Consider the following 72,089-nt stretch of genomic DNA (forward strand, 5'->3'; position numbering starts at 1 on the left):
TCACTTTATTTAAACATTTATTTAATATACATCGGCAATATATGTATTACGCTGCTACGGTATATAAATAACTTCGTCTTTATTTATTATTTTTCCGGATATATGAAAATAATATTTTATCACTTTTGTTAAGAGCACCGAATAAAGTAAAAAATTCTTTATGGTAATATATGCAAATAAATGCTGATCATAAATATATTTTTTACGTCAGTTTAGATTAACACGCCGCTGATTTATAATCATAAAATGAAAAATGCCAGCAAAAAGCAATCAGTCTCTAAATAATTTAAAGCAAAAGGGAAAAGTTATGGCTTATAATTGTACCGGTAATTAAAAATCTTGAACTAATTGTTCGCATGATTAGATAGTCATTAATTTTAATCTTAACTCAGCGTCAAAAAAATGTCGAGATTGGAAAAGCAAAGGGGAAAGGGTTGAATTAAATAAAGGGGTCATTTCAGAATAATATTGAGGACTTAATTTAAATAAAAAGTAATTGAATTGAAACTTATTTTAAGTGTTTTTATACTTTTTATAACCTCTAATAAAAAAGCAGTACTAATGTTTAATTAGTTTATGAATAAATAGTAAACTACAAGAAAATTATTTTATAGAGTTTATTATTAGGTATCCATCTTTTACTTTATCTTTTATACAGGGTGCTACAAATTCGAGGTACGAGCATTGGTATCTCGGAAACCATAATAGATACGAAGATGGTTAAATTGGGGCAAAGTTGCGCTTTCGGATTTTCACTAAGATGCCATCGAAAAAGTTGGTGGCAAAAAACGGATTTTTTCAAATCAATTTTATTTTTTCCTGTCGTTACATTTTAGAAAATCAAAAAACTAATTGCACATCTTCACAGCCTCATAGCCCTCACTTCATTAGGGCTGTCCGATAGTATTTTTAGATTTTCAAATTAGCTGATAATTTGTGAGATACAGAGACCAACTTAATTTGTTTAAATACGGACCGGCATTTTTTATTTTATGTTTTGAAAGAACTCGGCCTCCTGAGTACAATGATATGCCACACTTAATATTTTTTTTGTTTCGGACATTTTAACACAATATATTTAAACTAATTTCAAGTCCGGCTCTGTTATTTTTAAATATTCAATCTATTAATTATAATATTTAATCTATTCATCGTTACAATATTGATAAGCTTTCAAACTTAGCAATGACGTGGAGTAAAACATTGAATACGGAAAATCAAATGCAATAAAATAATAAAAAACTAATATAAAATAAATAACATGTATAAATATAATATAATACAAACAATCAAATACATCCCCCCAACATTTACAATAAAGAGTATTGGAAAATGCATTCGAAAGTATAAAAAGAAAGTTCAAAAACCTATAAATAAAATTAAACGAAAAATAGTTGCGCAATAGAGAGGGTGGTAATCCTTTCGAACATTTAGAGCATTAGAAACTAGTTTGTAGAAGTTTATTTATTTATAATAACTAGATGCGATTAATATTATGCATATTATTAAATATCATACACTGAGATTTCCAAATTTTCAATAAAAAAAGTTAAAAATAATTTTGGATATTATTTATTTGAATCTTTCAATTTCCTTATTTAATGGTAATTAGTAACTAGTTATTGTTGCGATGAATATAACCAGATTAAATAATTTAAAAAACCAGAGTCGGACTTGAAATTATTTTAAATAATAGTAATTAAATAGTTTTGTTGTTGTTAAGGTATTCAAAACAAAAAAAAAAGTATAAAGTGTGACATATTGTACTCAGGAAACTGAGTTCTTTCAAAACCTGAAATAAAAAATGCAGGTCCGTATTTAAAAAAATTCAGTTGGCCTCTGTATCTCACAAATTGTCAGTTAATTTGAAAATCTAAAAATACTATCAGATAGGCCTAATAAAGTGGCCATGAGAATGCGGAATTAGTTTTTTGATTTTCTAAAAAATAACGGCAGGAAAAAATAAAATTAATTTTCAAAAAAATCCGTTTTTCCCAAAAAACTCAGCAACTCTTGAAATTTTTATAACTTTTTTGATGACCTTTTGGTGAACAACCCAAAGCGCAACAGTGCCTTTTAACTTAACCATCTTCATATCTATTACTGTTTCCGAGATACCAATGCTCGTACCTCGAATTTGTAGCACCCTGTATACCGAAAGTTCTGTTCTGTATCAATTGAATTACTTTAGTTGCAATGAAGTCTTATAGAATGTAGAATGAGTGGGAGGGGGTTAATCACCGCGACCTTACAGATGTGTTGTGTGTTCCCCTTTCTTGAATTATAACGAGTTATAACACATCATACAGTCTCAGGGCTTTGACAAAAGCCAGTATCTGGGACGGTTTACAGAGGGTAGTCCTCCATTTCCAATATCAGTCGAATCAAACTCTATGGCACGAATGGTTGTCGTCTCGGCGCACTCAGTGATGAGGTGTTCTGGTGTTTCCCCATTTTCCCCACACAATCTGCATTCGCCGTTTTTTCTAAGGTTCAATCTACTGAGGTGTTCATTAAGAAGACAGTGTCCTGTTAAAAACCTCGTGACAATCCGAAGATTGTTCTTACTTAAATCAAGGAAAATCTCTAATTTTTCTTGGTTGTAAGTCCTAAGAAACTTCTTCGAGTGTCCCAGACTGTTGCAGGATTTCCATTGCAGGATTTCCATTCCAGGTTACCGATGAAGTCTTCCAGGTTCTTAAGTTCCGCTTTAAGTTGGTTTCTGCTCGAAAAGCAGAACGGTTCTGGTCCTGTTAGTGGACTGTTCGCTTCTTTTCTAGCTAGATCGTTTGCTTTTTCATTGCCTTCTATCCCTTGATGCCGGCTCACCAAGGGAAAGAAGGCTCGTATGAGGACTTTGACAAATTTCGAATTAATGGTTTCAGAGTTTGATCGCTTTTAGTGCTGACTGACTATCGGATAAGATGACTATTTCCTGTTTTGGATAGTTACTATCTAAGATAAATTGTACGCATATTTAGAATTGGACTTTTGCCTGAAGGCTGCTGGGGTAGGCGCCCATTGGTTTGAAGTATTTAATTTTCGGTCCAAATACTCTTATCCTTGCCTTTGGTTTGATTTTGAAAGCATCAGTATACCATGTTATGGTATGGTCTTCTACATGCCGAGCAAACGTTTCTCTCTTCCAATCCTTTTTATTGCTCAATACTATAGTGAGGTGTTTCTCAAAGTTGTACATTCTTGGTATGTCATCTTGGTATCATTACTGGGAGTTTGAGGAGTGGAATTTTATTTTTGAGGGTCCTAACCCGTTACTTGAAAATACAACCCATATTAGCAAGATAATATAAATAATATATATTTACGATAGAAGCTGCTAATCGTAGCCCGTCAACATCCACGTGTTTAGTTAATGTTCGGTGTCCATATAGATATCATATTGCTAATATATCTGTAGATATCATATTACTAATAATTTGAATTGTGATTTTCTTGGGTATAGGTTTTTTTTTATTAAAAATTAAATGATAATAATAATTACTAATAATTATTATATATTATTACTTTTCTTTATTTACGTTATCGTTGGTGCTTAGTATGTTTAGTATTTCGAGAATTTATTTTCATAGTTTTTTTGAAGATGTCATAATTTAGTATTATAATAAAAATTTAGTGTTAAACTTTCTTATGTGCAATATCTTTTTTAGTATTGTATGTATGTATTTCTTAGTATAAAAGTTTCAGATCTGATTTCGTCTAACTAAAGTCTTTAAAAACTAAGGTGTTTAAAAACTAGGATCTGATTTCGTCTTGATTTGACTAGTTTTGATTTTATGCAACATTAATAGATTATTTTCAGCACATTGTCGTATATCCTAGTTCTTCTGTTTTGCGATATCGGTCTTCAGTACGTATATATGTTACTTTTTAAGGTTGTTTTCTAGGAAGCTTTTTATACTCGCGAGATATTTTAAAATATGGACTCTTAAGTCCATATTGTGAATGCTTTTTGACTAATTATACTCTAAAAACAGAATCAAATATACAATAAATCAATCAATCAAATATTCTGAAACCGTATAGTTTCTTTCGAGACATTTTTTGAAACTTTATAATAGGTCTTAGAGTTGTACTAATATTTTTTCGAAATGCAGCAGATGACTGCTCTATAAATGTGTGCTTAGGAGTGTACTGAAAGTGGTACCAGGTAGGTAGTACCACATAAAAATCTATATTATATGAAAGTTTACTACCCTGTAAAGTGTAAAGTTATATTCAAAAAATCCTCTTTGTCCTGGTATTTCGCTAAATGCACACCAAATATCAAAAAATCCTGGTATTTCGCCACTTGCACTGTAAGAAAATTGCACCGCTGCGTTAATCCAATGGAGATCAACTTGTTAGCGGTGATTTACTATTAAACCTATAATTGCCTAAAGGACAAAAGACATTTAGGCAATTTTGTTTATTAGGAAATCATTGACAACTTGGTTTCCGTTGGATTAACACAGCTGTGTTTACAAAAAAATAATTATTTTATTTTGTAGATTTCCTTACAGTGTAAGTGGTGAAATACCCAGAGGACTTTTTCGGAATTGTTTACCACTAAAGGGTGTGTGTGTTAAAAATGTTCGGAGATTCAAAACACCCAACACATATTTAGTAGATAAAATAACATTAACGAGCTGTTCCCTGCTCGCTGTGTTAACTCGGCTTGAATAATGAAACCTTATCGATGTTCCAATAAGGCCTATCAAACAGAAGAAAAAAAGAGGATTAACTGCTCGCTCAAATCGTGTTTTTAGACTAAACGCCACCCATACCATAAAGCATCGACCCTCTTCGCCCATCCACCCCCATACAAAATAACCTCATCACATTGTAACCCTCCCGGCCAGATTGAAGTGCGTGAATAAACTTTCAACTCGGCGGCCATTGGTCCGCAGCTCTTTTACCTTTCCATTTTGTCATTTAATTTGTTCAGATGTAATTGTGAAATGTGACAGGGACTATTTCACATCGACTTTCTGATTGATAAGTGTGTTTGGTTAAAAAATTTAGACGGTTTTAGGGGTCGAATTTTCCAAATTGGGATTCGAAACGTGTGTTTTTTGTGTGAAAAATTAGGCATTAGAATAGCATTATTTTCAGCCTTTTTATATACTTTATTTAATCATATTATTACGGAAGTCAATCTAATTAAACTAAGAAGTCAAAAAATCATCTAAATATTATTAAGGTATAGGTATTATCAGTTTAGTGGTTTGATATAGGATGTACATAGATATAGGGAAATTAAAATAACTTTGGTTGCACATAAGCTTTGGTTGCACATTGCTCCATAAGACGACACATGGTGTCATTGATGAGGCGCAACCAAAATTGTTTTAATTTCCCTATATATATAATTTTATTAACTTAGTAGCTATTTCATAATCCAGTCACTCCAATTGGCATTATTTCTATTTTAAATTTTATAAATATTTTTAATCTTTATTTAGAATAAAGAAAATACATTTTAGAAAGAAACCAACGAAATAAATAGATAATTTATTTTCCTTGGGATTGGTCAATAAATATTAGATTTTTTAATATAAAGTTGTATCACAGATAACACATAATCCAGATGGCCATTGCTTACGGAACAGCATGTTTTCGATGAGACAGTTCCCTATTAATGACACAGAGGGCGCCTATAGCCAAATCTAATAATATTTTTAAAACGAACGAATTTCGAGCCACACCACGGCCACGCGATGTGAAGCGACGTAGCCGGTTGTTCATATTTATAAGCAAATTCCCGGTCAAACCCAGGGAAAATGTATATTCGGACTTTAATACTATACAATTGGATATGAAAATACTAGTCGCAGTGGATGTTTGAAAGTCAGCTATTATATATATATGCTATTTATAGCCATGAAATTTATAATTTAGATTTTATTTTTATTATTTGTCTCTTAATATTCATTAGCTGAAAATAAGGGTAAAGGTTATCTATATAGTAATAAATAAAATTTGGCACATAGGTTCCTTAAGTGATGTAAATGAGCACTAAGAAGGGATTTTTTGAAAATTCGACCACTAAGGGGGTGAAAATTAGGGATGAAAAGCTGCATAAAAATTTGTTAAAATCTGGTTTAAGAGTATGAAATTTTTCACGAGTGCTCCTTGACTGACGTAATTGAACACTAAGGGGCAATTTTGGAAATTCGCTCTTTAAGGGGGTGATATGGGGGTACTTTTGTATACAAAAAAGCATGTCCTAGGACTACGAAATTTTGCACAGAGGTGCCTTAAGTAGCGTAACTTAACAGTTCGATTATACAAAGCGATTTTAAGGAATTCTTCTACTAAGGGGTGAAACTGGGGGTGAAATTTTGCATATTTTTTTAAAATTAGTCCGAGGAGTTTGAAATTTGGAAATTGTTAATTAAGCGACGAAAGTGAGTACTCAGAAACGAATTTTGGACATTCATCCCCTAAGAAATAAGGGATGAAAATTGGTATAAAAATTTGTCAAAATCGGTTTTAGAAGTATGAAATTCTGCGTAGACGTTCATATGTAACTTAATTTAGCACTAAGAGGCAATTTTAGGAAATTTTCCTCTAAGGGGGTGAAATGAAGGGTGAACGTTCTGAAAAAAAATCTGTCCTAGAAGTATGAAAATTTGCACAGAGGTTCATCAAGTGATGAAAGTTATACTCAGAAGCGAATTTTGGGCATTCATCCCTTAAGAAATAAGGGATGAAAATATGTACAAAAATTTGTTAAAATCGGTTTTAGAAGTATAAAATTGTTCGCAGACGTTCCTTATATAAGGTAATTTATTTATTTATTTATTTATTTCATAAACGCCAGAGGCATTCAACAAAAAATACAATTTGAATAGATAATAGATAATACAAAAATTATACAAAATACAGAAATAATAGATTCCATAAACTAACAAAATAACAATGAGAAAAAAATAATAAAGGCCAAGCCTAGTCTACAATTCATTCTTGAAAACAATTACATTTCTAGCACGGTTTTTAAATATACTTAAGGAATTACTAAAATAATCCAAGTCGTACCCATTCACACTTCTGGAAATTCTATTTGCAGGGCAATTTTGTGCATAAAAAGTTGAATATGTTCTTAAGTGCAGCAACGATTGTGACCTCAGATGTCTTGGAGCAATGTGAAAGTCGAAATTGCCAAGCAATCTGGTGAATCGATACGATTCGATATTAGTTTGTAGAAAAAACATACAGCCAGATAATCCCATCTAAGCTCCAACTTTTGGAAGTTTAGATACTCTGAAGTCTCAATCATATTCAACAGAATGTTATTCTTACTAAGGAAGAAATTCATATATTTTAAAAACTTTTCTCAATTTGGAAAAATCTACTTTTATGTGTTTCATAATGTGGCATCCAGATTATGGAAGAGTACTCTAGTGATGATCTTACTAGGCTGTTATATAATGTTATTACTGAGGACGGGTCTAAAAAATCTTTGGTATTTCTAAAAATAAACCCCAAATTCCTGTTTGCCTTCGATATTAAATTGTCATAATGGTTGTTAAAATTTAATTTGTAGTCAAACGATATTCCAAGATCCTTAACAGTGTACACTCTGATTAAGTTGGTGTTATTAATAGTATACGTTACATCAAACTTACTTTCGCCCCTAATAAAAATAATAAAAGAGCACTTATTAATGTTTAGTTTGAGTTTATTGTCCACACACCAGTCATTGAGTAGATCAATATCACTCTGCAGTTCCATAGAGTCTGAAATAGTTTTTATGTCCCGGTAAATCTTTAAGTCGTCTGCAAATAATAAGTATCGACTAGTAAAATTATTTCCTATATCATTTATAAAGATACTAAATAAAATTGGTGCCAGATGGGAACCTTTGGCGGTACTCCAGAAAACTGCATAATGATTGGACAAACTCCCTTTACATTCACTTGCTGGGTTCTGCCTGTAATGTACGATTTAAAAAAATCACATAAGGGACTACGAATACCATAGGCATGTAATTTTACTATTAGAATTTCGTGATCCACTAAATCAAAGGCTTTACAAAAATCAGTGTATATTGAATGGACTTCGGTTTTATCGTTCATAGATTGCAGAACAAAATTTACGTATGGAAACATGTTCGAAGCCGTAGATCTGCCTCCAAAGAAACCATGCTGATTAGTTACAATAATATTTTTAAAACAATTAGTTAATGTTGGAATTAACATTTTTCAAGTAATTTTGGAATGGCAGACTGAATGCATATTGGACGATAGTTACTGATGGATGATTTGTTGCCGGATTTGAAAACTGGAGTGACAAAGGAATGTTTCCAGTCAATTGGAAATGCCCCAGTAGACACACAGCGATTAAAAATAAAACATAGAGGTTCACAAAGGCTTACTGCACATTCTCTTAAAAACAGATTGGGAAGACCATCAGGTCCAGGTCCTTTGTTGATTTTAAACTTAACATAGTACTGAGCAGATCATCATATTTAATTTCAATATTAGATAGGTTAACATCGATTTCAGAGGTAAATGTATTTTGCATATTTGAATTTTGACTTGACTTATAGACATTTCCAAAGTAATCCGCAAACAGATTGCTAATTTCCAACTTATCATATGCAACTTTATCGTCCCAGGTCATTTTGTAAGGTAGCTCCTGACAATAGTTGTTTTTATTTTAATGAAATTCCAGAATTGCGATGAGTCAGACTTAATACTCTGTTCAGCTCCTTTTACGAAATTGTTATAACAAGTCTTACTTTTAAATTTACAAATTTCGCGCAAAGATGAGAATTCATAGTAATAATGTTCATCTAATGTTTCCTTATATAGCTTATGCATGGTCTTTTTTCTTTTGATGGTATTAATTAAGTCTTTATTAAACCATGATGGAAAGGTACTTTTTTAAACAGTATTTAGGGATACACTTCTCAATTACATCATATACAATTTCGTAGAAAACCGACATAATTTCGTCAATATTTTTAAATTATAAATCACTGTCCAATTTATATCTAATAACATATTATTCAATTGTCCATAATTCGCTTTTTAAAATTATAGAAATATTGTTCTTTATCAGGACACACTCTTGATGTTGTTTCTATAGTTAGTCCTATTGCCGGGTGATAAAAATCTTCATTTACGAGGGGAGTACATTTATTAACTGTTGTTTGAATGTTAGTTAGACAGAGATCAAGTATGACACCAAAGTGTTTCTAATATAATTTAATTGAAATAATTCTAAAATTGACAACTCATCACAAAAGGCAATTTCTTTTAAAGAAGTGGCATTTTTGCACATTCGTCAAGAGGATCCCACTGTAAATTCGGTAGATTATAATCTCCGAAGATACAAGTTTACAGTTAGTATATTTACTCATAATATGACTGACGTCTGACATATGATTTGTGTAACTTTCTAAAGGAGAGTTTGGTGGTATATAAGTACAACCAACTATGTATTGACAACGGTTATATGTAAAATGAATAAAAACTTGTTCAACATTATTGTTTGTGGAAGATGTTTCCACAGCATTAAAAGTGTTCTTACATGCTATTAGGACTCCCCCTCCGCGATTTTTAGAGCTTGTAGTGCTGCTCCTATCTTTCCTGAATACGGAATATGAAGAGTCCACCAATTCATCGTTAAAATTTTCGTTCAAACCACTTTCACTCACACAAATAATATCATAATCCGAAATTGCAACTGATAACAAAAAGTCCCTGCGCACTTGGTGCGAAGGCCGCGAACGTTTTGATAACAAACTGAAATTGATTCTTTATTGCCACCTCCGCCATTCAAAAATTTGTCTTCTCAACTATCCTAGGACTGCCATTCACATATTTGATTGTTTTGGTTGAACATCCTTCTTCTTGTAATTTTCTTAAATCCTCTCTCACCTTTCTCAAATGTTCCTGCTGCATCCTCGTCAAATCAGACTTGAAACTTGGACCAGAATAATTTTCTAATAATGGTTTGCTACGAACAAGTCTCAGTGCATCCATGGAAGAGTTCATTATAACTTTTACTGGTCTTATCTTTTCTTTATTGAATCTTCCTAAGCGAAAAGTTTTGATATCATCTGTATTAAGCTCTACGTGTTGAGATATAGCTGTAATAATTCTATCACGATCTTCTCGGTCTTTATCCTCTTTACTTGCTTTGTTAGACTCGGGTAATTTAAAGGCTATTACGTTGTGTTCTCTTCGCTGTCTCTCATGTAGTTCCTGGATTATTTCTTCGGTGAGTGGTGGGTTCTCAAGGTACTGCTTGTTCAATTCAGAAATTTTATCATTAAGTGATTTATTTTCTGCTCTAAGTTGGCTATTCTCATGTTTTATCAACTCTAAGCTATTCACTATAACCTCAAGTTTCCTCTCCATCTCGTTTTTAAAGGGCAAAAAGTATTTTTGAAAGAGCAATTCCATTCGATTTACTTCCGGATCCTTGATTTCCGTTCCATTTGCACTGACTTCCTGTTCATCTAGTATAATACTGACATCATTTTTAAGGCAAATAGAACAGACCCACTTATGGTTCCGTTTCTTTGTACTGCTTGCTAACTTTGAAAATTCTTCAGAAGATAAATCGGTACACTTCCTGTGGGTCCACTTTTGACAGTGACTGCATTTAATTGCTGGCGAATTCGTTCTGATAATTTCCTCACAAACATTACATCGATCAACTGGAGCCATAGATACCTTTTAAATCTCCCTGGTAATACCCACCTGGTAATAATTTAGCACTAAGAAGCAATTTTTCGAAATTTTCCCTCTAAGGGGTGAAATGAGGGGTGAACTTTCTGAAAAAAATCTGTCCTAGAAGTATGAAAATTTGCACAGAGGTTCCTCAAGTGATGAAAGTGAGTACTCAGAAGCGAATTTTAGGCATTCGCCCCATAAGAATTAAGGGATGAAAATTTGTACAAAATTCATTAAAATCGGTTTTGGAAGTATGAAATTTTAGCAGACGTTCCTTATGTAACGTAATTTAGCACTCAGGAACAATTTTTGGAAATTCGCCCTCTAACGGGGTGAAATGAGTTGTGGACGAAAAAAAAATTGCTTGTTATTGCTAAATTACGTTACATAAGGAACAAACAGAATTTCATACTTCTAAACCCGATTTTAACAAATGTTTGTACGAATTTTCATCCCTTATTTCACTCTCTTAGGAGATGAATGTCCAAAATCCACCTGTACAAAATTCCACACTCGTAGGACTGTTAGTTTTAACTAACAATTTATTAAAGTGCAACTATAAAAAATTATACAGGGTGGCGCCTCTCATACGACTCGGAGGCTCCAAGGAGAACGACCAGTTCGTATTGAAATGAAATTTTGTGAGCATATGTAAGTTAATTCTGCGCACGTTTTAAAAATATAGAGAGTTCTACAGGGTGTCCCCAAAAAGTTACACATCAAATTTGTGTTTTTTTGTAACGGAATACCCCTTTATTAACTAATTTTTAGATTCTAAGAGAAAAATAAAGGTGTGTTTTATTAGGGAAGTATATGACTGAAATGTAAGGTTTTAGACTTACTTAAGATTTTGAAGAACAATTTTTAAATTTCAAGAAAAACTACCTAAATTGGAATTTACTCTATTGCACTTTAAATCAAATTAAAACCTGACCCATAAAGTTATACAGGGTGGGGCAAAATTAATGTTGAACATTGGTATAACCTGTATAACTCCTTTAATACCCACCCTGTATAAATCCTTTAGTTTAATTGAATCACCCAGAATATTATTCCGATATTCAATGGGAAATTCATGTCACTTCCAAATACTATTAAGGTTGCCGGCCTACCCCTCAAACAAAGATTTTCCTAGATATTTTCATTTCTATGATTTAGTGTGAATAGATCTTTATTATTTGATAAAAATCTAGGGTGGCTGTGATATGTCTGACGTTACTTCAACATAGCTGTCAAATTAGTTCAACTTTAGCAACTAGTTATTATTTTGTGTCAGTTCGTCAGTTGAAACAAAAAAAAATCTAAGAAATTTTCCGAAAATAGAAACTTATCCTACATCAGAAAGAATTGATATGATTCTACTTTTAGATTCAAATTTTTGTTATATAATTATACATTTATATCTAATTTTAATTCTGTGATAATTAATATATGTTTTAAACGTATGTTTTATTACAGTATTTTATACTACATCCTTTAATTTTTGATAAATTAATACAGCCACCTAGATTTTTTCAAATAATAAAGATCTACTGACGCAAAATCATAAAATGAAAGTATCTAGGAAAATCTTTGTTAGAGGGGTAGGCAACCTTAATAATATTTTGAAGATATGAATTCCCCATTGAACACGGAAATAATATACTGGGTGTTCCATTTAAAATAAAGGAGTAACTTGCTTTTCAAAGTGATAAATGTTCAATATAAGTTTTGTCCCACCCTGTATAACTTTTCCTGTCACATTTTAATTTGGTTTAACATATTATGGTTATTGTAACTAAATATCAGGCTATACAGGATAAATTACAATATAGATAGCTGTTATTGAAATTTAAATTTTATTCTTCATTTTCACAAAATGTGAAATATGTCAAAATCCTTACATTCTAGGCACATGCTTCTTTAATAAAACACACCTTTATTTTTTCCTGGAATCCAAAAATCAATTAATATATAGGGTATTCCATTACAAAAAACAACTTTAATGTATAACTTTTTGGGGACACCCTGTATAACTATATATTTTTATAAAATGCTTTCAATTAATCTATATATGCTTCATTTCCAAGCCCACTCCCACGCCGTTTTTTTCGATCGTATGGTATATTCAATAATTGCATTACTTATAATTTATAACAGTTTATGTTCACTGATTCATTTATAATTTATATCCACTTAATTACTTGATTTATCCATCATAAACTTTGCATAGATAAAGAAATAACGATGGACAATTCTTAATGTGTTAAATTATACCGTATGATCCAAAAAAAAGGCGTCCGATTGGCTTGGAAATGATGGTCGATGACATTCCCCATATAATTTTACATATCAAATGACAGCGATCTTCATTTCATAGCCATCGCTGACGCCGTTTTTTTCGCTCATACGGTATATGGTAAAAGCCATCGATCACCATTTCTAAGGTAACTTAACGCCGTATTTTTACATACAAAATGTGCAAAAAATTCTATATGAATGAACTCACCACAATTTTCTATCCACTTTGTACATAAATTAGATCTCTTGACGCAGGAAACTTAAACATATGTACACCTGATTTCCGAGAAATCCCACAATTATAAAATTGGCACTTATTACCAGACATTTTAATAATAATTTTATTATCACTAATCACACACAGTTATAATCAAAGACAGTCAAAGGTAAATTACCCGCCTTTTAAAATATCCGTTAAAAAAAAAGACAGTAACGACATATCTAAATCTTCTATCTTTGTCGCATATGGTTCGTTCCTTTATTATTCCGTGATAAGGGAAGGAATAGAGATTTTCTATGATAAGTGGTAAAGCTAGGTTTTCATATGTACAAATTTGAAAAACTTTCCAGGAAATTCGGTCATATTATTTTCATTAATAAATTGTTTATCATAAATAAATTTATTAAAAAAAAAAATTTTTGAACGAATATTCAAATTCTAAACGTTTCAATTAACAAAAAAAATTGGCCAAGTGCGAGTCGGACTCGCGCACGAAGGGTTCATTATCATTGAATGTACCATTCACACATTATCTATACAACATCAGACATTATATTATTGTAAACTTTTTTCCGATTTAGCTGAAATTTTGAATGCGCTTGTAAGTAATTTAAAAAATGAAGAAATACATTGCTAAAATTGTATTAATCAATAATAAATAAGTAAAAATAAATAATGTAAAAATATGTAAAAATAAAAAAAAAGATTAAGAAAAGTCACCTTGCCTACGATTCGAACCTGCCTCACTACGTCTCAGCGCCTTCAAATCCTAACGCCTTTAACCACACGGCCACTCGAGGACTTAAATATTCTGTGTAAAATTCTTACTTAAACGATAATGTTTAGTGAAAGTACTTTTTTATTTATAAACATTTATTTAATTCTGTTTTTAGTATTTGTTCTTATAGCGGCAACATAGATACATTATCTGTAAAATTTTCAACTGTCTAGCTATAAAGTTAGTTAATAAGAATTAATAGGTGTAGCATATTTCAACATTATTCACTGGTTTTAAAAAGATCAAAAAATATGCATGTGTGTTTATAGTATAAATGAATTGCTCCTTACGTTAGTTCTTATTGATATAATAGCAAAAAGTATATAAAGTATAAGCGCAATTTTATTAAAAAATATGTTATTCTAAGTTAGAATAACATAGAGTTAAAAATATGTGTTACAATTTCTAACACATATATTTTTTAACTCTAATGTTCTAAATTAATTGTTCAAAATATAATTGTTATTTTTTCCTAGGAAAGATAAAACTTCATTAATTTTCATAAATAAATTTATTTCTATTAAATTTTATAGAGCAATATGTACTACAGTTTTATTTCACATTTTGTAATACTGCTTCGGTGCGGTGCCCCATTGCTATCTGTGAGTTCATTCAAATTATGAAAAATCACTACTGATCTAGAAGATAACATGTACCTAAGTACCATAATATTATAATCAAAAATGACTAATTTTGTAAATTATTACCTATAATGGTTAGATGAGATGCATGTAAACTTCTTTAGGCTGGTTTCTTAAAGTTAGGTGATTAATTATCTTCGCATCGTCATAGGCTCTAATCAATTGTAGATTATTCTTCAATCAACCTGAAATATGTAATATTATTTACTTTATATCTATGAAAAATTATCATTTTCTTTATGAAAATTTTGAGTTTAAATTTAAATGTGATTAGAATAAATATACGTCACTAATTAACATTTTATCACAGGTAATATTCTATATTACTTTATGTTTACTTTTGTGAAAATATTACTTACCTATAATATTTAAACGAGTTCCTGAATGTACAATTTTACTTGTTTATCGCGATGCCGAGTTCTGAATCTTGTATTGGTTGTCTAAAACTGTTTGATTTTGCTTAGTTATATTGTATCCTATATTTTATTAAACAAACTCAAAAATAATGTTTATAATTACCTTCATCAGCCTTTATACCATTAAAAGTCATTATTATCAGTTATTATTATGTAGTATGTAGTTATTTCTTTGAGTTATTTGTTGTTGTTTGTTTTCAAAGATCATTTTTGAGGTTAATATCATATGAAACTTTTTCGTAATTAGGCAACTGGTAAATGACGTGTGACGATAAATTAATAAAATAATAATGTACGTATTAAGTTAAATATTTATATATTAATTTAACATCGGTATTACCTAACATCCATATCTATTTCATGTTTATAAATTACATAATTTTTAATTTTATATATTCATAATGAAATGAAATATATTTCGATATAACGTTTGGCAACCACGCAACTGAAGTGCAAGCGACATCTGTGCAAGAGAAGCAAAACCTCCCAAAAAAGTTAGAAAAGGAATCTAAAAATTTCAGATTATTCAAACGTCACTCCAATATTTTTCCAAATTGGAGTGAAATTGGGGTGACAATTTTTAACACGTAAGGAGCCATCTGGATTATGTGTTATCTGTGGTTGTATGTTTAAGTTTAACTATCCTCCATAGTTTAATTTTTTTCCATAATAGATACATGATAAATACTTGTTTTTAAATACACCTCTAGTATCTGTTTTTTTTTAGTTTTAAGTTAAATGTCATATAGAGAGTGATTTCAACAATTGTACCACCCCGAATAATAATAAAATCAAATTTTTATTATACAGGGTGTTTCAAAACAAATGCGAAAAACTTCAGGGGGTGATTCCTTGTTCAAAATAAAGGGTAGTTTGCTTTATAAACGTTGGGTCAAAAGTCAACCATTAGGGAGATATCGCGGTACAAAGATGGCGGAAAAATAATGTTTTTATATTTTTATCTTGAAAACGAAAGAGATAGACTAATGAAATTTTACGGAAGCATTACTGTTATGAAAACACACTTTCTGGTAATTTTTTTACTTTTTAAAATGAGTGGAAGGGGTTGAAATAAACTACCCCTATCATTCTTGTTAATGAAATTTAAAGAAAAAATCTTATCAAACACATGCAAAAAATAATTTTGATAGTTTAGTTTATTTAGAAACTTTTTTACCTCTTGTGTTTTTGATAAAAGTCACCGATTTGAAATTAAAAATAAAATGTAAAGCATTACATGTCAGGACAAAAACATTTTTAGATAAAGAATCTAGTGGGCAGCTGTAATTTTTTTAGGAAAAAATCTAGTCGGCCGCTGTCACTTTTTAGGATGTTTCTAATATTGTTTTTTTGACACTACCCTACTGCAATACGTTATTATCTAGATTATTATTATTATCATTATTATCACTAGATTCTTAATCTAAAAATATTTTTAGTCCTGACATGTAATGCTTTACATTTTATTTTTTAATTTCAAATCGGTGAGTTTTATAAAAAAATACAAGAGATAAAAAAGTTTCTAAACAAACTAAACTATCCAAATTATTTTTTTTGCATGTGTTTGATAAGATTTTTCTTTAAATTTCGTTAACAAGAATGATAGGGGTTGTTCATTTCAACCCCTTCCACTCGTTTTAAAAAAGTGAAAAAATTACCAGAAAGTGTGTTTTCATAACAGTAATGCTTCCATAAAATTTCATTAGTCTATCTCTTTTGGTTTTCAAGATAAAAAATAAGAACATAATTTTTCCTCCATCTTTGTACCGCAATATCTCCCTAATGGTTGACTTTTGACCCAACATTTATGAAGCAAACTACCCTTTATTTTGAACAAGGAATCACCTCCTGAAGTTTTTCGCATTTGTTTTGAAACACCCTGTATATAAAATACGTGTAAATACAAGTACCTACGGGTATAGTTTCAAATGAAAAAATATATTGTCACTTCTTAAAAGAGTATAAAAAGTATAGTGCGCATTATAGGTGGTAATTCTTAAACTATAAAATTTAAATGAAGTGAAAATGTAAAACCCCTTGCAGTAATCAACAACTCTGTACAGATAGAAATCAGAACTATAATTACAATCCAGCCACACTTTTCCATCGAATTTGTAAAACATTCAGATAATACATAGCTTGTTGAAGCACCAAGGGTATGTAAAGATTGACAAGTATGCAAAGAAAGCAATCTGCTGCAATACTATTTACTGATTCCATAGTGCCTTCTGTCTCACAAAAAAGGCAAAAATGCTATTACATCAAGCTCAGCAGCATGCCGATATCCTTATTGCGAGAAACACGCGTTGTGGCCATTAAATAATTAAATAACAATAAAGGGGAAATATTTATCTTTTAGAAATTTTGAGAACCAAACACTACGATGATTTTTCTTACAGCGGATAAAACTATGTTCTGATACTATATGTATCCTTAAATTATAGTAAATTTTCACGCAATAAATAAGTGTGATATTTCTGAAATGTTTAACTAGAAGAAATTAAAATTCCTTAAAGTTTTACATAAGAATAATGAGTGGAAGTGGAAAAGCAGATGAAAAGAGCTCGTTCCAGTGCTAACCACTTTGAGGTCGACACCGGGTTCTATATTGTAGTACATTCTTGCAAATGCAAGAAAGACTGCCAACGCAGTTGTTAATGCAGGAGGACAGGAGGACTGTAAACAACAACATTATAAATTTAAATACTCTATGAATATAATATTATAGCAGTAGCCTTTTTCACGTTTTTTTTTGTTGTAACCTAAGTTTTTTATAGGAATTTAGAATTTATATACATCCGGTCATCAGTGAAAAAATTGATTTTGAAGCGATAGCTCAAAATACGCTAATCTTTAATCAGCGCTAGAGCCTAATTGGATTGTCTGATGAAAAAAATATAAAGAGCTGAATTTGTAGGAAATTTTATAGAGGTGTTATTTGACAAAAAAATTGAAAAATTGACATTTTTTGAATTATAAGCAAAAAACTGTAAAAATTGCAATTTTTTCGTTTTTTTTTGCATTTTTTCAATGTTCCCTCACGAAATTTTACTAGCGAACATCAGATTCGGATTCAGCGCCCCCAAAAAAAAACATAAAGAACAAAATAAATCAAAACTACTTCAAAACTTTCCAGAAAAACAAAATAAAATTTGATCAGAATAACAGGGTAACCCACGCTTCCGAAAGAGCTCTGTGTTTGGTTTTGGGTTTGTGATTTTTATTTTTTTACGTAATGTGAGGGCAATGGTAATGCACATTTTGAAAATATGCTTGTTAACATACTAAGAAAGACTGCATAATTGGGTCGCATCATTCGTAATCATAAATACCAGTTTCTCCAGTTGATTATCGAGGACAAGATCGAGGGGCAGAAGAGGTCTGGGACGGAAAAAAATATCGTGGCTGCGGAACATAAGACAGTGGACAGGCATGCGTGATATACAGACGTTGATCCACACAGCCAGAGATAGAGAAGCCTTGGAAAGTGTGGTTGCAAACATCCGTTAATGGATAAGCAGAGAAAGAAGAAGTACCGTATGATCGAGAAAAAACGGCGTCAGCGATGGCTATGAAATGAAGATCGCTGTCATTTTATATGTAAATTTATATGGGAAATGTCATCGATCGTCATTTCCCAGCCAACTGGACGTCATTTTCTTTCGATCATACGGTCATATCCAATTGATAACGATAAAATTTGTGTTTTATATTTATATTTACACTACTCAAGAATCGTCCTTTTTATCCGATATTTCTGGAGAGGAAGCTTTAGGATTTTCTTTTTCTAATAAGTATAATACATTCAGCTTACCTAGAGTAGCTCTCTACTTTTATATAATATCTAACTAAATAATTATGGAGGTATTGCTCTCATTATATCATCGCAGTTGGGTTGTTCCAATTCTATAATTAGAGAGGTTGCACAGGGTTGCACTGTAGTTTAAATAATAATTATTAATATTTATGGATATAAAATTAAGAAAGTACATAGGGGTAAAATTTTTAAATTAAACAATATAATTAAGTAATAAACTAATCATTTATTATTCCTTTTAATCTACACATTCGCTTTCCTCTACTAAACATCGAGTGGTTACTACATGTTTATAAAATGCTGCAGAGTCTTTTGCCGTTCTTGGTCGCTCAGGGTCCGTAAAATTGACTTGGTAGAGTCCCAGTTGTATGCTAAACACAAAAATAAATATTTAGATATGAAAAAATAATAAAAATAATGAGTTTTAACAGAAATAAAGTGGGTATATACAGGGTGAGTCTTAAATAAGTCCAAATATTTTTAGGGAGCGTCTTTCGCGAAAAAACAAATTCAAAAATTTTGAAAAAATGTTTGCAAATTTTTAAAATGTTTAGTTAAAATACTTATATCTTCTTATGAAGATATTAAGTATTTATGGTTTTTATGAATGGTATATATATAGTAACATATTTAGTAGATTAAATTCACAAGAAAGAAACGACAATAAAGATAAACCCAGAATTTAAGCAAAAAAAGTTTAATATCTTGGTTATTTTGGACTTATTTGAAAAACGGCAAAGAGAAAATGTTTCTTTTGTCGAGATCTGCTAGCCCTGAAAATATTTGCATTTTTAAGACTCACCCTGTATAATTTTTGGTATAAACATACATAGTTTGTGAATTTATATAACCATTTTTAATATTAAAAATATACAGAAAACCCCCTTTTTAGGTAGAATGAAAGCGGTTTCAGGCGTTTGCATTTTGGCACCAGTGAATTATTTTTTTCAAACGTCATGAAACTATTCATTTTTTGCGGGGTGAAATAATATACAAGGTGTCCCAAGATTCCGTGGATATAGAACTACTACGTATTTTTAGAATCAAAATAAGTTCATTGTAGACAATTTACCTCTATACAAAAGTACTTCGTTGTGTTGCTTGTGTTCGTGTTAAGGGGCATCCAGACGGGATGAGCGAGCAGGAGCGAGAATTCGGGTATGTTCTATGGGAACGCTTAACTGGTGTGGACGGCTCTGCGAGCGAGCGAATGATTGCTTGCTCGCGCTCGACGCTGTTCCACGCCGTGTCGGTACATCAAAGAAAATTCGCGCTATTGCACGTTCGGCTTGGACGGGATTTTGTTTACCACGTTTGCGATCGAATATCAAAAATGGAATGGCCGAATGAAGTTGTTTTAGAACTAATAGAGGAGTACAAAAATCGCCAAGACCCGTAAGGTTATAGCTAGCCTTTCTCTAGGTGAAATTGCTTTTCGGTAATAGGTATCACTTTTCATTATTTTTATGTCAATTAAATCTAATAAGGTATTAAAATCTGTAAGTGACATCCCACAAAAGTTCTTAAATTTTCCAGAATCTTCTGTTTCAACATCGTTTAGTAAATTGTTACCACCATGAGAAACTCGATTTTTAAAGAGTTATGTTCCACCATCTCCTCTGCAGTCGTTTTCTTTTTTGACGTTTCAACAATTTATAAAATACAATGAAAGACGCACAAGCATGATTTTTTTAGACATTATGAACATGAAGTGCCACACACCGATCAACGCCGAACATACAAATAATCGCTAGGTCTGGACGGAAGCTGATCATGTGCTCGAGAGCAGCAGAAATCACGAGCGAATTTGAATAAATGTTTGCTCGCGCTCGTTACTGCTCGCTCATGTGGTCTGGACGCCCCTTTAAAGCACATCAAACTTTAAAAAATAAACACATTTTTAAAATACTTTAAGAACCGATATTCCATTTTTAATGATATTTGGGATGTTTTGCCTATGTTTTGCTAAGCGCTTTACCACTTGACTTTCACAAAAAACATTGATAAGGAATAAATAAATATACAAACCAAAACACCAGAAAAGGTACGAGAATGCTGAAAACTCTCCCCACCCCTATATAAATTCTAGTTGAAATAGTTTGCAGCTTCAATGACGACTGATTTTTTTTAATGTATTTTTGTCTTTTGTAAAAAATGCTTCTTCGCATAGTTTTTGAGAAAAAAATTGTGATTTTTTTTCTCCAAAATGGACCTACAAACTTTACAGAGTTTCAATATTCCGTGGATATAGAACAACTACGTATTGTTGGAACCAGAATAAGTTAATTGCACACATTTTACCTCTATACAAAAATGTTTTGTTTGTCAATTAGAAGGCATTAAACAAAAAGAACAACGAAGTTTACTTTTCAAGTCAGCTTCGGAAAAATATTGTTTTTCTCAAAATTTAGGCGTTGTGGCGTTTTTGACAAGAGACAAAAAATGTAGTAAATACAAGAAGGAACATTTTACAAAAAAATATCAGTTGTTTGGATTGGGGGTGGTTTTCACCCTTCCCATATCTTATTTATCCCTTATCACTGTTTTTATTTGTGAAAGTGTTGATGCTCTTAGCAAAATATAGGTTTGCTAACAAATCACAATAAACACTCCAAATCATATTCAAATTGGAATATCGGTTCTTAAAATATTTAAAAAAGTGTTTATTTTTTTAAAGTTTGATTAGAATTTAGAATGAGTGGGAGGGGTGTTAATCACTGCGACCTTACAAATTTATTGTGTCCCCTTTTATTGAGTTATAACTCATCATACAGCCCCAGGGCTTTGACAAAAGCTAGTATCTGGGACGGTTTTACAGAGGGTAGTTCTCCATCTCCAATATCAGTCGTACCAAAGATCATGGTACGAATGGTTGTCGTCTCAGCGCAGTCAATGATGAGGTGTTTTGGTGTTTCCCCATTTTCCCCACAGAATCTCCATTCGCCGTTTCCTTAGTTTCAATCTGCTGAGGTGTTCATTGAGGGGACAGTGTCCAGTTAAAAACCCCGTGACAATCTGAATTCAATTCTTACTTAAATCCAGGAAGATCTTTGATTTTTCTTGGTCGTAAACCCTCAGAAACTTCTTCGAGTGTCTTAGACCGTTGCAAGATTCCCATTCCAGGTTGCGGATGGCGTCTTCCAAATTCTTGAGTTCCGCTTTTAATTGGTTACCACTTTTCCACGCTTACCACGGTCCAGTTAGTGGGAGTGTTTCCTCCTTTTCTAGTTAGATCATTTGCTTTTTCATTGCCTTCTATCCCTTGGTGAGCAGGCACCCAGAGTAGAAGGATTTTGTTTTCTTTGCCTAATTTATTCAGCTTCTCTATGCATTCCTTGACCAATTTCGAATTGATTGATACTGAGTTGATCGCCTTTAACGCTGCTTGACTATCAGATAAGATGGCTATTTCTTGTTTACGACAGTTCCTATATAAGATAAATTGTACGCGCATCTTTCGATAGCGTAGATTTCTGCCTGTAGGATGCTAGGGTAGGTGCCCATTGGTCCGGAGTATTTAGTTTTCGGCCCAAATACTCCGATCCCGGTTCCCGCATTGGTTTTGGAAGCATCAGTATTAAAAAAATTCTAAATTCTAAAGTTTGATGCCCACTAACGGACGAACGAGGCACTTTTGTATATAGGTAAATTACGTCCAGCAAACTTATTTCGATTCCAAAAATACGTAGTAGTTCTATATCCACGGAACATTGGGACTCCCTGTATATGCATGTACCATGTAGTTTGTGTAATACATATAATAGTTTTGTTTCAATATACCCGGTTTCTATTTATACGATGTCTTCAAGAAACGTATAGTATCTCCCGTATAAAACGACAGATTTCTGTACTGTCTGTAAAGTTGCAAAAAAGCCATTATTCATTATTAAAAGCCAAAATATTCATTATTTAATAAATTTCTTTACCTTGGAGAAACTTTATATTATCATACATACTTATGAAAAATCGGTCTATTACATTGTATCTGTATACTTACTTATAGCCATATTGCCATTCAAAATCATCGGTTAATGCCCAAGCCATGTAACCAGTTAAGTTAACGTTATCTAAATATAGGGCATCTTGTAAATTACTAAGATAAAGCTAAAATTTTAAAAATTGACCATAGGAGATATATCACAATTAATTTACTATAATATTTTACTTTGTGATAGCGTCCTCTGGTTTCCAGATCATGTATAACAGTTCCATTATCATGATATCCATTCTCCGTGACAATTATTTCTGGTTGTCCATATTGATCACTTATCCATTTTACTAATTTTCTTGCGCCCCAAGGTACCACCTGTTAGTAATACATAATGCAGACTAAAATTTGTTAATTTTGTAATGACATACCTTAAACCAGCTTGTAACAGTAGGTTCCCAATCATCAGGCTGATAAACATTTGTTCCAATGTCGAGGTCTCTTGATGGACCTAGAGGTACTATATCTGGTTCGGAAATTGCCTATAATACGAAACATATTCATTAACGATATTTTAAAATTGCCTAAATGTGTAATGTATTAAAAAGTATAATGTGTGTAGCTTAGCACAAGTTAATTGAAAGACGTATATAGGAAGTCAATATATTGTATACGGGGTGTCAACCGAAAATTAAGTAATTAAAAAAAATATGACTTCAACTTGTAGAGGGCGCCACCTACATATCTTTAACTGGTTTGAAGAGTAATAACTTTTCGTCCCTACCTGTATAAAAGTACTGAGTAAAAAATATACATTTACGACGTTTTTTACGTAAAAAGGGCCCCATGGTAAAAATCGCTATATGTAATGGTTCTCGAGATATTTGGAATCGAAATTATCAATACCCTGTTATCATTGACATAAATTAAACATATTGACTAAATAGTTATTAGACTTAAAAACCACAAATTTGAAATGTTTTTGTGCCAAAAGTTCAACAGAAAACTGTTTACTGTTTAAACTGTTTAACTGTTATGACTAATTTAAAAAAATACAAATATTTGGAATTTATTATTTCAGTCAAATAATTATCTACTCAACCGTGTTTATTTTTTGTCAATAATGACATGTATTGACTATATCCATTCTAAATACCTTGAGAACGGTTACTCGTAGCGATTTTCGGCAAGAGACCTTTTTTACGTAAAAAGTCACGGAAATGTATATTTTTTCACTTAGTACTTTTATACAGGTACGGACAAAGATATTTAAAGGTACGGACGAAAAGTTATTACTCTTCAAAACAGTTAGTGATGTGAAAACCGCATCTCTACTTATTAACGAGCAACCCCATAACACAACCTGAAAATGGAACATGAAACGAGACGAATCTTGTATAGAGTTGTAAAAGCATTACGAACTCATAGTATACTGCACTTAATATGCATTTTACAATACTTATTACATAATATATTTGATTTATTACGCAGCAAATATGTTGAAGAAAGAAGTTCTTTAATGACAAAATTTGTGAGTGTTCTTTGGTATTGCTTTTTGTATTTATCAGAAAAAAATACTGTATAATACTATTGTAACTTCGGCAATTATAAAAAATTAACTACTAAATTTTGCTGCTTTTTTTCTTCAAAGAAAATTTGTTTTGTATATGAAATTAAAATTGTTAGTAAGTATACATACAGCAGCCATTGATGAAGTATAAATATTAACACACATAAAGTCAACTGTGCCATTGATAATAGCTTTTTCCTCTTCGGTAAATGTTGGAAGACGAGACGACTCATAACCTTCTTGAGCTGAGCGGTTGGCAATTCGTTCCTTCATAATATCTGGATAGTCTCCAAAATTGATTGGGTGGCCAAACCAACCATACTGAAATTAGAAGTCACCTTAGTGGAATACGAAATAATAAATATTATAGGGGATTAGTTCAATTATTTACCGTAAATAATAAATTCCTCTCAGCGGCTTCTTTATCGGCGTCAAGATCAGAAGCTGGTTCAAACCAGTTACTGTCAATCACCATTGTAACTCTACCTAAGGAAAGAATTCGACAATATAATTTTAAATAATTATATTAAGTGCTTTAAAAACAAATACTACAACATAATGTGTTAAAATCAAAGAAGTTTCTTTGGAGCCATTCTCTACTCTTTCTGTTTCCACATTTTTTTACCGATCGGTGTCGACTACTGTGTGCCAGAGGCTTTCACACAGAACCTCGCAATTAGTGGAATAAATTAGGGGTTTCAATTACACTTTATACTTTTTAGTTTACGATCATTCACAATATCTCAAAAACACAATTAAAATTAATAGAGTTTTCTAGCAACAGCTTGGGTCTGTTCCAAAACCCGAAACACCGGTGTTGGGCTGACACCGGCGCCCAAATATTGGCTATCCGGTGTTCCGGTGTCGACACCGACACCGGTGTTCATCTACAACACCGGTGGTCATCTTTACACCGGTGTTCATCTCGACACCGGTGTTGGTCTGGACACCGGTGTTCATCTCGATACCGGTTTTGACTACGACACCGGTTTAGAAATAATGTTAATTAATAAGTTCAAATAAACCTGATAATAATGTCGTATCAGTGCTTATTTTTATCGTTTATTAAAGCGCACCGACTTCAACTTAAAGCTTTCAAATTTAAATATATTTTTTTGCCAGACTAATCACTAAAATATAGTGGAAGCGTTAGATAAACAAAAAAACTAAAAAAAGAAGTAAAAAAAACAAACCGCACCATCAACATCGACACCGGTGTTGACACCGACACCGTTGTTGAACTCGACACTGGTGGCGAAATGAACACTGGTATTGAGATAAACACCGGTGTCGGGATAAACACCGGTGTCGAGAAAACACCGGTGTCAAGATAAATACCGGTGTTGAGATAAACACCGGTATCGATGTTGACACCGGTATGCCGACTGAAACATCGATGGTCATCAACACCTAACACCGGTGTTCAAATCTCAACACCAAACAGGTCTAGCTGGGGTAGTCAATTGTATCCATAGAGAAAGCCTAATACTTAGCTTATAATAAAACAATAAACTTTTGATTTCTAACGACAATTTTTATTGACGGATGATAATGGCTAAAATGAGATTCCCCGTAAATTTATTATAGAAGTATAATTAGTGGAAAAGTTAAAAGTTTGTTAACTTTTTCCACTAATTGAATATTACTACCACTGATTTTGACGTTGTGAATGCTTACTAGAGGAACAAACTTCTACGCTAATCGAAACATTGAAACCAATAATTTATTCCACTAATTTGGAGGTTCGGAATAAAGCTTTAGCGAAACGATTTAAGACTTACGCCCAGTTTCATAATAAAATATAAAGTACTTTAAAATCTTAAAGGAACTTTAAATTTAAAATTGCGTTCCATAATTAAACTTTAAGGTTTAAAGTCGCTTTAAAGTTAAAGTGCACATGCTCCCGCTTTAAAAACGCTAAAGTACTTTACTACTTTAACCGTAACCCTATATTTCGAATTTCGAACCTGTTTCGAACTCCCTATTTTTCGTTTCATCCTCGTGTTTTAACCCCTGTGGTTTTAGCTTTTGTGGATTTAGCAGAGAGAAAAGTGTTTGGTTAATTCTGTCATTGTATAAATCATTTTTTGAAATATGTTATCTTCATCCTCAAGTTCTAGTTCTGAAGAAGAAGAAATAGTTGTGAGGAGGCCAAAGATATATCCCAAAAGGAAAGATTACGTCCACGAATATGATGAGCTTGATTTCTTTGATAGGTTTAGGCTGACAAAGGCAACGGTTATCAATTTATTAGAAAAAATTGAAAACTTGATAGTGTTACCAACAAACAGGTATTTTACTATAATTAATTTACCACATATTTCTATATATAGATGTATGTTTTAGGGGCGGATGCATAGATCCAATGAAGCAATTGTTGCTTACATTACGTTTCTATGCAACAGGAAACATCCTACTCTCTGTAGGAGATTTTATGGGAGTGTCAAAAAGCTCAGCTAGTAGAATCGTGCAAAGAGTTTCTCAGGCAATTGCATCTTTGAGGCCACAATATATCAACATGTATGGTACAAACCAAGAAATGGAGGCAGCATGTGAAGATTTTTATAGAATAGCTCGGTTTCCAAAATGTATTGGTGCTATTGACTGTACTTTAATAAAAATAGATTCAGTAGGGGGAGACGATGCTGAAATTTTTCGATGCAGGAAAGGATATTTTGCAGTAAATGTACAAACAGTTTCTGATGCCGATTTAAGAATAAGGAATATTGTTTGTCGATGGCCAGGGTCTACACATGACCAAACTATATTCAACAACAGTAACTTAAAACAGCAATTTGAGAATAACATGTATGGCCAGTACTTATTAATTGGTGACAGCGGTTATACATTGAAACCATACCTCATGACACAACTGCAAACCGTGGAAACAGCAGCTCAGAATTTATATAATGAATCACTCATTAGGACACGGAATGTTGTGGAACGGCAGTATGGGGTATGGAAACGAAGGTTTCCAATACTTCGATTAGGTATGAGGTTAAAATTAGAAACAATTAGAAACATAATTGTGGCAACAGCTGTACTCCACAATTTAGCGCTGGCAATGGGAGAAGAATTTCCAGACGATTGGCTGGAACAAGAAGAAGGTGATGATATTCATGAAAATCATGTCAATTTTGATAATAATAATAACAATGGACGACAAGTAAGAGATCTGTTAGTCCATCAACATTTTGGCAGATTATAGAGCAGCACTTCAATATATATTTTAAAATAATGTTTTTTGTATTTAACAATTTATTGATTTATAATTTAACTATAATTATAAAGAATAAAAAATATGCATTTATTTAAAGGGACATTCATTGTTAAATATTGAACACTTCTTTATTTTGATTTGTTAAACTGTAACTGTTACAATGAATAAAATGTATGCATTTATTAAATAGAATATTATTTATTATTATCTGTTTCTATTTAATAATTCTTTATTAATTTTGATTCGTAACTATAAAGTGATGTTAGCTGCTACAGGTGAATTAAAAAATATGCATTTATTTAAAACAACATTTATTCTAAGTCTTTTTGTTTATGTAACAACTGTTTTTTTAGCTCTATTTCTAAATTTAACAATTCCATTTCTTTCACATGTTTTTCAGAGTTTCGAACTTGTGTTCTTTCGAACTCTTCTTCCTGGACATGCAGAAATTCAATTTTTTTTTTATAATACTCTTCTTTTGCTTGTAATGTTGTATTAGGAATGGTTCGCCTCAATTTCTTGTTGACAGGCTCTTTTAATTTCTTTGGAGTATAATTACTCCAGTCTCTTTTTTTAATTCCAGTTTCCATCTATAAATACATTGTAAGTATGCACATATATGAATAAATGAATTTATATCTTACTTTTTCATCCACAACAATGTAGCTAGCTGTAGCTTCTGTAGCCAGCTGTAGTCTACTGTAGCTAGTTGTAGCTTCCTGAAATAATCAATATCAGTAATAAATACATGCGGGGATGAATGCAAACTAAATAAATCCTAATACTTCTAGGTAATCATAAATATATTATATTATATAGGATACAGGAGGTAATTATCTCCTACTTTAGTATAGCATGTCCTCTATTGGTATAATAGATATTTCACGTATGAAGTAAATACTCGAAGTATTAACATTTGCTTTTTTTTAATAACATTAAAATTATCAACTTACACAATTTGAAGAGGATGGCTGTATCACTTCAATTTCAACTGGCTAAAAAAAAACTAAATAAGTAATATGAAAATGAATTGTTATAATACTTTACTTGTAATAATTCTATAGATTCCTCAATGTTGCCATCATTATTTATACCTTCATTCTCAATGAGAGGCAGCGTACAAACGTTCTGTAAAATATGTGTATTATGTATAATAACGCAGATAATAACATATAGCATTATATTCTTACGTCACAATCTGAATCCGTTAAAGGGGTGTAACCCACTACGGATTTTGGATTTAATATCTCCAGTACCACTGTTAACACTGGATCATCTGTTTTCAGAACAGCTGGGCCTCCCCCGGTACCTGTCAAATTATTTTTTTTTTCATTAGCATGCTTCCTCGCTTTTGTTTTCAGGTTGTCAAATTTGGATTTGATTTGTTCCATTTCCCTAGGTCGGCTTGATTTTGCATTGTAGCTCAGGAGTACTTGCTCCCACGCTTGCTCCTAAAAATGAAAATAGTTTAAATCTTCAAAAAAAATAATCTATATGGTATATACTTTACCCTTTCTCTGTGTGAGAATTTATTAGTCGTTTTATTCTCAATAGCGCCATGTTTTTTAATCTCTTCCACTAAAAGAAGCTCTTCTTCTGCTGAAAAATTTGTTGTTCTTGCCCTTTTCATTTTAAATATTTTAAATTTGATTTCGGAGGTATGTATATTATAACGGAAAAACGATAGAAAATTGACGCCAAGACGCTACACAAATAATCGATAAAACGATCTAACCTCAAAATAGACGTTTTTGACAGCCAGATCGTGTATTTCAGTGGTACCAAAATAAATTTGATAGGCAATTTTCACTTTAGTTAAAGTAACCAGGCCAATTGATTATGAAACCTATTTGAATTTAAAGTGGACTTTAACTTAAAGTGGACTTTAACTAAAGTGACTTTAAGGGTTGTATTATGAAACTGGGCGTTAGTTACAGTACCGTCTTGCATAGTAGGAATTTTTAAGTATAAGCGCGATACCATATAAACTTCTAGTTACGTCATCGAGGGCGCGATTATTAAATCCATTGTTACGAACTATATATATTTTCCGCATGCGATTGAGTTGGTAGCTTTGCTGTAAAAAATATTAAGTTGCTACATTTATTTATTTATCTCTTGACATTTGGATTCGTTTTGACACTTTAGTTTTATATTACGAGATTTTGGTTTAAGTGGGTTGTGTTATGATACTTTAAGCTTAATATTTTTTACTAACAGACCTGGCAGTCAAAAATAGTTCTTTTTTAAACCGCTTGTAGTGCGAGGCGCACAAGATGCTGAAGCAGCAGTTAGAATATTTTGAACGGAAAAGCGGTGACAATGACGTTTTACGTCCCTCCAGTGCTGTTAAATGATTTTGTTGATATGAATAATAACTGTTTATAAAAATGTCTATACCTATGTGGCGGATTCATCTTTAAGTTAAGCATTTGTTTCTTTGTTAGGCAAATTTGTATAACTGTAAATATAACTTCTGACAAGCAGTGTCCGTTTAGGTTTAACGCAGAAATGTTTACAAAAAATAACTATTTTATTTTGTAGATTTTCTTGCAGTGCAGTGGCTAAATACCCATAAAGGATTTTTTGGAGAAATAACTGTTTATATATTTAAAATAAATTAATTTTTGTTTCCTAAAATATTTGGCTAAAAGAAAATACGTAAAAGTGGGCAATGTTTTGTCGGCCAAGTTTAATGACAAACTAAATGTTTATTTGGTATGATTTATATAACACTTTTATCATATCTTGACTTTGGTTATTGTTTCTTTTTGAGAATTGTCCTATGAGGGAGAGAAAATTAAAGGAGTGTGACCATTAAGCTAAGAAAAAAATTTAAAAAATCAGAAAAATGAGCGATGCGACTTTTTATAGCTTTTAAGCTTTTTATATGCTTTGGAATTTATTTTCTTTATTTGTAAACTGAAATTAAAGAATATAGTTAACACAGGAGTTTCGTAGTAGAATTATCTTTGCTCAAGTATATGTACTTATAACATGTCCGTTTGTTTAATAGATAAATCTTGTTCGCTACGATATATGGTTAGAAAAAGCGTATTTAAAATAGATCCTAATTTTTTTGCGATTCAAATTCGTTCTATTTCAAACATAAAGCCTTAAGTTAAAAAGATTATTAAGATTAGGTAACCAGATAATTTGTAAATTAAAAATTATTTTTACAGGTTCCATATTTTGTAATAAATAAATGTTGTGATTTGGAAACTACTTTCTTCTAAATTGTTGTTTTGTGTCTTGAGCCCCGTCCAGATATAATGTTTTTTCCTTATTCTGTACCTGTTTGGTGCAAACGTATCAAGTAAAACATTGAGCGTTGACAAAAAAAACGGACTCTTATTTGAGTTAAGTCGGAAAATTTTTCTAGAAAACTGTCGGCAAGTTCCTCAAAACGGAAGACCGTCTACTTCCGTTTTAATTAAAACATGATGAAACGTTATGTTTTGACGGAGCTTTATACCTATTTTTCTTGCTAGTTAATAAGATTCTCTTTTTAAAATAGTGCCGTTCTGTATAATCTTACAAATATGTTATAAAAAAGAGCAATGTGATAATAGACTTATGTGATAATAGAAATTTTGTTTCATTAAGTTGTTATATTTAACAAATTTGCTTTATAAAATATTATTCTGAAAAAAATTACCTCCTTGTTTGGCTTTAAATTCATTTTCATACAGCCTGTATGCTTTTCCATGAGCAATTATGAGATTGTGTCCGCATATGTAATCCTTAGTACCAGGACCTTGTATATTAGGTGCCAAAGCACCAGATCCATATCTATAAATTAGAGAGGTATCAAAATTAAATAAAAAGAACAAAACAAGCAAATACTTTATTTTGTAAAAACTGGAAAAATATGGTCCAAACGATTTGTAATATATCTATACAGGGTGTCCCAGGCTGAGCGTGCATTAGAAGTTACTAGAGAACCACAATATCTAAATCGGAGACTTTTTGCACATTGTTTTAAAACGAGATCTATCGAATCAAAATATTTTGATTCATTTTTATTTTGATATTTTAATTCATTTTTTCAAAATGACGGCACTTTCCTATTTTAAATGGTTGCCCCCATTTTACTTAATATTTATTACATACTTTAATGCTCTGTAAAATTCTATAAATATTGACGTTAAACACCCTATACCTAACATTAACTGTTTTTGAGAAAAAAAATAGACGAAAAAAACTACATGCCAAAAAAATTTGTATAGCCTAAAAGCCAAATTTAGTGATTACCACAGCCACTGTGACATAAAGAGAAGACATGTGGCTATCTATTTCAAAAACTAAATTGTTAAAATGTCATATAATAATGACGGTAGCTGTCATGGAATTGAGCGAATAAAAAATTATCATAAATCATTTTTTTCAAATGGAAACCCACATTTTTCATTTCACTAGTAAAAATGTTTTCCAATTCGTTACCTTTTCAGTAAAATAAATCGTATGCCTAAAATAAATCGCTTTAAAGTTATTTAAAATTTAGTTTGAAAACGTATATTTTCCTTGATTTTATCGAGCTTCCTTTGATATTAAGTGTCAAACAATCAGACAATTCATTTCCATCTGTCAGAAAACGAATAATTTGAATTTCCTGTATTATAAATACTGCCTGCTTAAAAGTTGTATTTATAAAAAGTGTATTTTATAAAAATATATCTCGTATTTTCGCTCTTTAGTGATATCTAATAGTTATTTTATATAACTAATAATTATTAATAATATACCGGGTATAACGTATGATCGAAAAAAAACAGCGCAAAGTTGGCTTGAAAATGATAATCGATTACATACTGATTTTTGAACAAAGTGCCACAATATGACATAGTTGACATCTATTGTTGTACATAACTTGACGTTTAAAGTCATAGGCTACTAGTTCAATCAAGAAAAATGTACGCTTTAAAACTAAATCTTAAATAACTTAAAAACAATTTATTTTAGGTATAGGAACATGTATAGCCAAAAACTAACGAATTGAAAATAATGAAATAAAAAATCCGGTTTCCATTCTAAAAAAATGATTTATGATAATTTTTTAATCGCTCAATTCCATGACAGCTTCGGTCATTATTGTCACACAGCCACATGTCTTTTCTTTATGGCATAGTGGTTGTGGTAATCACTAAATTTGACGTTTAGGCTATACATATATTTTTGACAGGCTATCCACGTATTTTTTTTATAAATATAAAAGAAAATAAATATAAAAGATAAAAGAAACATATTTTCGCTTTTTCGTTTTTTTAAAAAATAACGAAGATATTTTACTTTGAAAATTTCAGAAAAAAAGATTTTTTGTTTACATTTTGAGAACCACTGGATCTTTTCTGTATGTCCCTTCTTTTATATTTAATCTACTACCTATGTTGATTACCGTTATAAAGATATTATGTTTTTCAAATAAAACTTAAAAAAAATCAAAAAATTTCAAATTTTCATTTTTTTTCGCGAAAAAAATCTCATAGATGTGCACCCTGTATTTATTTAAAATTAAAACTATAGGTCATTGCTATTACTAATTGCAGGTATCAGTTACTTAATTCATTTAAAGTTAATCTATTCTAGATTGCACGTGTATTTACCCATGTTCACAGGTTTGCTTTGGTTCATTGAACGTAATCCACTCTTTTACGTCATCACCAAAATTCTCAAATAAGAATCTAGCATAATCCACAAACCAGGTTTGCATTTCGGCAGTTAAAAATCCACCCAAGTCCTCCAAATATGTAGGAATATCCCAGTGATGCATTGTAACCAGAGGTTCGATATTGTTTTCTTTCAGGGCGGCTATTAATTTTTTATAATATTCAATACCAGCGGAATTAGATGAATTCACAAATCCTGAAAATGAAGTAATGTTGTTAAGTTTATTTGCACTATGTACTAAAAATCTTTTCAGTTAAAATAAAAATTACATACATATATTTCTGAGTTTTAGCAAGTTATAAGCGTAGTCCCTACTAAGAAGAAACATCTTTACATTTTTTTTTGGAGAAAACAAAACAGGTCATATATGAAGGACCGGCGGAAGAGAAATATTGCCACCGTATATCAACATGAATAATGCTCCCCAATATCAACATGAATAACAGCTGGCCATACTTCGGCAGCCGATACCTTGGAGGCGGACTGTTTTTAGTGGGTAACAATTCGAGTCCCACACTGTATAGGGTTCGTCTCTATGATCGTTTGTCACGAGATGGTGTTGGGAACGTTCACTATTCGCTTATAAAATGTTTTTAAACTACCCTTTTACCAAACAAAAAGTTTGGTACTCAAGTGCGATTTCTTCGTTTTGTTTAGCAGATCTAGAGGTGGGAATTTTATTTTTTTTATGTTCCAGAGGAATAGTTCCTTGAACTAGGTTTTTAGTTCACATAAATTCCCGACCGAGTTTCCGACGAACATTGACATCCCCATGGCTTGTTCATGGGTTGCTCTTTACTTTTGTCTAAAAAGTTAGAATATCTACTTCGTTTATAAGATATTTCTTAATTTGAGGAACCTAAAGTGAGACATTTCCATAAAATATTCAAAGAACGACCTAAAAATTAAAAACAATATTCACGACAATTCTCTGTAGTATTACGCCGGCGCCGGCCGCGGACAAGGCCGGATTCGCCGTTGTCGTCTTGTATTATATCTCTAAACTGCGGACCGAATAGATTCCCGTAAACTAGTCTTTTAATTAGTTCCTCTAGTTCCTCTCGTCCGGACCCGATAACATACGGTTGGCCATTCCCATTCCCGCCTAGCACCTGTTTACAATCGCACTCCTCGATCCGTCCGTGAACTATTTTATTTACTTCCTCTAGTTTCCTTAGGTCCTTTCGGTCCCGGATCGATAACATACGACTGGCACTCTCCACTCCCGCCCAGCATCGAGCTACGATTGCGCTGGCCGATCCGTCGCCGTTGGATATTATTATATCTCGGTCACAGTCTCGGTCCTCGGAATAGGTCCCGAAGAAATAGTCTTTTAAGAAACCGGCAATTAGTTCCTTTCGTTCTGGTGTCGGAATAGTTCATTGAAACTCGTTCGTTCACGAACTATTTACCTCTAGGCAGATCCAAGGTGATGGATATATATATATATATATATATATATATATATATATATATATATATATATATATATATATATATATATATATACTATGCTATATATATATATATATATATATATATATATATATATATATATATATATATATATATATATATATATATATATATATATATATATATATATATATAACCCGCTGGCAAGCGAACCTTTGTGTCGGCGTTTACATGTAAAGGAGTGAGTCGTTATGGCAATCTAGTAAGTCGGAGTGAGCAAAAATACGAAGTATTTATTACATAACTACTTAATCTGACGCTAGATTCCATGCGCTTGGGAAAATACTCGCCTTCTGTCTTTATTAACAAGAAAACCGGCACCCAAGACCAGAAATGCCGACCATCAGTATATGGTTATGTAATAAAGAAAAAATCAATTATTTATATCTGTAAACATTGATATCTGTAAACATGTATTTCTAATTAAATATTTACTAATTGATTAATTTAATTTTTTTGCTAATTAAATAGTTTTATTATCTATTGTTTTTTATAGCTCTCGAATATTTAATTTTAAGAAAATTTAAAATTTTATCAGATTTCTATCTCACTGCCACTTAATCATTATGATATAAGAGAGACAATGTATAAAGGTCACAAAAGTTACAAGGAATCATTAATATAGGAAATAATAATGAAATTAACTTTTTTACTAGTAAAACGACTACTAAAAAACAATTTTTCAAGACGTGCGTTAAAAATAGTTTTATTAAAAAAATTGTTACAATTATCTACTATTTGGATTACTAAGCAAATCAAGTTTTTTAATTATGATTATACAGAAATAAAGATGTTATTGATACTAATAATTTGTAACAAAATTGTTGAATAGTTGCTTAAAGAGAAACTAAATAAAATAAACTGACTTGGTTTTACATGAGATCTCACAACTTTTTATAGTGGAAGTATTGTATTGTGTGACATGGCATTTTTTTGCATTGTATGTTTTTGATGCGATTTATATTAGATCATATTATTAATCCAGTCACCTTGTACTCAAAAAATCCTTTTGGAGGAAAGTTTTGTGGTAGTTCTGATTTCTTCTATTTATTATGTTTTTTGGGTTGCTCAATTCGAATCTGATGTTTGCCAACAAAATTATGTGACATGCGAAAAATTTAAACCCTTTCCAATAATAAATAATTCTGCACAGATAGAAATCTGAACAATAATTACAATCCAACTACACTTTTCCAACGAATTGCCATGGTAAAACATTCAGATAATACATTTTTGCAGGTCGAGTTTAGTTCCTATTCTCTTTCTCTCTTGTCGTTTTTGATGACAACTCTGAGAAAATTGTGGACACCAAAGGCATAGGGAGATCGACAAGTATGTAAGGAAAGCAATCTGCTGCAATATCATTTACTGATTCCAGAGGATGCCGATGTCCTTATTGCGAGAAGCACACGTTGTCCCCTCTAAATAATTACGTAACAATAAGGGGAGGATATTTCTAGCCGACAAACCTATGTTCTGATACTATATTAATCCTTAAATTATATTAATCCTTCACGCAATAAATAAGTGAGACACAACTTCGGAACATTGGGATTCTTCAGTTTAACTAGAGGAAATAAAAAGTTTTACATAAAAATAGTAAATTGAAATACGTCATTAATGTTTTTAAAGATCCCCAAGCAAACTCAAACGATATTGCTTTTTAGTTGTAAACTTATTTCTAATGGCTCTATACAGGGTGTCCCAGAAATAAGTGCAAATATTTTAACTGGTAGTATAGTTCAACCCCAGAAACACGCCTATGAGGGTTTTTTTTCGCGAAAAAAAAAATTTGATAATTCGAAATTTTTGGGAAAAATTTTTTGGATTTTTTTTTAGTTTTTAGTTAAAAAACACAATTTCTTGAAAATATGGCAACATAGATATTAGATTAAATTTACAAGAAAGAAAATCCAGGAAAGATCCTGTGGTTCTCAAAATTTTAGCAAAAAATATTTTTTTTTGGAAATTTTCAAAGTAAAATAACTCCGTTATTTTAGACTTATTTGAAAAACGATAAAGAGAAAATATGTTTCTTTTATCGAGATCTAAGTACAGACAATACATATCTTCGTCTTATAAAAGTAACACATAATATTGCTTCACTGCACGATAACATTTACTAAGAGTTTCCTTTCAAGTGCAGCAGGGGCCACTAACAAAACCACATATTATGAAAAACAAAGAAATTCAAACGAGTGGGAGTGGAAAAGCACATGAAAAGGACTCGTTCCAGTGCTAACAACCTTTAAGTCGACACCGGGTTTGACACTGTAGTACATTCTTGCAGATGCAAGAAAGGCTGTCAACACAATTAATGCAGGAGGACAGGAGGACTGTAAACAACAACATTATAAATTTAAATGCGAGTGGGAGTGGAAAAGCACATGAAAACGACTCGTTCCAGTGCTAACAACTTTAAATCGACACCGGGTTTGACACTGTAGTACATTCTTGCAGATGCAAGAAAGGCTGTCAACACAATTAATGCAGGAGGACAGGAGGACTGTAAACAACAACAGTTTATCAACATAATATTATAACAGTAGTCTTTTTCATTTTTTTATTACAGCCTTAAGTTTTTTATGAAGGAATTTATACATATACTAAGGGCTGGCAAAGGTTAGTCTTGGGTCGACATTTCCATATGTAAGAAGAGTACAATGCGTTTATAATGCCCTGAACAAAGAGAAAACAGTAAACACGTTGCCAAACGCAAGAAATAAATCGAGAAACTGCGCACATTGCTAAGAGACGTGGAAGGGGATATAGCAGATTTGTCGTAGTCCACCGGTCGACCCAATCAGTTAAATCAGTACCACATCAGTATCTAAAGCTCTAGGGATAGGTGTACATCATGCGTTCAGCTTCACGATTTAATTACGTCTCGCGATACTTTATTTGTTTATTTATTAACGAGTAGTAATTTTTCCCAGAGCTTGAAAATTTTTAAGTGCAAGTTAAAAACGACTTTGTTAAAAATAAGTGGAATTGAGTTGGTATTCGACAATGGTCGCGCTATTAGAACTCTGTATTCAAAATGAATCGATATCTCAAAATCTATTAAAACTAATTGATTACAGTAACGATATCCTTATAATTCTATTTTAGATGTTCAGAAACATATCTAACGATTTTATCTAGTTATATTTTCGAAAAAAAAGTCGTTTAAAAATAAGCGGTTTGCGATCGTGATTTTACTTTACCTGACAGGGAAAGGCGTACCGGCAACGCCGCAACAGCACACCGTCGCATTTCTCTCACTCCGACTTAATAAGATCCCTATGCGATTTACTTCCACACATGTAAGTTCCGACCCAAAAGTTACAGTTGCCAGTACGGTATACATCCGGTCTTCAGTGAAAAAAATCACTTTTGAAGCGATAGCTCAAAGTACGCTAATCTTGAACCAGCGCTAGCGCCTCATCGAATTGGCTGAGAAAAAAAATATACCGAACTGAATTTGTAGGAAAGTTTGTCTAAGTTCATTTTGTATATAGCTAATATTTTTGAAAAATTCACATTTGTCGAGCAAAACAAAAATTTTTGGAATTTTGCATTTTTTCAATAAGCAAAAAACAGCAAAAATTGAAGTTTTTAATCTTTTTTCCAATTTGTTTTTAAACGAAATTTTATTAGAAAATATCAGATTCGGATTCCGCGCCCCAAAAAACATGAAGAACAAAACAAATTAGAACTACCCCAAAACTTTCCTCAAAAAATACAATTATTTGACTAGACTAAGTATATAGGTATACATATATATGTACAGGGTGAGTCAACGATAGAGCAAAGTCCATTATCTCATTTGTTTCGAGGTTTACAAAAAAATATTAAATATAAAAGTTATAGAGATGGTTAAGATACACATTTTAAAATTATTATACAGTATACAGGGTGCTTCAAAAAAACGTGGCGAATATAACATATGTTTTTTTAAATGCAACACCCTATTTTTTATTTTATTTTTAGATTCGGTGTAAAATTCCATTACTTTTTTATATACCTAAAATTAATAGTTTTTGTTATATTTAAATTTATTTAAACAAATGTTAGATTGCAGTGGGTTAAAAAATTGTCAATGATGGCATTGATTCTGAAGTTGGACAACTAAAATTTGGTAGGAGAATTTTATAGAGATATAGAAAAAGACCTATGTTAAGATATTTTACTTAGATGTTACAGGGTGTTCAAAATATATTTAGGAATTTCAACTAATTAAAATTAAGGAATTTCAATTTTTTTAAATGGTACACCCTATATATTATCATTTTTTCTGATAGATTTTACCAAACTCTTCAACTTTTGTTAAAATTGTCATATACCTATTTTTATTAGTTTGCGATTAATTCCTATTTTTTCTATTTTTACCCATATTTTTAATACAATTGCGCTATAACATACACATAACACTTGTTGCCATGACAAAAAGTAATAATTATGACAATTTCATGTCTGTTAAGCAAGTTAAGAACAAAATGTGAACTTTAGTTTAATTTGTTGTAATAAGTATAAATGGTAGAGATAACAGATTTTCTTGAAATTAATTAGTCAATGTGAATGATATACACGGACAAGCTTAGAAAACCACATTTTTTGGTTCAGTACTATTTATTATATAGTACTTTGCTAACTACTATAAGGATAGATGTATATTATCTAGAAAACATCTTCAGTGTGTAATGGGACGGTTTCGTGGCAGTAGTAATATTGGCTTTACCAAATGAATTATAAATCAGAATTACTACGAGAAAAAAACTATACTGTATGTCGAAGAAAATTCATATATCAGTAGTCTTTAGCAATTAGGCAATCTAATATTACCCTAATCTGTGGCTATTCGCCCCGACAAAAAATCCCAAGTGGCATCTTTCATAATATAGAAATACACCGAGAAATTCACTTATGCGATTTAGTTTATTTGAGTAAAGTTAATTAATTTTAACTAATACCAGCAATTGTAACTAATTATGAAGCTACTTGTTAAAGGTAAGTAATAAATAGTTTTGTTTTGTCATGGCAACTATGATTTTATAGGGTAATTGTATTAAAAATATGGGTAAAAATAGAAAAAATGGGAATAAATTGCAAACTATTAAAAATAGGGATATGACATACTTAATAAAAGTTGAAGAGTTTTTTCAAATCTATCAGAAAAAATGATAATATATAGGGTATCCCATTTAAAGTAGTTGAAATTTATAAATATATTTTGAACACCCTGTATCATTTAACTAAAATATCTTTACATATATCTTTTTTTTCATCTCTATAAAACTCTCCTACCAAATTTTGGTACTCCAACTTCAGAAACAATGGCACCACTGACAATTTTTTACCACACTGCAATTTAACAATTATTTAAATAAATTGAAATATTACAAAAACTAATAATTTTAGGTATATAATATTATATATAAAAAAGTTATGGAATTTTACGCAGAATCTAAAAATAAAATAAAAAATAGGGTGTTGCATTTAAAAAAACATATGTTATAGCCGCCACACTTTTTTGAAGCACCTTATATACTCTATAATAATTTTAAAATGTGTATCTTAACCATCCCTATAACTTTGAGTTTGGTTTGGTGTGTTCTCCGTTTTTTTCTAAAGCCTGTCATTTTTGACATATGATACAAACATCTGTTTTTTTTAAATGGAAACCATAGTTGGCCATGACTTCATAAAAAGCGCCATTTTTTAAGCTTTTCAGCGATATAAGCTATAATACACACTATCAGTTAACCGGTATCAGTTAATACACCGGTATCAGTTAAAGAGGTGGAGAAAATGGAGGCAGATCCTCCAGTCTCCACCTCACGGATTCCTTAGCCGGAGGCAAGCTCCTCGACTGTGAAGGGCGGCACGGAGGGCCAAACCGTAGAAGGGTGTATACCATCGGAAGAAGAACTGTTGTCAGAGGAGGATGCGCGTCAGAGGGGAAATACCCTGTCTCCTCTACAACAGGGGTATGATGGGTTATAGACTGTGTGATGACTCAAGGAAGGGGGGCACAATAGATCTTTAAGGTCGCAGTGATTAACCCCCCCCCCCCTCTTACTCATTTTACATTCTACAACACTATTAGAAACTCTCTAGTTACTCTGCAATATAAATATGCCCAGAAAGATATGCCCTGTTCTCAAAATTCTCATTTTGTTCGAGAGTAATAAGAAAAACGTGAAAATTTAGAATAAATTTATAAACGGAACAGATTGATTTTCCGGTCTGTTTTCTTTGCGATATTTATAAATTCTCATCATTTGCTCATTCAATATCTTTCGTTCTCGGAGAGCGTCCTCCAAAAATAAGTTCTAGAGCATTTTGCACTATATAATGTGCTACTGTAGTTTTTTTCAAAACTTGCAAAAACTGAAGGCAATTTTACAAAACTAACATAATAAATATTTAAACAAAACAATAAATTATCTTAAATTTTTGGTTATCACGACAAACAATATATTTACTTTGAATGTGATAGACAATGATTCAGAAATAAAACTAAAATAATTTCGGACTTCCATTGTCTTTATTTTTTATTTTGCTTACACAACATTGCGGTCAGAAGTATCACTGACCGTTATCAGTTGGTTTGGTTACTTGATAACGGCCAGTGCTACTTCTGACCAAAAGTTGTGTAAGCAAAATAAATAAAAGACAATGGAAGTCCGAAATTCTTTTAATTTTAAATAATATAATATTATATATAAATGTATAGGAATAAATTTTACTTTTGCTATAAATTAGCTTAAATTAATAAATACAAGCTTATAGTTTATTACCTGTTGGTAAAACTCTAGACCATGCTATCGAAAACCTATAAGTATTTACACCCATATCTTTAAGCAAAGCAACATCCTCTTCCCACTTGTTGTAGGAGTCACAGGCTACATCACCATTTTGATAAGAGTTTTTTTCTGGATATAAATGGGTTGATCGATCCCATATATTTTCTCCTTTTCCATCGGCATCCCAACCACCTTCGATTTGATAGGCAGCAGAGGCAGTTCCAAATTTGAAATCTTTTGGAAAACGTCGATTGCTAACTACATAGTCATCAGCAATGACACTACAATGCATTCGTTAAAATTATGTTATAAATATTATTTGGTTTACTTACTACGAAACTGCCAAACAATATAATATTAAGAACGTTCTCTGAAACATCGTTACAGAATGAGTGTATAAAAATGTATAACTGCTTACTCTGAATGGAATTCTTATATCTTAAGTAGTATTATGTCATCTCGTAAAAAATATGGAAATATTTATAAGCAATCATATTTGAAGTATTTTGATGATATATCAATAATAATGCAGTTATCTATAAGAATATTGTTTATAACGTGTTTATTATAAAGTATCTTATTATTCTATTAAAAAATGTTATTTAAATACGATAATTAGACTTGAAGTACCCCTCAAAAACATGCATATATCTTAAAAAATGAAATATAATTTCAGTTTATTTTATTCATTAACATTATAGTTAGTTTTAATTAGTAACCCAATATTTCTGAAAAATATATTTACCTGGTGCGTTTCAAAAATGGCTCACCCCTATTACTTTTTTATTTTTTCAGTTAAAAAAACGAGATTTGGTATGTTAGTATATGACATAAATTAGGATTGATTGACTTATTCAATTGTTTTCGGTCACTTCTTGTTTCACCGGAAATGACTACAACTTATGATTTTTAAATGGCACTCTCGGTATTCTTTTACTTTGCTCGATAAAAAATAACACTCGAATAGAATCACATATTATTATATTATAACTGAATAGAATCACACATCAAATTCATAAAAATCTTTTGATATTTTCGCATATGGTTTACTTGAAATTATAACACTTCAATATACAAGAGTAGTTGTACAGACTAAGTTTTAAATAAGTGAAAATTTAAAAAAAAGTTATTCAAGTTTGAAAATTAAAAAAAAATGATTTATTTAAAAAAATAGTTTTTTTCTGTATTTGCATCCCTTTTTAGTGTCTTAACCATAGAGCAATGCCGTAACCATCAGATGTTAAGAAATGATACCGTGGGAAAATTTGCAGTGAACAGGCAGTTCTAAAAAGTTTTCTAATATATACAGGGTGGCGCACCTCATTCGCCTCGGTTGATTATACGAAAACGGAAAGATGTAGAAACAAAATATTTTATGACTATATGTGGGAAGACATTGCGCATAATTTAAAATTATTTTGAAATGTACAGGGTGTGTCAGAACTAAGATCTATACCAAAGTTATATTTTTTCTTATGGAACACCCGGTATTTTATTTCATTTTTGGATTCTTGGACGTAAAATAATGCATTTATTATAAGGGTTTAATATGTTTAAAAGCTTTGGTTTTTGAAATATTTAAAGATATTTAAATATGCATGCTATAATAAAAAAGTTTGTCAACACCTTGTACATTACTTTTCAGAATTAATTTTTGTGCTGACCCTCAAGCCAGAGAAATAAACTTTACTAAAAAACTTGATTGCTTCCTTAAATGTATACAGGGGTATCAAAATGTGCTGGTTTATTTTAAATATTTATTTCGCATAAAAACTTCGTTATTTCAAAAGCAACACTATGTATTTTTTTAAATAAGTCGAAGCAGATTTAAATGCTCTTTCAAATTATATTAGGGTTTCCTATACCTATCTGATGGTAATCAAGATGGCTGGTGTCGCCATGGCAATTTTCTAGTGACACTTAGTAGTTATTTTCAAAATCGACATTAGTTTATGGCCTTTATTTAAATTTATAGCAGGTTATTTTTATTTAATTTACCTACAATAATGTTAATAAATAAGTATTTATTATTTTATCAAGAAAAATGAAGCAGTATCTGCTGGGGGAAGGAATAGATATGTCACTAGTGATTTTATTTGCTTCTTGGCCTCAAGGGTTTATGCTCAAAGATAGATACGAATATAGATAGATAATAGGAATTTTCGTGACAAGCGTTCCTTTGAAAAACTACTTCTCCTATTTCGCAGAGCTGATAGTGTGGTATATGAAAAACCTATTAGGCAGAAACCTGTCGAAGTGAAGAAAATGAATTTGCCTTAATTGGTTCTTTTATAGAAAATCCAATATAACTACAAGTCATTGTAATATAAATCAAAGAACTGCTTGTTTATTTTTCTTGATAAAATAATAAATACTTACTTATTAAACTAGGTAAATTAAATAAAAGAAAACTGTTATAAATTTAAATAAAGGCCATAAACTAATGTCGATTTTGAAAATAGCTACTAACTGTCATTAGCAAATTGCCATGGCGACACCGGCCATCTTGATTGCCATTTTATTGAAAAATCGCTTTTTATTCAAAATCTGAGCCAGATAGGTATAGGAAACCCTAATATAGTTTGACAGAGCATTTAAATCTGCTTCGACTTATTTTAAAAAATACATAGTGTTGCATTTGAAATAAGGAAGTTTTTATGTAAAATAAATATTTAAAATAGACTACCAATTTTTGATACCCCTGTATACATTTAAGGAAGAAATCAATTTTTTTAGTAAAGTCTATTTCTCTGGCTTCAAAGTCACCACAAGAATTAGATCTGAAAAGTAATGTACAGGATGTTGAGAAAAATTTTTATTATAGCATGTATATTTAAATATATTTAAATATCTCAAAACCTAAAGGATTTAAACATATTAAACCTTTATAATAAATGCCTTATTTTATGCCCAAGAATTCAAAAAAGAAATAAAATACTGGGTGTTCCATAAGAAAAAATATAACATTGGTTTGGATCTTGTTATATTTGAAAATAATTTTAAATTATGCACATTGCCTCTCTCTATATACCCATAAAATATTTTGTTTCTACATCTGTCGGTTGTCGTATAATCAACCGAGGTGAATGAGCTGCGCCACCCTGTATAGAAAAATTAAAGAAAGCACTATTTTCGACCTCTTTTTGTTGCAAAAAAACTCATAAACTTCTTCCTGGGGTCGAAATATACTACCACTGAAAATATTTCACTTATTTAAGACTCATCCTGTATTATATATTATATACATATCTCAACAAAAATAATTCAAACCAAATCTTCTATATTTTTTAATTCTAAATAATACCTTCAAATGATAATGTCTTATGCAAAACAACGTCTTAATATTTGGCCAATGAAAAATAAATTATAAAATGCCAACAACTGCCAAAAACTAATGCCAATGACTGCCAGCGACTGCTAAGAAAATGTACATGTAATATCAATAGTAAGACATCCCCCGGAAAATACTAATAAATAATTAATGTATCGATAAATAAACTTTATTGGCGTGATATTAATGCTGAAAGGAACTTCTAAGAATTTCAACTCAACTAACATTAAAATCAGTTAAAGTGTAATTTTTAATTTTTACAATTATAAAATTAATTAAAATTAAGGTTATATTACCGCAAATATTGAAACGATAATCCTTAAGTGCCAAACCTTACATAAAATTTAATGAAATAAAAAGTAATGTGCCATTTCTTGAGATAAGCAAATCGTCAATAAAACCTCCAGTTTATAGATAATTGCGAAAAAGTATTTTACAGATAAAATTTATGAAGAGAGAATTGTAATAAAAATAAATATCGAAGAAACTTTGCTAGATTTAATGTTAATTTTTAATTTCAGTGCTTTAAATAAAATAATATTAGTAAATTTACGATTCTGTCATTTGGATTAATAAGATTTGAGGATGAGTTACATGAAATTTTAAAATTAAATTTTCTAGCAATATAAGAAGCTTATTAATAAATGATATAAAAAATTAAAAAATGATTCTTTAATTTCATGATACTTGACATGTTGACCGTCTTGGATCATCTTACGTACAGCATAGACGCTTTCCTGGGTGACTGCTGTTCTTCGTAGATTTTTCTTGGGTCGTCGATGGGTCGTCGCTAAGACTAATCCGTCAACGTTTAAATTCTCCATACCAACGAGAAATTGCCGACAGATGTGGTGCTTCATTGCCGAAAACAGAAACCAACTCGGCAGGGCATTCTTGTTGGGACAACTGTCTTCGAAAATTGTAAAAAATTATTGCGTGAAAATTTTCTAGGCTTAACTCCATTTTTCGGCTTACTCGTCAACTTCAAAATTTTAGTTTAAATACAGCTTTAAACGAAGCGGTCTAAACCTTCGGCTTTAACTAAAGATGACAGTTAATTTTGACATTTGAATATGTTGACAGATGTCTGCTATGTTTGTATATGCAAAATATGAAAGACAACCCTCGTACACCTTTTTCAAATATCGACAGTTTTGATGCTTCTTTGAGGTTTGTTAGTTTATTGTCCTATTTCATGTCTTTTCCTGACTTCTGGACAAGTGGATGCAACAACTTGTTGCATAGCCCCTGGGGCGCTATTCTGTAAAATCGTCGGTATCGGTAAGTTACGACAGCTCTCGATAAGTATTTGTATATAGCGTATATAGTAAAAACGGGTGTTAATTGTTGTTGCCATAGTTACCGATCGGTCCCATGGCAGATATCGCAAATTTGTACCGACAAAAATCGGTACCTCTACCGTGCCCTTGTTAACCTCACGGTAGAGATTCCGAGAGTCGTCGGTACAAATTCACGATATCTGCCATAGGGCCGATCGGTCACTATGACAACAACAATCAACACGACGCTCATTGGCCGTACGTACCGATAGCTATCGGTAACTTACCGATACCGACGATTGTACAGTAAAATCGTCGGTATCGGTAAGTTACGACAGCTCTCGATACGTATTTGTATATAGTAAAATGTGTTAATTGTTGTTGTCATAGTTACCGATCGGCCCTATGGCAGATATCGCAAATTTGTACCGACGAGGATCGGTGTCTCTACCGTGCCCTTGTTAACCTCACGGTAGAGATACCGAGAGTCGTCGGTACAAATTTGCGATATCTGCCATAGGGCCGATCGGTAACTATGACAACAACAATCACCACAACGCTCATTGGTTGTACGTACCGATAGCTGTCGGTAACTTACCGATAGCGACGATTGTACAAAATAGCGCCCCTGTAAGTTTCTCTACCATTCTAGAGATTTGTTGGCCACCTATCCTTTCGTGGCCATTCTCGTAACTGTCTTTGCAACGCTGCAGAAGGGTTCTGGGCCTATGAATGGCATTGATGACCCTTGCTGGCCCTTTCATCTGCCATTTCGTTACCCTTGTGACCCTCGTGCTCTAGTACCCAGGCCAATGTAACAATGCTACATTCGCCTCTAGTATTTAGACCACGCACACAGAATCCTTACACTAATCTACGGGGATTGCCTTTAGCAATCTTTATACGGGGATTGCATTTAGCAATTTTTTTTTGGTACACTGCTTGTCTGTCTATGAAGATGGCCACAGAATGATTTGTTCTGCCTTATTATTTCTTCTACGCAATAGTGGATTGCCGTTATTTCTGCCTGGAAAATTGTGACATCCTTAGATAAAGAAGATCAAGGAAGATCTCTCTTGTTTCGGCCCTAATATTCCAGCTCCTACGCCTTCCGACGTTTTTGAGCCGTCTGCTTTCAGGTTGCCTCTGCTTGCCTCTGCCCTTCCTGGTATGGTTATATTAAATTATTAATTTTATTAATTTGTTGTTGAAGCTATACTTTGTAGCTGTTGCATTAAGCGGTAACCCCAATACTTTATCTGCTTTTAGCTCTTCGATTAGCTTCTGGTTAACAGCACTATGCGTCTGGCTCATGTGCTGCTGACCGTGAATTAACCTGTGCAGAACAGATCTGGCTTCGTCTTGTATGAGAATATTTAGTGGTGCTAAGTTCAACAAGACTTCCATCGCGTTTGTGGGAGTGGTTTTTATGGCCCCGGTTACACACATGCACGCAAACCTTTATGTGGAATTTAACAGCCTTATCGCACCAACTTGAGATGTCTTTGTCCAACACGCCATCGACCCGCAGGTTATCATGGGTCTTACTACCCTTGTGTATAACCATTGAGTCATTTTAGGGTTAAGTCCCCAGTTTTTTCCACACATCCTTCTGCACCTACCTAAAGAGATGGCAGCCTTCTGTGTTGCCTTCGCTATGTGAAATTCCATGTAAGCCTTTGATCAAAAAATATCCCAAGATACTTTGATTTTTTGGCAAATGATATCTCCATTTCTCCAAGCACTGGTGGTTTTAAACCTTTTGGTGATATATTTTTTGTAAAATTGACAATTTGTGTTTTCTGAACATAGCTGTCAATCTCTCTTGTTTGCACCACTTGTCTACTTTGTTTAGGGCTGTCTGCATTCTTTCTAATATCATACCAGCAAACTTGCCCCTGACAACAATTACAATGTCGTCGGCACATCCTATGTAAAAAAGCCTTGTGTGGACAGTCCGTTGAGAAGGTCAGCTACCGAGGTTGCCCATAGTAGAGAAGACCCTCCCTGTGGACAACCTCCACCCGTTATTGCTTTGATAGTATCTTGCCCCAGAGTAGAAGTCACTATCCTGTTCTCTAAGGCGGCTCTTATCCATCTACATACCACTGCAGGTGTACCTCTTCTACTCATTACATTTGCTAATGAGTCGGTAGTAGCATTATTAAATGCTCCCTCAATATCTAAAGAAGCGGCCACTGCTATTTCTTTGTCTTCTATCGACTTTGAAATAAGTAAGCCTGTTTAAGTCATCCAACGGCAACGCAGCATCCGTGGATTTACCTGGTTGGTATGCGTTAGTGGTGGGCAAAACTGTTATTTTTAGATAACAGTTGAAACTGTTATAGTTATTTATAAAAAGCAGCTTAAAATAACAATTTAGAAATAACAGGTTTCAAATCAAATCAAATCAAATCAAAATAGTTTATTTACTTTTTTTTAAACATTAATATTTCTATATTTAAGGTTAACTATATTTAAGGTTTCTTTATTTCCTCTTATAAAAACAATCCGGGGACATACTGTATAAACAAGGGTAATATCTAATTATAGTATTTCAAGAGAATAATTTTTCTTAATGCGATTCCAAATAATTTGAAGTCTGTATAATTTAGCCTTTACTTCTTTTAATAGTTGAAAAGTAATATATCTTTATTTAGTGTATTTTTAGTATCTATCGTTTATTGTATCATTACCTCTGAATAGTAAATTTGTTTTTTGAAGAGCTTTAAATAGCAGCAGAACCAACGAATATACATTATTTAAATTAATATTATACTCAATGTGTTTGCTACCTTTTAGATAGTCTTTTCTTAACATAGTGTTTTTATTCTTATCACCATCTATAACAGTAATAGTCTTAGACAGTGGTGAAAAATACAAAACTATTACTTTGCAACTACTGTATTGTAATAGTTTAAGACTGAGAAAATTTAGAAAAACTCAAAACTTCTTTTTTTTCCAAAGCATTTCTTTAGAAAAATATACATATTGCTAAATAATTAATTAAATTGTTATTTCCATTTTTTATTAGGTACTTCTCATTATTATAATAAATAAATTATTCTTAAAATCTAAAAAAATTGTCTTTGAAAAGTTTTAAAATGTAGCAAAAACAATGATAGTTATATTTAACAAGTATATATTTAAAGGTATTAATAAAAATAACTAACTGAAACTTAATAACTAAGTACTGAAACATACAGCGCCATAATATCTCGACCTCCGCCCGTTATGCTCGTAACAGGTTGAAAAGCAATGTATCTAAAACAACTGATGCGTTATTATCCAACCTGTTTCGAACCTCCATCGACAATCGACCGATGCAGGAGCGTTATATGACTGCTTATTTTCTATACGTTATTCTCCAACCCGTTGCGAGCCTCCATCGACAATCGACTGATGCAGCAGCGTTACTTTCCCACTCCTGTTATCTCGACCGCCAGGCGTTATGCCCGCAACTGTTTCAAAAAAACAGCTTCTTTTATATCCCATTATTTTTAAGCTGTTGCAAGCCCAACACGACCATCGACGTCATTGACCGATGCAGCTACGTTCTCCGTAGCGCATTCCCCACTACGTTGTCCGTTGTATCTCGCCGCCTGTTGTCGAAATAACATGTTTTCCATCCATACTAGTTGTTTTTTGGAATTGCTCCGAGCCGCATAGAATTTCGTAGCGGTGCAGAGCGCTGACTTCGTTTCACGAGCGGTCGATCTCTACGTGTCGTTATTTTATATCTGTTATTTTTTAGAAGTAGTAACGGTTGCGTTATGTTATTTCTAAATAATTATTATATGAAATTACAAAGAGTTAAATAACAACCCATCACTAGTATGCGTATTGACGATTGCTCAAAGGTCTAGCTATAACAATCTGGAAACCCTAGCATACATCGACCAGATGTTTATTATTATTATGATAACCAAAAACATAAACATAACTGAAAAAATTATACAATATAATAAATATTTTATAAAGAAAAATGTATTGCTAGAGCGTGGCACAAGTCAATTAAATTATCTTTTTACTGTTTGTACGAATGAAAAAGCATGAAAAAAAATAAGAACTTTAGACCTATTAGGATTTTATGATAACATGGTTTTAAGATGCGAAATAATAAAACTTACCAGATATTAAAATGCGGTAGTAACCCCAAAAAAAATATTTTTCATGACTCTAAGATATGCGGAGCGTGAACTATAAAATATAAAAAATTTATGTTCGTTATAAAAGAGCGTTTTATAATATTTTTACTAGGTTCATTTTAATGGTACAATGTTTCCAGTCTCATACGTTATTACAGAACAATACATAAAACATTATATTCTTTTTTTATGGAAACACTTATAGTTTTTAACATTTTCCCTTTTTATTCACAAAAGATATTACAGTAGCGATGAAAATATAATAAAACAAGTGATCGGATTAGGGGTACGATATATTTAAGCTACCGTATACCAATATCGAGGAAAAATACTAAATATTTAAGAGCATTTTTACGACGTAGTAGTTATTTCGGTGACAAATATTGCTAACTAGCTTTTTTCCGCGACTTCGCACGCGTAGATCTCGATTTCCTATACATCTATGATGAGTATGTTGATGAGCATGATACAGTATGATTTGAAAGGGTGGTGGGATTTTTATTATTAACGTTTATACTATTTTTGAGTTCGTTTATTCTGTTTTTTAAATAATGTTTTGTTTGTCCAATGTATGTTTTTGGACATTCTATGCAAGCAATTTTATAATTCTTTTTCGGTTCGTTAAGGAGTAGCTGGTTTAAGTTTTAAGAAAAGGTTTCATTTATTATATAAACTTTTTTTTTAATTTATGATTAATTTCAGTATTAAGGCAGCAAGCGCAGGACTGTAAATCAGCACCTGTAGATTACGAATTAAAATGCCAAAAAATGTGGTAAGTAAAAGACATATTTTTATCAAAAATTATTCAATAAGGTTTATTTTAGTTTCATTTAAAACTCCTTCTAAATAGGTTTAATAGCAATGTTGAACTGACGTTGTGGTTTCTCATATCTCTTCACATGTTAGTGCTCTTGACAAGCAGGTTATTTGATCTCGTTGACTTTTTTATAATTTACCTACACTTGCGTAGACTCTCACTCCGCAATCTAAAGAATACAAGGACATGTAACGACCATATACGGGCTGCAGCAGAATTTGTGATGTTAAACCCCATTTTTTTGGAAGTAACGAATGTTGGTTATCAGCGACAATTTTAGTGATTTTTAATAATTTGTGGATAGTAAACTTTGTATAAACTTTACTACTATGGTCATTAGTTGTTCAGCTTTCAAGTCTAAAAGTCGCAGCGGTAGGAAAGAGACAGGAGTTATGTTTCATAGGTAAATAAACAGCCCACTCCACCTTTTTAGCGTCGATAATTATTTTTCTGATATTATATGTCCTTGATATGTGCTATATATCGGTACTAGTTTTGTACCTTTTGTTAACATTTTAATACGTCAATAATAACAAGTTTTTCCTCTTGCAAACACAATCTGGGGACATACTGGAGATACTACTACTAGGAACCATCGGTGGACGAGTTCGGTAAAAAGCGACCAAGTGAGGACTTTTTTTTTACATAACATATTATATTTTTGATCTATTTAACAACTGTAAGAAATTTAAAAAGAAATGACTACCGTGAATACATTAATTATTCATAGTATGCTATCAAAGCTAAAAATAATTCTTAACTATAAATTATCAAAAAGAATTATGGTAAGACAGAATTCAAAAACCTGGAAGATTCCATCCGTAACCTGGAATAGGAATTCCCTAACAGTTGTTGACATGGACACTTGAAGAGATTCCTCAGGACTTCCGACCGAGAAAAATCAAATATTTTTCTTAATTTAAGTAAAAACAATCTTCAGACATTCACAGGGTTTTTAACAGGACAATGAACTCAATACACACCTCAATAGATTGAAGCTAAAAAACAACGGCGAATGGAAATTCTGTGGGAAAAATGGGGAAAGACCGGAACGCCTCATCTCTGAGTCCGCCCAGACGACAACCATTCATGCCATAAACTCTGGAATAGAGAAAAATTTGTAAGCTATACAGGGTGGCGCCTCTCATACGCCGCAGAGGCTCCAAGGAGAAGGACAGTTTGTATTGAAATGAAATTTTGTGAACTTATTGTAACAGTCAAATTGCCTCGCAACGACCTCTGTGTGCTAGCTCATAAATTATCGCAAATAACTATTATTTTTGCATCACGTTTACTATAATTTTATTGTTTAATATTATTTTATTTAAATTTTACAATTATGCAACCCGATATACACCGCGCTACAGATACACAATATTGTCACTGGACCAGGCACACCAGCAGTAGTAGGCTTTTTGTCCATCTCTCTATATCTTTGATCATCACCTCCGTCACTTGTCACTGTCAGATCAAATCAGATGTTTTTGGATTTATTTATCCTATGTTTTGGTTATTGAAATTTTATAATTATCAGATAAAATTTCGTAGTTAAATTGGTTATTTTTGATGTGGATCGCAGTGTGCAATTCGTTCTTTTAATTGTGGAATTTCTGAGTTTAGTTCGTTCATTGAAAGGATATGGAATATGGCTGAGGAGAAAACATCATTTTTTATTTATGCCTTTTTGTGAGTTGGACTAGTCAAGATATATAGTTCTCTATCTATATCCTGGAGGGAGATTTCCGGTTGAAATCTGATTTTGTGAGGGAAATCGAATCCTTGCATCACTTCTTGTGTACCCACCGTCCGAATGTCGTCGTGAAGAACTGGCTGCCGTTTCGTGAAGCATTCCCTGTTGGTGAATATCAGGTCTTTGTAAAGAAGGATTAAGGCTTCCGAAACACATTTGGTCAGAGACGTGGTGGATTTTGTTGAGTTTACATGGAGCACCGACCAATTTCCACAATGGGATTAAAATAGCCAAATTTTCCGACCGATAGTCCGATTCCACGTGCCCAAGAAGTCCCCGAATAGTTCCAAGGTATGCTATAATTCTTCTGCCTATTCTAAGTCAATGCTCAACTGATTTTTATTCGTATTGTTGACTGGTTTTCGACTTTTCCACGCCCACGTGGTGTAGAAAGATTAGTTGAGTGTTATCTTTCTTAAATCTTATTTGGTCGTTCGTAATTGTAGAGCAAGAAGACCGATCCAGACCGTAGCACAGAACAGTCCAGAATTCCATCCGTTCCTGTTGCCCGTGTGTAGTTACCCGTTGGACATCATAAACCCTCGTTGAGGTAAAGTTCAGATTTAATTAGTCCTTCTTTATTACCTTCATTAACTCCTACACGTTGTGCTAGTCCTTGTTCTATAATTGAGGCTCTTTTCTAAGAAAACCAATATTATTTAGGGTTCTTTATGTTCATCATTTGAAACCTCAACAACTTGCCTTTCATCTGTACGTCTGCTGACATCCGTGGGCTCCAGTGACAGTACACCGAGCTGCTGTACCCTGCTGTAGCCACCTCATAGCTATACACCGTAGCTCAGCCGGAGGAACTTCCGAGTTGTTTCAAGATTGTACATCCATTAGAGTAAGACTGTTTAGATTTAGATTTGCTATTTATAAACCACCCTGACTGTATCTAGTATAAGTCAGCTAAGGGGGTTTGACGCCATAGGTTTAGTTCTTATTGATTTACATACTGATTTAACTTACATTTTCAGTCATTTACATTCATTTTTCATTTTCTATTCGTTTTTTTTATATATCCTATTTAAGTTTTAATATTTTAATAAATTGCTTAACTTGCTTGCTTTTTAGTAGTATTATTTACAGTCTAGTCTCATAGTTAAGTTAGAGTCACTTAAGTTCAAATAATTATAGTAAGATTTGAAGCTCATGATAGTTGCACTCAACAGTTCGAGGTTAGTGTTGAAGTCTACTTAATAGTAACATCTTTTATGCCGAGTTCATAGAGTATAATCTCGTGGCGCCCTTTTATTAATATCTTTGAACCCCGACCACCCGGCTGTTAAAATTAAAAAGCTAGTGGCCTCTATGCAACTCATTCAGATTAAGTAAACTTTGTGTTTTATTGAACTTCAAATTAGAAAGGGCGTGGCAATTTTTGGCGCCCAACGTGGAGCAATTCTTGGCGCGCAACGTGGGCAATTCTTGTCACCCAACGCTTAAGGCAATTCTTAGCATCCAACGCTTAGGGCTGATTTAACATTTAGGGCTGATTTGTTGTATAATTTTTGGCACCCAACCGATTTGGGACTTAGCCGTTTTATTTTAGGACCACTTAAACTAATCGTAGTTTATAGTTGGGACCTGTTGAGTTTTTTTTTTTCGTTGAACCGTTTTGATATTGACTTAGTGACTCGAGTGTAACTTAGATTATTTTTTATTTATGAGACAAGGCTGTAAATATTTTTTTTTATTGGATATATTTATTACATATTTGAAACTTCTCCGATATACATTATACTTGCTCTTGGGACAGACATTTTTCTTGATTTAGACATTTACCTGTTTTTGACATTTACCGGATTTGACTATTGCATTTAGTTGTATATGTATATATTTTTTTTATGTACATTGTTGATTGATTGGTACTTTATTTATTTCGAATATTTTGATATATATTTTTACTGATTTTATTGGTTATTGAAATATAGTAAACATGAGTCGTAAAGTCGAAATTAATCGTCTCGATAGAGATGAGATTACTTATGAGTTAATGTATAGGGGTATTAGCACTGGAAACGTTGAGGAAATGAGAGCTCGATTAGCTCTAGCTAGACAAATGGAGAAATCAGGGGAAAGCTTACACTACCCACCATATCCATTTAGTTTTCAAGAAGATGTTGATGCATTGTCTAAGAAGTTGGATGACATGGTACAGAAAGTATCAGTCTTTGCTGATAATAGTAAAAGTGGTTCGTTCATTTTTGAAACTACAGACAAAGCTGAATCATGTCTTGGATAGACTGGACCAAATGCTTTGTGCTACACCAGAAGAGTTCAGTATACGAGCACTTTTAATTGGACAAGTTTTCAACTTGATTATTGAGCTTAAAGATAAAGCCACTAAAGCTGATTGTCAAGCCGCACCTGTACCTTTAAGCCTTTGCGTTTTACAGGATGCTTCTATACCGCCAGCTGCACCCATATCTAGTAGTACACCGACTGTACCGAATATTTTCTTGAATGCCAAGCTTATACTACCTCATAAATGGAATCTGAAATTTAGTGGAGATGGAAAAGGGATGTCCGTTACTGCATTCTTCGAGAGCTATGAAGAATTGAGCAGAGCCCGAAATGTGAACCCACAAATGTTACTAGAATCTGGAATTGATCTGTTTGAAGGGAGAGCGTAGGGTTTTTATCAAGATTGTAGGACAGAAGTTCAGACTTGGAGTGAACTTGTTGCCAGATTTAAGGATGAGTACCAACCAGTCCGATACAAGGAAAAGCTTATGGAAGAGATCAAACGCAGAACACAGGGCCCAGACGAAACTATTGGAACATATATGGCCATTATGAATAGATATTTTCATAGACTGCAATGCCCGATCACTGAAGATGCTAAGCTCACCATACTTCTCCGAAATATTGCTCCAGTATATCGAAATCAACTTGGTGCTTTTGAGATATCCACTCTGGCTCAGTTGAAGACCCTCTGTAGAAGGATAGAACACCGTATCCAGACCGAAGATTATGTTCCTCCACTTAGGAAAAATCAATCATTAGAACCAGATTTGGCTTATGTTGATATAAGTCAAGATATCGACGAATTACACGTATCTCCACCGCAAACCAGTCAGTCAAGTAACCGTCAGAGAGAAGTCATATGTAACCGCTGCAAGAAGCCAGGACATAGAGCAATTGGTTGTGCAGAACCAGCAAAACTGATTTGCTATGGTTGTAAGAGAGAAGGCCACATAAAAAGAGACTGCAGGTTCTCGGGAAACGGAAACAGGCGCTCCTAGGTCTTCGGACTAGAAGTAGCCGTGAAAGACCATCCGAAGATTTTGTACATATTTTAGATTTCGTTTTAAGCCATGCTCGTAACGATGAGAGACCATATTTAAAAGTAGATATTTTAGGACGTAAGATTTTAGGATTATTAGATTCCGGAGCTTCACGTACATTCGTTGGACAACCAGGAAGGAAGATTTTCCAGAAGTTTGGAATACAGTTGGATCCATCCATTAAGACTTCTTGTACAGTAGCGAAGGGCCAGACAGTGAATAGTATAGGAGCTATTCAAGTACATATGCGAGTGAGAGACAGGGTTAAGATGATAGATGTCGTAGTTGTGCCTGAGTTGCCTCATGTCTTGATATTAGGTTCTGATTTTTGGATCAAGATGGGAATAGTGCCGGACCTACGACAGAATGAATGGCATTTTACGGATAACCCTGATGAAATTAACTGCGTAGAGGACCGAGATACAGTTTTAACACCGGCCGAAGAAGTACAATTGAATAACTTACTGACCGAATACAAGAATTTAATGGGAGATGGTCTTGGTTGCACCAACGCTGTAGAACATAAGATTGTTTCGACTTCACCACCGATACGACAGAGATATTATCGAGTTTCACCATACAACAATACATAGACAAGGAAATTGACGAGATGTTGAGACAAGATATTATTGAACCTAGTCAAAGTCCTTGGGCGTCACCTGTAGTCTTGGTGAAGAAAAAGAATACAGAGAAGTATAGATTCTGTGTAGACTACAGAAAATTGAACTTCGTGACAGAAAGAGACAGCTATCCATTACCGCTGGTCTCAGAGACTTTGGATAAGTTGAGTAACGCTTAAGTATTTATCTAGCTTAGACATCAAGAGTGCTTATTGGCAGGTTCCGATAGAAGAAGCATCTCGTCCGTTAACTGCTTTTATTTGTTGCCGAGGTTTATTCCAGTTCAAGAGGATGCTATTTGGACTTCACAATGCACCAGCAACATGGCAAAGATTGATTGACAACGTTTTCGGAGCCGATCTTGAACCACACGTGTTCGTATATCTGGACGATGTTGTCATTGTGAGTGAGACATTTGAGGAACACATGGTTATTGTGAGAGAAGTGTTCAGACGCCTGAATGAGGCTAATATAACCATGAGTTGGGAGAAATGTCAGTTTTGCCGTCCAGATATGAAGTATTTGGAATATGTAGTGGATCAGCGTGGTTTAAGAGTCGACCCGGATAAGGTCAAAGCCATGTTGGAGTTGCCACGACCGAAGAGTGCAACCGAAGTACGCCGAGTAGTAGGATCGTTCTCGTGGTATAGAAGATTTGTGCCTGAGTTTTCGTCAATTGTAGCACCTATTGCAGCACTAACAAAGAAGAATCAGAAGTTTGTGTGGACCGAAGAGTGTGAGAAATCTTTTATGAAAATAAAAGAACTGTTAGTAGCTGAGCCGATTTTGAGCTGTCCTGATTATAGCAAGGAATTTGTTCTACAAACTGATGCATCTGGGTATGGTATTGCCGCCGTACTCACACAGCCGTCACCTGAAGGAGAGAAAGTAATCTGTTACCTGAGCCGATCACTGACAAAGCAAGAGAGAGTATACTCCACGACTGAGAGGGAATGTTTGGCATTGGTTTACGCTATAGAGAAGCTACGACCATACTTGGAAGCTGTACCATTCACCGTGATTACAGATCATTTCAGTTTGAAATGGCTACACACTCTGAAAGAACCGAGTGGTAGGTTAGCACGGTGGGCAGTCAAGCTACGGCAGTATGACTTCAAGGTCATACATCGTAGTGGGAAAGATCTGGTCGTGCCAGACATGCTTTCTAGAGCAGTACCGGTACTTGACGCCATAGAACCATCCAGAGACGATTCAACCCGTCCAAATGTCAAGGATAAATGGTATAACAAGATGGTAACAAAAGTGTGTCAAGAACCGTTGAAGTTTGTTAAGTGGAGGTATACTGATGGGAAACTATTTAAGTATGTCAAGCAAGACTATCCAACTTTGTCAGGTGATACTTGGAAAGAAGTCGTGCCGAAGGAGAACAGATTGCAGATAATCCGAGATGCTCACGATCCACCGATTTCAGGACATATGGGTGTATACAAGACGTACAACAGACATTGCGAGAAGCATTACTGGCCGAAGATGCGTCAGGATGTTGGGTCGTATGTAAAGTCCTGTATGATCCTCGAGGCCTGAAAGATGATCCTCGAGGCCTGAAAGATGATCCTCGAGGCCCAAGTGATCAGATGGTATCACATTCGAAACCTAGCCGTCCGTGGGAGATGATTTCAACTGATCTGGTAGGACCATTACCGAGATCATACAAGGGTAATACCTTCATTCTTGTTGTGACAGATTACCTCAGCAAGTTTTCACTTATTTTTCCACTTCGTCGAGCGTCAACGCAGCTTATTATTAACAGGATTGAGGAACAAGTTTTCTTAGTGTTTGGTGTTCCACGAGTACTATTGTGTGACAATGGTCCTCAGTATCGTAGTAAGGAATTCAGAAAGTTTACAGGCCAGTACCAGTGCCGAATTAAGTTCAACGCAAACTACCACCCTAGAGCCAATCCGACCGAACGACAGAACAAAACATTGAAGATTATGCTTTCCATCTACACGCATGAAAATCATCGTCGTTGGGATCAGAACATTCCGCAAATTGCTTGCGCTATTCGGACTGTCTGTCAGGAAACCACAAAGTTATCACCATACTTCATTAACTTTGGAAGAAATATGTGTGTTTCTGGTAAAGACTACGATAATGATGCTATTGTTAAGGATGAGGATGGTACACAAACACTGGAATGTAGTAGAAACGAGCTGTTCCGCAAGCTGTATAGTGATGAAAACCCGACTTGAAGCCGCCGCTGAGAAGAACATCTGTAGGTATAATCTTAGGAAGAGACATGATGAATGCTGCTAATTATTTCAGTAAGAAATTAGCACCGAAATATATAGGACCGTTCACCATACACCGAAGGATTTCACCGTGGACCTATGAGTTGAAGGACAAGAATGGTTATATACAACCAGGATCTTGGCACTCTAAAGACTTGAAACCGGCTTGGAGTATGATTAACTAGTTAATCATCTTGAAGGAAGGGGGGGAATTGTAACAGTCAAATTTCCTCGCAACGACCTCTGTGTGCTAGCTCATAAATTATCGCAAATAACTATTATTTTTGCATCACGTTTACTATAATTTTATTGTTTAATATTATTTTATTTAAATTTTACAATTATGCAACCCGATATACACCGCGCTACAGATACACAATATTGTCACTGGACCAGGCACACCAGCAGTAGTAGGCTTTTTGTCCATCTCTCTATATCTTTGATCATCACCTCCGTCACTTGTCACTGTCAGATCAAATCAGATGTTTTGGATTTATTTATCCTTTGTTTTGGTTATTGAAATTTTATAATTATCAGATAAAATTTCGTAGTTAAATTGGTTATTTTTGATGTGGATCGCAGTGTGCAATTCGTTCTTTTAATTGTGGAATTTCTGAGTTTAGTTCGTTCATTGACCGGATATGGAATATGGCTGAGGAGAAAACATCATTTTTTATTTATGCCTTTTTGTGAGTTGGACTAGTCAAGATATATAGTTCTCTATCTATATCCTGGAGGGAGATTTCCGGTTGAAATCTGATTTTGTGAGGGAAATCGAATCCTTACATCACTTCTTGTGTACCCACCGTCCGAATGTCGTCGTGAAGAACTGGCTGCCGTTTCGTGAAGCATTCCCTGTTGGTGAATATTAGGTCTTCGTAAAGAAGGATTAAGGCTTCCGAAACACATTTGGTCAGAGACGTGGTTGGATTTTGTTGAGTTTACATGGACCACCGACCAATTTCCGCCATGGGAATAAAATAGCCAAATTTTCCGGCCGATAGTCCGATTCCACGTGCCCAAGAAGTCCCCGAATAGTTCCAAGGTATGCTATAATTCTTCTGCCTATTCTAAGTCAATGCTCAACTGATTTTTATTCGTATTGTTGACTGGTTTTCGACCTTTCCACGCCCACGTGGTGTAGAAAGATTAGTTGAGTGTTATCTTTCTTAAATCTTATTTGGTTGTTCGTAATTGTAGAGCAAGAAGACCGATCCAGACCGTAGCACAGAACAGTCCAGAATTCCATCCGTTCCTGTTGCCCGTGTGTAGTTACCCGTTGGACATCATAAACCCTCGTTGAGGTATAGTTCAGATTTAATTAGTCCTTCTTTATTACCTTCATTAACTCCTACACGTTGTGCTAGTCCTTGTTCTATAATTGAGGCTCTTTTCTAAGACAACCAATATTATTTAGGGTTCTTTATGTTCACCATTTGAAACCTCAACAACTTGCCTTCCATCTGTACGTCTGCTGACATCCGTGGGCTCCAGTGACAGTACACCGAGCTGCTGTACCCTGCTGTAGCCACCTCATAGCTATACACCGTAGCTCAGCCGGAGGAACTTCCGAGTTGTTTCAAGATTGTACATCCATTAGAGTAAGACTGTTTAGATTTAGATTTGCTATTTATAAACCACCTTGACTGTATCTAGTATAAGTTAGCTAAGGGGGTTTGACGTCATAAGTTTAGTTCTTATTGATTTACATACTGATTTAACTTACATTTTCAGTCATTTACATTCATTTTTCATTTTCTATTCGTTTTTTTTATATATCCTATTTAACTTTTAATATTTTAATAAATTGCTTAAATATTTTTAGTAGTATTATTTACAGTCTCATAGTTAAGTTAGTGTCACTTAAGTTCAAATAATTATAGTAAGATTTGAAGTTCATGATAGTTGCACTCAACAGTTCGAGGTTAGTGTTGAAGTCTTCTTAATAGTAACATCTTTTATGCCGAGTTCATAGAGTATAATCTCGTGGCTCCCTTTTATTAATATCTTTGAACCCCGACCACCCGGCTGTTAAAATTAAAAAGCTAGTGGCCTCTATGCAACTCATTCAGATTAAGTAATCTTTGTGTTTTATTGAACTTCAAATTAGAAAGGGCGTGGCATTATGTAGGTTAATTCAGAGCACTTTTAAAAATATATAGAGTTCTACAGGATGTCCTCAAAAAAAGTTACATATCAAAGTTGTGTTTTTTGTAATGGAACATCCTATATATTAATTGATTTTCGTATTCTGGGAGAAAAATAAAGGTGCGTTTTATAAGAGAAGTATATCACTAAAATGTAAGGTTTTTGATATATTTAACATTTTCTAGAAATAAAGAACAATTTTTAAATTACAATAAAAGCTTACCTAAATTGGAATTTACCTAATATGGTAGTTAAATTAACTATTGTACTTTAAAATCAAATTAAAACTTGATCCAAAAAGTTATACTGGGTGAGATAAAATTAATATTGAACATTGGTCACCTTTAAAAGCATGTTACTCTTTTATTTTAAATGGAACACCCAGTATATTATTCCGATATTCAATGGAGAATTCTTGTCTCCTTAAAATACTGTTAAGTTTGCCTACCCCTCAAACAAAGATTTTCTTAGATATTTTCATTTACATGATTTAATCTGACTAGATCTTTATTATTTGATAAAATCTAGGTGGCTGTGATATGTCTGACGTTACTTCAATATAGCTGTCTAATAAGTCCAACTTTAACAACTAGTTATCATTTTGTGTCAGTTAAAACAAAAAAAATTCTCAGATAATTGTCGAAAATGCAAACTTATCCTACATTAGAGAGAATTGATATGATTCTGTTAGTCGATGAACGCAGTGTGCTTTAACCAATTAATAGAATACTTAAATGCTCCTGATTTTATCTAGTCTGGGTTTTTTTTTATGGGGATATGTTAAAGACAGTGTTTACAAAACTCGACCAACTATTATTGTCGACATGCGAGAAATTATTGTAGCTGCTTTTCGAGGTAAAACTCCACGTATGCCTTTTAAAATGAAAATATCCTATATTATATATTTTTATATAAACAAGAAAGAAATAGTGAGGGAAATGTATTGCAAAGAAGAAAAATATTAAACGGCTTAGCCCTCAACAACTCGTAACCGAGTAGGTTAGTGGTAGAGTAACTCGTAACCCCGTATATTTTTTATATAAATATTATATAAATTTACTCTTCATTTTCACAAAATGTGAAATATGTCAAAATCCTTAGATTTTAGGTATATGCTTCTTTAATAAAACTTACCTTTATTTTTTTCCTGGGGCACCCTGTATAATTCTTATATTTTTATAAAATGCTTTCAGTCGACCTACATATGCTGCCAAAATTTTATGTCGATATAAACTACCCTTCTCCTTGGACCTTCCGCGGCATACGAGAGGCGCCACACCCTGTACATTTGTAATTAAATCATATTAGCACTTGTCCAGTTTCTTTTTAATTAGTCGGCCTATATTTTCCATCAGATAATTTTACAGTTCTGTCTATGTAGTGTTAATATGATATGTTTTTAGGTCAAGTGGTAGAATAGATATTAGCTACACTTCGCCCATATTGTAGGTAACTATTAATTTTTTAGTGCAAGAAAGACGATTTCCGTCTCTATCTCTCACCGTCTAAAGCTCTCTTGATAATTTATGATTCATGATGAATAAAACTTTATAATTTACACAAGAAGTGTCTACTTCATCGTGATTATAGTTTTAGAAAATATGGATATTTAGTTATAAAGACTAAAATCACAAGCATAAATAAATCTAAAGTATTAAAATGCATTCCAGTCCATTCTAAGCAGACATTCGAACAACCTAAAAGCCCTTAACAAATTAAAAGCATAAGCCCAAATTTCCTACATTCTTCCATAATTGAATTTGCCACTTAAACGCAGTATAAAAGTCAGTCTCATATATAATAGAAGGCCGCCCTTGTTGAACAAGGCATATTAATCTGCAAAGAACATTTTAGTGTATATTTAGGGCGGTTCAGTCTCCCTATGTAAACTCTATAAGACGGGCACTTTGTTTACTAATTGAATCACGTAGCAAACTTTAGAAATGATAGTAAACTAACATTTTATAAGGAAGGTACAACGCAAAACCGTAATCAAATAAAACGCCCTATATGAATTATTTATTGTGTAGCCAAAGAATTTTTTAAACTTAGTATTTGGTGTTTGCATACATGTAGGGTATTACTGTTTCGAAACTAAATTATTTATTAATTTAGGCCTTCCCTGAAACTACTATTTCAATCCGTAAATTAGTTCTGTATCAAAACTACATTTACAGATTAAAACGGAACCTTTTAAGGCCACTAATATGGTCTAACCGTTCTTTTACCTTTTACCTTTTACCTTTGAAGTATTTTTTATGGAAAAGTTGTTAATGGAGAAAGGCAATAATTTACTGACAACGTAATTATACTTCATATGTGATTGTATAATAACGCAGAACATTTTTAATAATAGTAAGGTTTAGGTTCATAAAAAAAATGCTAAGATAAAAAAAGATGAATAGTTACCCAGTGGCACACCATATTGGCTCAACATTGATTCTATATTGGTAACATATTGTATATGGGCCCAATATTGGCAATTTCTAGCCAATATTGGTAGCATACAGGGTGGTCCGAACTGTATTCCGGAAACTTCGGCAGCATATTCTGCAGATAAGAATAAGTAAAAAAGTTCGTAATGTGTCCTAAAATGCTTAGTTTCCGAAATACAGGGTGTAGAAATTTCATTTTAATTTTGATTTTTTCCAAATAATTTCTGAAGTAGGTAACGTCAATATTTTAATGAAAATTGATGTCTGGGTCTTTTTTGACATGAGAAATTTGATTTTGATGTTAATATAAGTCCTACTTGTAGAGGGCGCTACCTACATATTTTTTAACTGGTTTGAAGAGTAATAACTCTTCTCCTCCGTACCTGTATAAAACTGCTGAGTAAAAAAATGGACATATACGACGTTTTTTAGGTAAAAAAGGTCTCTTGGTAAAAATTGCTACGAGTAATGGTTCTCGATATATTTGGAATCGAAATTATCAATCAATTATCATCATTGACATAAATTAAAAATAATTAAACAGTTATTAGACTGAAATCATAAATTTGAAATGTTTTTGTACCAAATGTTCAACAGAAACTGTTTTATCATAATTTTTTCGAAGAAAAAATTAGGATTAACTTGAAAACGTAAAAAGTTCCCAAATTTTTCATTTCAGTCGAATCTATCAACATGTTTATTTGTTGTCAATAATGACATGTATTGACTATTTCCATTCTAAATATCTTGAGAACGGTTTGTCGTAGCGATTTTTAAAAAGGAGACACTTTTTACGTAAAAATCACGGAAATGTATATTTTTCCACTCAGTAGTTTTATACAGGTACGGACGAAAAGTTATTACTTTTCAAAACAGTTAAAATACAGGAAGGTGGCGCTCCCTACAAATAAGAGTCATATTGACATAAAAATCAAATTTAACATGTCAAAAAACTCCCAGACACCAATTTTCATCCAAATATTGACGTTGATTAATAAATGAAACTTATACACCCTATATCTCAGAAACTAAGCATTTTAGGACATATATTTATAGGAACTTTTTTATTATTTTTATCTGCAGAATATGCTACCGAAGTTTCCGGAATACAGTTCGGACCACCCTGTATATGAGTCCCACCTTATATATTTTTATATAATATTTATCCGATATTGTCCCATCAGTGATAAAGCAGATTTTGCAGCAAGTAATATTTACATGGTTATGTAATGTTTACCCAATATTGGTAATATAAAAAATATATACCTTTTTTTATAAAATTGTAAAAATTGTACACAGAGTGTCCAAAAAATAAATAATTATATTTTTTACAAGAATAAATTACCCTAGTCTAAATTTTTTGGCAAAATGCAATTTAACAAAGTTGTTTCAAATCATTAGGTACATCTTCTAAGATATTGAATATTATATGTAAACTGATCAGAAAGGAAGCCAAAAATGCAATAACATACAGGGTGTTCCATTTTAAAAAAATCATCCCGATCCACTCACCGATCCATTCCAATATTTAAAAAAAACTGAAAGAAATGAAACCCGAATGCAATCAACTTGGATTGCTCGCCCATATTAACCCAGATGTTAATCTTGATAATGATCTTAATATGTAATACCCTGTGGTGCATCGAAACACGGGACATAGGTCGGGACCAGGGGCGGGAAAGTGAAATAGCAAAAGCGGTTCCACCGTTTCCACGGAAATCTCAAATAAAATAGTTCCAGCCCTAGCCACTAGGTGGTAGTGCAATTAATTTTTAGGTTAAGACGTTGCTACTAGTTATTGCCAGATGGCGTTAAATCAGAATTTTTTTGTAGTTTCCATAGTTTCCAACGGCCATTGTCATATTATTGTCAAATTCTCAAAAAATATTGTCGTTGTTATAGCGCCAATCATAATATTATCAAATAAATGATTATCAAAATGTTTTTCAAACTATACTATAATTTGTTATATGTGTTTTAATTAGACAATTCCTTTTGTTTGTGGCCCTAAAAATATAATGTAAGTCTTTTATTTTTGCCATCATTTAAGTACCTATTTATATTTACTCCATTTACAAAACTTTGGGCGTATTACGTTGGTCTTGTTTTATTATAATAAACGATGTTTAAATATTTGACTTATAAATAAAAACTTTAAATAATAAATAATATTTCACGTTTGGCTTTAATTTTATTTAATAATTGTATAAATTATACTGTTAAATCTTATTTTTTACACGTCACAACGATACTTGTTATTAGTATTGTTGAATTTGTATAAAAAATAAGATTTAATAATCAAATTTAATTATTTTAGAGTAGAATTCAGTAAATACGCTCATTTAAAAAGCCCGCGCTTCGATCCATTTAAAACAAGCCCTACTCAATAGATGGCGCCACTTCTGTAGGACCATTTTTCAGTATGGCAGAGTCCATTCTTTTTCTAGCTAGGTATATTCTTTGGTCGGGACATAATCCCATGTTAATTTTGAAAACGTCAAATATTATCTCCCCAGATGATTTTATGCAAAAGTTAGACGAGGAAGAGAAATTTTGAAGAGATTTCGAAAGAGATGTTTTGAAGAGGAGTTAAAGTTGTACTTTTGTGTAAAATTTCGTTTCATTTGGACTAGTCATATTTGCAAAAATCTACTTTCAAATTATTATTAAAATTTATAATATGGCTAAGAGAAAGCTACAATTAAATACCAGCAAAGATGTAATTGTGTCATTGTCAGATTCGATGTCACAAATTTCAAGGTACCAAACAGAGTAATTTTATATAAAATAAACGGAATTTTGCTGGAAATGGTATTGCCGCTGTGTTAGATATGTTCGCAGCTCAGTCTCTGGAAAGTCTATACCGAATAAGTCAACAGTTTAAAGAATAAACCGGAGCTATGAAACAAAGGCACTAGATATTAAGCATATGGAAGTGTGAAGACAAAAATAATTTAACAGGAAAAAATAGTAATGACTTAAATATTCTTCATGAAAAGGAAAAAACATTGACTCGCATTTGTTAGGGATACAGTAGGAAAATACCATAGGATCCTTCGCCTAACGACTTCCTGTGGAGCACACTCAAAAATGATCTTCATGGGCATATTAAATACAGAAATTTATATGGACTGAAAGAGAATGCTAAAAATTGTGAATGGGGAAATATGTAACCGGGTCCGGTGAACTATCCTGATACACGATTTTTGCAGTTTTCTTTTTTTTTTATCAAAAAGTAACCATTTTTAGTAGTAGTTTTAAATATATCCAATGTATAAAATGGAGATTATGCACAGAATTTTAAAATATTGTAATTTAATTTTAGTAGTTTTTGACACATATTTGACGTTATGGAGAACTTTCACACTTGATTTAACATGACAGCGTCAGAAGGAAAAGCAATGTTGCCAGTTCCACTGAATTTTCTTTTTCTGTTTTTTATTTTTATTTTGAAAAAATAGTCATTTTTAGTAATAAAAATGCGTTGGTAATGTGTGAATGAGAATACTAAAAAAACAACAAAAGAGTGAAACAAAAGCAATCAAAACACGCTTAAGCAACCAACCCCACGAAATAACCACCTAATCAATTCATTAACACCCCCAAATAACCAAGCTAACCAATGCATTAACACCCTCCAAATAACCAGGCTAACCGATGCATTAACACGCTCCAAATAACCAGGCTAACCTAATTGTGCCTAATGACAAAACTTCATTGATTACGCGTCGAAAAATAGTATATATTTAAAAAACTTATATTTTCCTAGAACCTGAAAAATCGGCAAATTTTATTTCAGAAATTGCTTTAAAATAATCTACACTAACGAATAAGCTACTAAACAGCGTTCAATTTTTGTTGCACTAAAGTGATAGCTTACCCTAATTCGTATTAAAAGAAACATTTTAAAACCTATGACGTAATTTTTTTAACCCTAAAAAAATATGCATGAATTTCCGGATAATTTATTAGCTGATCTGACAACCATGTATCAATTCGCAATAATTGTCGACCTTCACTACTGTCAGCGTAAACATAGAAACGGATATAAACAAGTCCGCGACTCTTTCATTATCGGTTATGGAATTTGCTATAAAAATAAAATAACAACATTTTTAATAATGTTTTTTATGTGAAACTGTTTTTCCACATCAGATTTTACTCAAATAATCCAAGAAATTCATTTTAAGGTAACATAAGCTTCATTTTCTAGGAAAAATTGTGTGTCAGGATAGTTCACCGAAGCCTATGTAACCATTTTATCAGGGGCGGGAAAGTGAAATAGAAAAAGCGTTTCCACCGTTTCCACGGAAATCTCAAATAAAATAGTTCCAGCCCTAGCCACTAGGTGGTAGTGCAATTAATTTTTAGGTTAAGAAGTTGCTACCAGGGGGGTGACAGTGAAATAGGAAAATTGTAAACAGTCATTAGTGTCAATCCTGTCATCTCCTGACGACAAGTATGGCCGCCTAGACAAGGCCAGCAATGTTTCTGTTATCGTTTCTGTCTAACTATTGTCTAACTTCACAGTTTAGAATTGACAGATTTCAGAGACAACTTCAGATTTGTTCTAGAACAAATTTCGACGCCATTTTAATTCTCTCCGGTTAGTTTTGTTTTGTAAATTCAATTTTATATTTCGGCAGAAATTTATAAAAATAAAGGTAATAAAGCATATAAAATATATTATTACATGAACAATCCTGGAGAAAAAGACGTTTCTGCAGTACTAGGTATGTCCCATGTATATTAAATATAGGTAGTAAATAAACACTATTTCTTTATTTTTTAGATGCAAGAAAATTTTGTTATGTTTATGATCGGCGATTTTTTTGAAAATGGAAACAATTTACAGCAAGGTAAGATCATTTTTAACTATAGCGAACATTAGTTATCTCCAGTATGTGCGATTTATTGTCAATAATGCAGTAAATCTGACTGATACAATCTGATTGTTATCCGACTAAAAGTATCTTTTTGCTTCTTTTTGATTTATAAACCATGTCTCTTTGGGAATAATGGACGCTTTTTTTAAACAGTATATTTATATTTTATACCTTGATAATTTTAGTATAAAAAAATTTGCTTTTCTGTTTTCAGATTTTTGTATAAGGCACCCGTTTTCATGTCTGCCCCCGTTTTCTGTCCTTGATGGCTGTGAATACGCGTATTTATTTACAAATTACTGTAAGTCATGCTTATACCTTACTAATTTACGTTAAAATTGCATATAATTAAGTAATTGCTGTAGAAATCATTCAATTCTTTATTTTTTATATTTATTTAGTCCCGTTGTCTCATATTTCAAATAAATATGTTTGAATAAAATTTTGATTTGTTTTATTTATGATAAGAAAGAGTACAAAATACATTTAAATTGAAAGAGGGCCCGCCATTGAATAACCGGAAACGGAAATAAAAATGAAGCCATCATGTCAACCTGTCGATTGGAAAATTAGTTCTCCAGACGACAACGAAGGCTTTCGGTGGCGTATCGTGTTTCCACGATTTAACACAGAGTTGACACTTCTTTCTAGTTAATTATTTTATGGTTGCTACTAGTTATTGGCAGATAGCGTTAAATCAGATTTTTTTTGTAGTTTCCATAGTTTCCAACGGCCTTTGTCATATTATTGTCAAATTCTCAAAAAATATTGTCGTTGTCATAGCGCCAATCATAATATTATCAAATAAATGATTATCAAAACGTTTTTCAAACTATAATTTGTTATACTCTATTTTTTTTCTCAGGTAAGATTTCGACAGACGATGACAGAAGAAAAGCAGATGATGTCCCATACCAATCTATTTATTTTACTAAAAAAAGTTTCTAATAATTTTTAAGTTATCTATGGATGTGTTTAAATATAAATCCGTCATGCGTCGTGTCTTGTTGTTTTTAACCAGTTTTATTGGTTTATTCACAAAACATCCCCCTTTAGAACTTCGTCTGTCATGTTAAGAAATGAAAGTAAATAATAAAGCGCCTCTCGTGTTTGTTCGCACTCAAAAAATTTCAATTAATGCCTATTTATATTTTTAATATATTTTTTAAATTTACATTTTTTTAATTGTAAAGTAATATATTACATTTAAATGGAATATATTACATAACAATTATGTCAATTACAGGATTATAAGCTTGTTTTCTAACATTTTTTAAATAAAACGAATTATAAAATTTCAATATATGTATATTTGTCGTAGGTATGAAAAAAGTAAAATATAAAATAGACAAACGCTTACTTACATTGCAATAAAACTTCCACTTTTAGTTTTGCAATCCAAATGCAATATTTCTATTTCACAAATAAAAATATCCGACAACACTAAAATCACTAAAACTTCCGCGGCTGACAACGAAAACTGAAAAATATAACGGCACTTTTCGTTTTCGACGTGCATATCAACATTACGGTGTACTATTATGTGTTTGTTGTTGAAATAATATAAAATATCTAATTATAACTTGTAAATTTTAATATTTTAACATTTTAACTACTTTTGACAATAACTAACTTTTTGAAATGAAGATGACATTTTAGACGGCAACTGACATATATGTCATAATATTTGAATCTTAAATATGTATGTAATATAATTTAAATTACTATAATGCAACTTTATACTAAGAAAACATTTATACATTTACAAAATACAACAAAGTCTAATAATATAGTTTGAAAACAATGAATATTGAATTAAAATTGAAAAAGGTAAGCGCGACCCCTTGTGTCAAAATTAGATGATTAACTTTTCGCAATTTTTACACCATTTGATGACCGGTGGCGCCTCTAGTGTTTGTTCGGGCGGTTGGGCTTTAACTCCCGCTTATGGCCATTAAAGAAAAAGTTCTAAAGGGGGATATTTTGTGGGTTTATTTAAAAAATGACAGATCGTATTTCAATTTTATTGGTTTGACGGAACGATGAACGACAAACGGACGCCAATGCGTATGAACTCGCCTTTAGATTTTTGTCATTTTTGACGCTTGTCAAAGTCTTGCCAAATTATAGGTTATAATTTTGTGTCAACTTTTGTTAAATACCCTGCGTTTTGGAAGATGATGCATTTTGATTCGTATTATTACGTGTGTTTTGTGTCTTTTGAAGTCAATTGGAGGAAAAATCGAGTGAAAATTAACTGTAGACCCAGAGCACAGTTTATGGTTAATACTCGCTGCCCAGGCAGAAAGTCTTATACACCAATGAAGTTGCCATCGATAAAGTTTGTACACCATTTCGTCGTAGATAAGTGCATCTCGTATATGGTAGAAGGATCAAACTAAACACATACTAAAAACTGGAGTAGCTGTAAAATATCGACATCACACGATAGGTAAATAATGGATTTTAGTACTGCAGAAAAATAATGTCAAAAGGTACTGGTTTAAAAAAATTAAGATTAAAGTTAATTAATCAACCTTTAAGGTATAAAATTTGGTAGGTGTTATTATTAATAAAATAGTTTGTTTTATTTACCTATGTTGCTTTATTTATTCCTGTGGAATATTACAAATTTGTATTTGTACATAAGTTATATTGATAAATATAAGCATAAATGCGGGAAGTTTCATAAAGCTTGAAAGTAAGAAATAGTTCTTTTATATATATTTTGGTATGTGGTGTCTTGTTTTTGATTGTTTTGTATTAACACATACATTTTTATTAAATAAAAAACACATACATTTTTATTAAATAAAAAAACTCGATTACATTTTTTCAGTTTTATACAGTTTTTTTCACAATATTTTGAAGTTACTTGTCAGTCAAATTTTAAATACATATATTTATTTCCTGCTATGCGTTCCAGTTGTACCAACTTATTTCTTTGTAAAATAAAATAAACTACTTTGAAATTAAAATGACAGACACATCTATCACTGTCAAGGATCTTCTCGTTGGACAGACTTTATATGTGTTGTGTATGTGTTTTAATTAGACAATTCCTTTTGTTTGTGGTCCTAAAAATATAATATAAGTCTTTTATTTTTGCCATTAAGTGCCTATTTATATTTACTCCATTTACAAAACTTTGGGCGTATTACGTTGGTCTTGTTTTATTATAATAAATGATGTTTAAATATTTGACTTATAAATAAAAACTTTAAATAATAAATAATATTTCACATGTTTGGCTTTAATTTTATTTAATAATTGTATAAATTATACTGTTAAATATTATTTTTTACACATAACAACGATACTTGTTATTAGTATTGTTGAATTTGTGTAAAAAATAAGATTTAATAATCAAATTTAATTATTTTAGAGTAAAATTCAATAAATACGCTCATTTAAAAAGCCCGCGCTTCGATCCATTTAAAACAAGCACTACTCAATAGATGGCGCCACTTCTGTAGGACCATTTTTCAGTATGGCAGAGTCCATTCTTTTTCTAGCTAGGTATATTCTTTGCATTTTATTAATTACTTAGTATAGTTTAATAAAGTTCCTTGTGTTACAAATATTTTGATAATCCCTTGAATTATTGTGATTGTATATGATTGCTGTGAGCGAGGCCTGC

At 32.4% G+C, this 72,089-nt stretch overlaps 3 protein-coding genes and 1 long non-coding RNA gene across 4 annotated transcripts; 1 reads left to right on the forward strand and 3 right to left on the reverse strand.

Moving 5' to 3' along the window:
* Window positions 1–14,458: 14,458 nt before the first annotated feature.
* Window positions 14,459–15,254, reverse strand: LOC115891285. Its single transcript, XR_004051790.1, has 4 exons — window positions 15,127–15,254; window positions 14,967–15,053; window positions 14,674–14,792; window positions 14,459–14,604 (listed from the first exon to the last, which is right to left on the reverse strand). It is a non-coding gene; the product is annotated as an uncharacterized LOC115891285 (long non-coding RNA).
* Window positions 15,255–19,046: 3,792 nt separating this feature from the next.
* Window positions 19,047–42,029, reverse strand: LOC115891337 (myrosinase 1-like). The gene is made up of 10 exons (XM_030911785.1): window positions 41,822–42,029; window positions 41,484–41,770; window positions 33,162–33,420; window positions 31,217–31,350; window positions 24,730–24,824; window positions 24,468–24,659; window positions 23,200–23,310; window positions 23,006–23,146; window positions 22,838–22,944; window positions 19,047–19,211 (listed from the first exon to the last, which is right to left on the reverse strand). The coding sequence occupies exons 1-10, from the start codon at window positions 41,866–41,868 to the stop codon at window positions 19,079–19,081; spliced, it is 1,506 nt and encodes a 501-aa protein (XP_030767645.1). The 5' UTR covers window positions 41,869–42,029; the 3' UTR covers window positions 19,047–19,078.
* LOC115891338 (putative nuclease HARBI1) lies at window positions 25,514–27,745 on the forward strand. Its single transcript, XM_030911786.1, has 2 exons — window positions 25,514–26,629; window positions 26,685–27,745. The coding sequence occupies exons 1-2, from the start codon at window positions 26,433–26,435 to the stop codon at window positions 27,544–27,546; spliced, it is 1,059 nt and encodes a 352-aa protein (XP_030767646.1). The 5' UTR covers window positions 25,514–26,432; the 3' UTR covers window positions 27,547–27,745.
* On the reverse strand, window positions 27,853–29,969 carry LOC115891339. Its single transcript, XM_030911787.1, has 6 exons — window positions 29,069–29,969; window positions 28,749–29,009; window positions 28,606–28,686; window positions 28,512–28,553; window positions 28,203–28,277; window positions 27,853–28,148 (listed from the first exon to the last, which is right to left on the reverse strand). Exons 1-6 carry the CDS (start codon window positions 29,186–29,188, stop codon window positions 27,870–27,872), a joined length of 858 nt encoding a protein of 285 aa, XP_030767647.1. The 5' UTR covers window positions 29,189–29,969; the 3' UTR covers window positions 27,853–27,869.
* Window positions 42,030–72,089: the final 30,060 nt, after the last annotated feature.

Source organism: Sitophilus oryzae, unplaced genomic scaffold (genome assembly GCF_002938485.1).
Source record: "Sitophilus oryzae breed Bouriz unplaced genomic scaffold, Soryzae_2.0 scaffold_980_pilon_pilon, whole genome shotgun sequence".
Classification (NCBI taxonomy): domain Eukaryota; kingdom Metazoa; phylum Arthropoda; class Insecta; order Coleoptera; family Curculionidae; genus Sitophilus; species Sitophilus oryzae.

Bases quoted from the DNA above. Each gene is read 5' to 3' on its own strand.
- LOC115891338 (XM_030911786.1), top strand. From the start codon at position 26,433: ATGTTATCTTCATCCTCAAGTTCTAGTTCTGAAGAAGAAGAAATAGTT. The intron at 26,630-26,684 runs GTATTTTACTAT...TGTATGTTTTAG, and splicing joins ATAGTGTTACCAACAAACAG to GGGCGGATGCATAGATCCAA.
- LOC115891339 (XM_030911787.1), bottom strand. From the start codon at position 29,188: ATGAAAAGGGCAAGAACAACAAATTTTTCAGCAGAAGAAGAGCTTCTT. The intron at 29,010-29,068 runs GTAAAGTATATA...TTTCATTTTTAG, and splicing joins AATTCTCACACAGAGAAAGG to GAGCAAGCGTGGGAGCAAGT. The intron at 28,278-28,511 runs GTAAGTTGATAA...TGATTATTTCAG, and splicing joins AGCCATCCTCTTCAAATTGT to GAAGCTACAACTAGCTACAG.
- LOC115891337 (XM_030911785.1), bottom strand. From the start codon at position 41,868: ATGTTTCAGAGAACGTTCTTAATATTATATTGTTTGGCAGTTTCGTA. The intron at 41,771-41,821 runs GTAAGTAAACCA...AATGCATTGTAG, and splicing joins TATTGTTTGGCAGTTTCGTA to TGTCATTGCTGATGACTATG. The intron at 23,147-23,199 runs GTATGTCATTAC...TATTACTAACAG, and splicing joins CTGTTACAAGCTGGTTTAAG to GTGGTACCTTGGGGCGCAAG.